Source organism: Euleptes europaea, chromosome 4 (assembly GCF_029931775.1).
Source record: "Euleptes europaea isolate rEulEur1 chromosome 4, rEulEur1.hap1, whole genome shotgun sequence".
In the NCBI taxonomy this organism is placed as follows: Eukaryota; Metazoa; Chordata; class Lepidosauria; order Squamata; family Sphaerodactylidae; genus Euleptes; species Euleptes europaea.
In genome coordinates, this window is record NC_079315.1 from 121,979,364 (window position 1) to 122,050,657 (window position 71,294).

Below are 71,294 nucleotides of genomic sequence, written 5' to 3' on the forward strand. Positions count from 1 at the left end.
TTGCAAGGGAGGCAGCCCCCCCCCCGGAGAAGGCCTGTTGTGGCTTCTGCATGGGGTGTTTCGGTGAGGATGCCAGCCCACCCCCCCCCCCGCAATTGAGGATGCCCAGTTGCAATTGGAGGGCAGGCTCCCCTCGCTTTTTCTGTCCGAGGACTGTCGCTTCTGCCCCCTCGCCTCTCTTTTGGGGCGAAGGGAGGGCGGGGGGGCCGAGGCGGAATAGGAGAGCTTGGAGTCAGGCAACTGCTCCAAGTTGCCTGGGGGGGGGGGTGGAGACTTCAGCGGGGAGCCTGAGCTCGGGGCCTCCGCTTCATCCGCCTTCCCTGTTGTTGGGGGCCGTTTTAAGACCAGGCTTGACCTCTCCCTGGTGTGGGACATGGGGCTGGGTAGGGGGAGAAAAGCCCCCCCCCCGTATTGGTGCCTTGGACGGGCCGGCTGCACGGTGCCCTCTTTTCCTCTTGCCGCTCCCAGGGCCCTGGGGTTGGGGGGTGGGTGGGGCAGAATGGTTTAAGATCTCAAAATCCTGGCGGAGGCTTGGCTGGAACCAACCTCCCCCCCCCCACACACACACACATAGGGGTAGTTATGAAATTGATGGAGGCCCCACCCCAGCAGTTTCTGCTCCGCAACAGCTTTTTGGAAATAAAACTGCATGCCTGTGGGGATCGCCCGTGTGCTCGGGCACGTGAAGGGAGAAAGCGAATTTCCTCGCTTGGGTTTTGTACTGCTTTAAGAAAGTTTAATTTTTAAAAAAAAGTGCACTCTCCTCCAAATTACCTGGGGGGAAATACGAAATGTGCCTGGGCTTGACTGCGAAGGGATATTTTGCAATCGAGGAAGGCTTTTTCCCAGGCAGTGGGCAGAGAGGAGGAGAGTTGACCTGTGGCAGGGATAGACCCATTTTTCTCCCCCCTTCTGATTTCGCTTCGCCTTTCAGATTCCCTGTGCAAGAACTCCCTCTCCTTCTGTTGCCAGTTTCCTCTTGCTGGGGGGGGGGGGGTCAGAAGCGACCTGTTCAAAATGTGTATATTTGTAATTGAGGGACACAGGTTAAAGGAAAGCAGGAGAAGATGGGGGCTAGGAAATAAGATCGGGGCAACGCGAGGTCTTGCCTTGACCAGGATGTGGCTCGGGCTGGACTTGCTGTTTGTGCGCTGAGACCAGATCTTGATTTTACAGCCAGACTCCGTGCAGCGTGTTTGGGCTTTTGCAGATAAGAGATTATTCTGTCGGGACTCCTTGGGTGCCTGCTGCGCTGTCCCTTGGGATCCTTCCCTCCTCTCAGTGCCTCTCTCCAGGCTGTTGTTAGTCTTTTATGTGGTCTGCTAGAGAGTTTTGGCAGGACCCCCAAAATCTGCCGTCTTTCCCTCTCTTCTCCCGGTGCTACAAAGTCGCTTAACCCTCCTGCTACTTGATTTTCAAATATTTTTTTGGGGAAAGGGGCTCCATTGTTCTCCCTCCAGCTCCTGTGACCCCTGAACGGGCCTGGTTCACGGAGTGCCGTGGCGTGACCCCGTGGACACAAGAGGTGTGAGCACCGAACAGGGAAGGGGAAAACCTGGGGCGCCCTAGGCTCATGATCCACTGGGCGCGCTTGGGGCACTCCGGAAGCAGGCTGGCCTGCACGGTGGAGAACGGCTGCTGATAGGATTTCCGATTATCTGCCTGGCTCCATTTTCGCATTGATTACCTCGGGCAATCATCTCCTTAATGGTATGACCTGCCTTGGGATGGGCGGGCGAGATCCGGGCGCTGGCTGGTCTCTGGATGGGTTTCTTGCCGCACAGCTTGCTCTGTGTAACAGGGACGAGAGGTGTTAGAAAATCCGTCCTTTGTGCGAGTTGTATGTCGAGCCGTATGTCGCTCTTTTCTGTTCCTACAGTGCTTTTTTTGAGGTCCCTCATAGGCTTAAGCAGTTGTGCTCAAACCCAGCCTTTCCATTTCAAGCTTGAGTCCAGCCACACTGATTTCTAGGCCGCTTTGAAAATGTGGGGTTGAACCCCAAGGAGGGACTCGCACCAGCTTGGCCCCGGGCTGGGTGTAGCTTTCCGCCGATCCCTTGCAGTTGTGGGTCAGGAAATGTCGGCAGGCGTTGCTGGTCCCTAGGAAACGGCCGCTTCGGTTCATAAAAAGCTTTCCGGAGAGCATCCCGCTTGTCCAGGGTCGGTGGCAGGAATTTTCATTAAGATAAAGCGCCTTGTCTTGGCTGCGGTGAGTAATTCTCGGAAGCGAGGGGAGCGGGAACCGTGCTGCAGCCGGCTCCCGGTGCCGAGGCCGGGGCTCCACGCAGCCAGGGAACCCGTTTCCCGGCTCCATCCTTCATCATCACAGATGAGTCGAACAAATTAGGCTTGCTGAGTAACGGGGCTGATACGGATGTCAACAGCCAGGAGCTGGCGGTCTGGATTTGGGTATGGAGGGACGCCTCATGGGTGCCTGAAAGAACTCTCTGAGAAGAGGCTTGTGCATAATTTACTTGGATGTCTGTCCTTAGTTTATGCTTTAACTACAGAGAGACCGGGGCACCGTGCTTATGGTTTGGGTTTGCGCTGCATTTTGTACTGACATCATTCTAAAAAAGAAGAGGCTTAGCTTGGTTTGCTGCAAGCAGTAATTACCATACTCGCTGGTGATATAAACTACTTTGTGTTTGTGACTGGTAAGAAGGGTTTGGTTCACTGGGAATATCTCTTGTGCACCTCCTGTGGAAACAAACGTGCTCAACTCATGCATGGGTCCCATTCATCCTGAGCAGGTTTGCGCTAGATTTTGGAGCCAGTCCTCAAGGAAGAATGCATTTACCATCAAGCTGCACGTTTGGTTTAAAACACACACACTCGTAGATTATTTTTCATTCTGTTGTGCAGTGTTGATAATTGGCAATATTATTTCCTTACTGATATCTGGAGTTGGTGCCAAGCTTGGATTTGTGTTGCAGAAAAGTTAAGTTTAGACTTTCAGCTTCCTTTTTTTTATAAAAATTTGAGCACGTAGTCCTGTGGCCGTTCCCATTTACTGCAAGAGACTTTGTGAGAGGGAATCATAGAATCACAGAGTTGGAAGGGGCCACACAGGCCATCCAGTCCAACCCCCTGCTCAATGCAGGATCAGCCTAGAGCATCCCTGACAAGGGCTTGTCCAGCCCCTGCTTAAGCTCATCACCTCCCTAGGTGGCCGATTCCAGTGTCAAACAACTCTTACTCGAACAACTCTTACTATAAAAAATGTCCTGCTGGATTGGGCCCAACATTCCTCCTTGGTGAGGGCAGTCCAAAGGTGCATTCTGTCAGGGTCAGCCGTTCTGTCTGGAGAGAGTAGGTGCTCCACAGGCAATGCACAGCTTCCTGGAGGAGAAGGGGCAGCCAGGCTGAGCTTCCTTTGGAGCCCCTGGAGCATGTCCTCAGACAAAAAATACATTTAAGGAATATCCCTTTTTCAAATAAACCCGCCTTGTTTAATGTGGGCCTTGAACAAATTAAAGAACGCCAGATTATCGCGTTACTTTTGAACAAAGCATGGAGGCAACTGCTACTGTTTATCCTTCGCAGCTTGCCAAAGAGGGTGATGGCTTATTTTAAGCCGCCCTCTCGAAAAGGGTTGCTGTTTCCCTTTCACAGCTGCGGAAGCTGACTGTGAGAGCGAGGGACGTGCCTAAGGTTGCTCAGTGCATCTGTGGCAAAGGAAGGACTAGAGCAACTGCCCTATGAGGAGCGGTTAAAATGCTTAGGGCTGTTTAGCTTGGAAAGAAGGAGGTTAAGGGGAGACATGATAGATGTCTATAAAATGAGGCATGGTGTGGAGAGAGGGAGACAGGGAGAAGCTTTGCTAGAACACGGGGTCATCTGCTGAAAATGGAGGGCGAGAGATTCGAAACAGATAAAAGGAAGTATTTCTTCACACAACGCATAGTTAAATAGTGGAACTCCCTGCCCCAGGATGTGGTGAAGGCTGCCAACTTGGAAGGTTTTAAGAGGGCAGTGGACATGTTCATGGAGGAGAGGGCTATCTGTGGCTCCTAGTCCAAATAGATACTCTTCATGATGCCTACCTATTCTCTCCAGGATCAGAGGAGCAGGCCTATTATATTAGGTGCTTTGGAACACAGGCAGGATAATGCTGCTGCAGACGTCTTGCTTGGGGGCTTCCTAGAGGCCCCTGGTTGGCCACTGTGTGAACAGACTGCTGGACTTAATGGACCTTGGTCTGATCCAGCTGGGCCTTTCTGATGTTCTTATGAAGGGCATTTCCCCAGGTGCAGGCAGAGCAGCGCTGTACATTTCCGTGAATTTCCTTTGCGAAGACACAAACACAAGCGGGTGCTCAACTGCAGCTCAAACATGTGAATACTTTGCTTGTAGCTGGTGGGTGGAAACCTTCTTTGCATGCGGAAGGTCCCGGGTTCAGTCCCCCAGCTCTCCTGTTCTAGTGCTTTAGATCTCCATTCCTATTTGTGTCTGACGAAGGGAACTTTGACGCTCAAATGTTTATATCCTGAAACACTTGTTGGTTTCTAAGCTGCTTCTGGACTTGAATCTTAACTCTTTGGCTAAAAAGCAGCACAAAAATACTGTAAAACAAGTAAGCCATGTGGCGTAAGAAGGAAAAAAGGCAAAAAGAAAGGGAGAGAAGTGAAAGGGAGAAGTGTGGAGCAAGACTAAATGCACAGAAACAGATGAGATCTGGAGGCAAGAAGAGAACTGGGGTAGACCCGAGAGGATGCTTAATTTAGGGTGGAGGAGCATACAAGCAAACATGGTTGCTGCAATTGTACAGCTTTTCTGGAAATCATGGATAGTTAGACTTTTTGAAGCAATGCAACAGGTATTTCTGACTTGTAAAGAGAGGTGATTTTTGCAGTGTAATATTCTACAAAAATAGAATGAGATAGGTGATGTGAAAGACCTCTGCCTGAGACCGTGGAGAGCCGCGGCCGGTCTGAGTAGACTTTGATGGACCAAGGGTCCAATACTAGGGGATGTGCATTTCAATCAAAACGTGTGGAAAACAGAGGTAGAAGCAGCATGAGCACTCTTAAAATATTGGACGCTGTTTGCCCTTGGGTCCCAAAGAGCCCTTTTACTTTCGCTTTACGTAGACAGTACCATTTCTGGCACAAAGACGGAATGGTTGAGATTGTTGCTCTTCTAACGCTTGAAGAATTGACTGGTCTTTGCTTGACTACTGGCTGGCTGTCCAGTACAGCTCTTGTCTGGCTCCAGGAAGCCCTTTGGCCTCCTGTGGTCTGATGGACGGGCATCTGCTCTTGGTGGGTGCCTCTTGGATCCACTGGAGCCAGGTGGATCTTGGCTTGGCTGAGCGATTTGGTGAGTGCTTGTTGATAAGGTGGACAGCATTGGCCCAGATGCCTGCTAGCGAGTATTTTGGGGAGCCCGTTTGGGTCGGGGGGGGGGGCTGGCCTGGTATCATGCGGTTGCAAGGTGACTTTGGCACTCAGGGACCTTTTTGTTACAGGTCAGATTGCACCTTTCATCGCTCTTTCCTCTCTCCTTTGTTGGTTTATTTTGGGGCTGGGAGATGCTGCACGAGATGATCAACTTGACGAATGATAGTTTTGTGAAAGGTGAGCACAAATATTCTAGTCCTCTCCCAAAAGGCTCTGACCCCCACCCCACACACAGTTGTGTCCTCCAGGCAACAGAAAAGTTACAAAAGTGTATGATTCGATTTGCATAAAATATATGGGGGGGGGGGAGATTCAGTATGTGATTGGGAAGCATCTTGATGGGGTGCCTGCCTAATAATTCAGAGATGTCGGCAATCAGATGTGCTTGGAAATCCTGTCTTCTTGCTTGGGTGGCGACCTAATTGATCCAAGAAAGGCTGAGGCTCGGTGCTTTGTATTGGGATGGGGAACAAACGCTTGGCCAAGTGTTCTGAAACCAAAGACGGTTCTTGTGTCGTACTGTGGTGAGCCTTGGCTTGAATGATGCGGTCCATTTTGGTGCCTAAGCAAGCTGGATTTTCTTGGCTTTAAAATAATTTTCAGGGGATGTTCTACTGAAGGTGCTATTGTGTGCATGTGCCATTTCAATGAATGGAAGTGCACATGCGCATGGCACTCATGTGCTCCCATTAACTTCAGTGGAGCATGCTCAGGACAGCTGCTTCAGACTGGAGCATGCCCTGGAAAGTATTTCCTTCTGTCCGCAAAACTCCTCTGTCTAGGAATCTTTGAACATGCATGTATATTCTGTGCGGATGGGGACACCCGCTGTGCATTTCCCTCTCCTCCTTGGTGCCAGAAAAAGAGCGCAATGAAGACAGATGGGGAGAGAGGCGTTGTGTTCTAAATACAGTTCGGGGTTGGTTCAATATTTATCTTGAATTTAGATGCCGAGGAGGGCCTCCTTATTTGCTAATACACCCCCCCCCCCCCCGTGCTTGTTTAGTTACTTTCCTTTTACTGGCAGAGGCTCCGGTCCTTGCAGTTTGGTCTACATTTCGTGAGAGCAGATGTTGGGATTCCAAACAGATTCCAAACTGCGACCATTCCAGATGCATTTCTAAATCGTTAACTTTTAAATATCGTACATTACGTGGTTCTGGATCTTCAGCTGCAGCTACTGCGAGATATCTTTCTATGTGCAACGCCCCAGAAGTACGTTAGAAAGGATTCTGATCTTAAGTCGTTCTCCTGGAGGGCAAAAAAACCCCAAAACACCCGGCCCCTTTGTACTGCCAGCAGCATGCAATGTTAAGGTAAATTGAACGGACAGGGATTAGAATGGGGGGGGGGGGAATGTCAGTTTGCTGCCTTTACCTTCATTCCAAATGTTTGCATTGCCAGGTCTGCCTTGGACAGCCCTTTGTGATTTCATGGTTTGCAGTGCGGAGTTGGCGCGGCCTCTCCCTCTTGCGATGGGGCGGACCGGTTTTTCTGTTGCATCCCGTTCCAGCCCCAAGAGGTCCAGCTTGGTCAGTTAAGTTGCTGCCCTGGGGTGTGTGTGTGTATGTGTGTCGGGCCTGTGAGACTTGGAGCTTACAGCATACGTATGCGGAGAGCTGGGGAGGGAGAGGGAAGGGGTGTCTGATGTTTTGTCCCTGCATCTTTGCAAGGGCCCATGTGCCAGCGTGGGCTGTAGCGCAAGCATTGGTTGCACATGGCATTGTGTGTGTCTGTATGTGTCGGATGGGACGGCTGGGTGAGGCTTGCGGTGGGGAGGGTGCCTGAGGCTGTTTAGATGTGGTTTTTGGGCTTGTGGTATTTGATTCTGGGGGTGGGTGTCGGGGGCTGGGGTGACCAGGAATTTGAGTGTGCGCGCACGCACATTGGCTTTGTATCCACTGATCAGAGCGAGGCTGCGAGAAGGCCTCCTGAGGAAGAAGGGGCTGGCGGCTGCCTTGGAAGCGTGCACGTGTCAGGCCCCGGCTCCGAACTTTCTCGGAGATAAAAGCAGGACGCATCTGCTAAAAGCCTTGCACTGCCTGCCGAGATGGCTTCACCAGATACCCGGCGCTGGGCCGAGCGGCCGCCATTGTCTCGCAGGCTGTGATGTCACTGCTGGAAACCGCCGGGCTTTGCGAGCCCTGTCTGAATCCTTCTGGCTAACATCTGGGGCAGAAACGCTTTGCTTCGGGTCCTTCGCTTGCAGCCCCGCGGGGCCTTGACTGCTGCCGGCCAAGTCCCCTCCAGCCCAGACTTTTTGCTACATTCCTTCCCTTTTGTCAGGTCCTCTCAACTTCAGGGCCAAACCAGACGTGCGCTGGGAGTGGGGCTTGCGATGTTTGTTTGTTTTTTAATCCGTTCTCAGGCGCACTGGGTCGCGTGCGCCAAGTGAGTTTTTAAAAAATCACTGGGAGTTGTGGATACACAGAACGGCCTCCACCATGATGGGCCTCTGGACCTTTCATACCGGTCTTAAGGCTTTGCTCCATCCAGCCTGCGGTGCCTCCCAGAACCCTTTTTTGGCAGTAGTGAATCCTGAATGGAGGAGTATTCATGGCTGCTAGTCAAAATGAATACTAGTCATGATGCATACCCATTCTCTCTAGTGTCAGAGGAGCAGGCCTATTATCTTGGGTGCTGTGGAAGACAGGCAGGATAATGCTGCTGCAGTCTCGTCTTGCTTGTGGGCTTCCTAGAGGCACCTGGTTGGCCACTGTGGGAACAGACTGCTGGACCTGATGGTCCTTGGTCTGATCCAGCAGGGCTTTTCTTATGTTCTGAATGGTGGCAGTTCCTTAACCTTCTCTTTGTTTGAGTTTAATCTGTCAATGTGCCCGTGGTTCCCCTGCTTCCTGGATGGGTGCGAAAGTACCCAGTTGTGAGGCAAATGCTGGGTACAACCTTTCAGGGGTGTCGGTTTTCCAAGGTGCTTTCATGGTTGAGACAGGCGAACCCATCACCAAATACATCTGTCCTGGTCGCATGCCAGTCTTCCAGCTGGGCTGAGCAAACATTACGCAGTAGGGGGTCAGTGGCCACGACATTGGTATTGACAGTCAGCAGATGAGGCTTTCTGAAAGATCTCCCGACATCCCACTCCACCGGCTGAGCTTTCCACTTTATTCAGGTGCATTTTGGTCTTTCACATTTCCATAGTTGCTGTTCAGTTTTCCAGTACTGGAGCATAAGAACAGCCCTGCAGCGTCAGACCCTGCCAGTCCGTGTAGGTCCAGCTCCCTGTTTTCTGCAGCTGCCAGTCCGGTGCCCACTGTGCAAATGCAGGTCAGGGGGGAATCGGTTCTCTGCCTTTGTGTGGCCCCAGACTGGGAGGCTCCATTTGCCTGTTGTGGCTGCTGCTGCATCCTGTGGCCATGAGTTCCATACGTTATTCATTGGGGTGGGACCCATTTGGCGGCCAAGCCGTCGCTTAGGATGAGGAGGGCATCCTGGCACTGCAGGACGCAGTTTGGTCTTGGCCATCAGAGACACGGGAGGCATCACTTCCAGTGCCCATGCGACCGTCACCCTGGACCCAGCTTATTCGCATGTAAGAGAGGTGCTGCATCTCTTGGTCAACTCCCTGCTCTTCCCCATGTGTGGCTGCTTCCTGCAGTTGTGGAAATACCAGTGTTTGCCAAGGAAAGTTTCTTGCGCCAGTTGATTTGTGACTCTTGAGGGATTGCAGTGTATGGGGAGGGGTTGTGGCTCAGTGGTAGAGCATCTGCTTGGCATGCAGAAGGTCCCAGGTTCAATCCCTTGCATCTCCAGTTAAGGGGGCTAGGCAAGTAGGTGATGTGAAAGACCCCTGCCTGAGACCCCGGAGAGCTGCTGCTGGTCTGAGCAGACAATACAGAATCATAGAGTTGGAAGGGACCACCAGGGTCATCTAGTCCAACCCCTTGCACAATGCAGGAAACTCCGAACCACCTCCCCCTCACACCCCCATACTTCATGCCCAGAAGATGGCCAAGGTGCCCTCCCTCTCATCATCTGCTTCAGGTAATAGAATCAGCATTGCTGACAGATGGCCATCTAGCCTCTGCTTAAAAACCTCCAGGGAAGGAGAGCTCGCTACCTCCTGAGGAAGCCAGTTCCACTGAGGAACCGCTCTAACTGTTAGAAAATTCTTCCTAATGTCTAGACGGAAACTCTTTGGATTTACTTTCAACCTGTTGGTTCTGGTCTGACCTTCTGGAGCAACAGAAAACAACTCAGCACCCTCCTCTATATGACAGCCCTTCACGTACTTGAAGATGGTTATCATATCGCCTCTCAGTCTTCCCCTCTTCAGGCTAAACATACTCAGCTCCTTCAACCTTTCCTCATAGGACTTGGTCTCCAGACCCCTCTCCATCTTGGTTTTCCTCCTTTGGACCAGTTCCAGCTTGTCTACATCTTTCTTAAATTGCAGTTCCCAAAACTGAACACAATACTCTAGGTGAGGTCTAACCATAGCAGAGTAAAGCGATACCATCACTTTGTGTGATCTGGACTTTGTTGGACCAAGAGTCTAATTCAGTATTCTCTCCCTCTCTCTCCCCCTCTCCCCGCTTGGGAGCAACACAGCAACTTCCCTGGAGGTTTTTAAGCAGAGACTAGATGGCCATCTGTTAGAAATGCTGATTCTATGATGAGAGGGAGGGCATCTTGGCCATCTTCTGGGCATGGAGTAGGGGTCACTGGGTGTGTGTGTGTGGGGGGGAGATGTGAATTTCCTGCATTGTGCAGGGGGCTGGACTAGATGACCCTGGTGGTCCCTTACAACTCTATGGTTCTATGAGATCTGGGGTATGTATTGGGAGAACCCTTGTTCTCCCGAAGTCCTTCCAGTGGGGGCTGAGGGAGGGGGCCAGGCTGACCTCCTGGAATCCTCTGTGAATGTATAGACTCTGGAGCATGCCGAGACTCCAGCCAGTCCTCCCCAGTCACTGGAAAAAGGGGGATGGGGTGGGGGGCAGGTTAGGCCTTTATTTAGCTCTTGCAGGTCCCAGCTGGTGCTTGAGGGGGGAAGTTTGGTGACTCCCCCAGTGGGACTGCAGCGGTCCCGTTCTGTGTCGCTATTGATTTTGTTGTAATGCCTTTGTCTGGGCGGGTGCCTGGAGCAGACGGCGGCTGGGCTTTTATTAGCTCGGGGTCTAAATCGAGGAAAACACTAAATATAGCAAGCCGAAGCACGGGCTGCCTTTTAGTAAAGCCCTGCTTCACCTGGGGGAGGGGGGCAAGGGTTCTGTTGGCTCCAGGCCGTGCCCCTCTTGAGAGGCAGCCCCATATGCCCCCACCTGGCACCTAGTTCTGCTGCTCTTGGTGGCCAGAAACCAGGCTGGGTGACCCTCCATTCCCTCAGGGCCCGGTGTGGACCACTGCTCTGAAGGCCGGTTGGCTATGGATCTCCTTCCAGCAGATTGTACGGCCCTGTCTTGCATGGCCTGGTGGGTTTTGTGGTGCTGCTGGGAAGTGCCACCAAGTAGCAGCTGACTTAATGGCAACTCCAGAGGTTTCTCAAGGTAAAGAGGCGAGCAGAGGTGGTTTGCCATTGCCTGCCTCTGCATAGCAACCGTGGACTTCCTTGGTGGTCTCCCATCCAAGTACTAACCAGGGCCAGCCCTACTTAGGTCACTTTCACACATAGTGTATAGTGTGCTTTCAATCCACTTTAACAATCATTTGTCAGTGGATTTCGCTGTTTCACACAGTAAAATCCAGCTGCAAAGTGCATTGAAAGTGGATTGAAAGTGCATTATTTGGCATGTGTGAAAGCAAAATCCTCAGAAAAGAGTCTGCATGTTAGTAAAGACCACCTTGTAATTTGGAGGTGGGCATGTAAAGCAGCATAAATTTCAGCATAACAGCTGCAGGCTGCCATCTCTCCGGGGCTATGTGTGGGGCTGCCCATTTCAGGGCACTGGCTTTGGGTGCAAACCCCATCCTGGGGACTCCTCTTTTCATGAACGTTATTAGCAGTTTTTTGAACATTGTTCCTACACACGAAGCCAGCTGGGTGACCTTGGGCCAGTCACAGTTCTCTTAGAGCTCTCTCAGCCCCACCTACCTCACAGAGTGTCTGTTGTGGGGAGGGGGAGGGAAGGTGATTGTAAGCCAGTTTGAGTCTCCCTTTAGTGGTAGAGGAAGTCGGCATATAAACACCAACTCTTCTTCGGGCTTTTTTATTTTATTTTTATTTTTGCTTGGAATGCAATCCTTTACATCTCTGCCTTAGTTTCTGTAGGTCTGACACTCACTCTGTCCCAGCCCCTCTTTCCTGGTGGAAGGACAAGAGGCTGAGCGTAGCACCGGGGCTATGGAGGAAGATCTCTGGCTTCTTCTGGAGCGACAGCCTCCCGATTCACTGGAGTAATAACTCCCAGTTTCCGAGATTGGTGGCTGTAGCTGACCAACCCCCCAGCCGTCTCAGGGTTCCTCGGCGTAGGTCGAAAGGAAGCAGAAGGTGGGCGAAGGGGCTTGGCAGTTTGGTACCTCCTACTTCGGGCGAGAGAGAGAGAGAGAAATACATTCTAGAAATTACGTTCTAGAGAGAGGCAGTGTGGTGTAGCAGTTAGAGACGAGGGACTGGGAGACCTAGGTTCAAATCCCCACTCTGTCGTAGAAGCTCATTGGGTGACTTTGGACTAGTCCTTTTCAGTTTAATCTACCTTTCAGGTTTGTTGTGTGGATAAAATGGAGGAACGGTAGAGCAGTGTTGGAAGCTGCTCTAGGTCCCCCTTGAGGAGAAAAGCATGCTATAATGAATTAAAATAAATAAATTAGATAAATAATTCTGCCAGTGTGGCAGAATTAGCAACCTTGTGAGGAGGCTGGCTGTTGTATCTCTGCATGAATTCTGCCAGTGCCACAGAATTGGCAGCCTTGTGAGGAGGCTGGCTGTTGCATCTCTGCATGAATCGCTGCGCTGGACCTGCTCGTTACAGTAAGAGGCACCCCAATGAGTCTCATACAGAAGGGGGGGGGGAGGATATTTACCTTTACTGTAAACTCTCTTTTGAAGAGGTAAGAGTTCCAGCCTTTGAGATGGTTCTAATCTCTGATCTGCACCCAAAAGCCAAAGATTTTGGCCTGGGGCTGCCTGGGTTAATCAATCCTTTCAGGCTTAACCCTCTCAAAGACCTTCTTAGAAACTGCTGCAGCCACTGGCTGCCTGACTCCGCACAATGGCAGAGCCCTGGATTAGCAAAGCTGACCTAAAATTGCCTCTGCCCTGACCCCAGGGGAATTCCTTTTCCTTTTATCCTCGAATTCGCCAATTCCAAGAAGCACAAAGTTCCTTTCTGTATTCAGAGCCCGGAGTGGGGGGGGGGGAGAGCGCGGGAGCCTTCTCGCTGCTGCCACCTCTAGGGCATCGGGGAGAATGCAGGGCCAGACCAGGGGGATAGTTAAAATAACTACACTATTTAATATTGTTTCATTTAAAATATTGTCGAAGGCTTTCACGGTCAGAGTTCATTGGTTCTTGTAGGTTATCCGGGCTGTGTAACCGTGGTCTTGGAATTTTATTTCCTGACGTTTCGCCAGCAACTGTGTCCTTCAGTGTTACTCCTCTGAAGATGCCGGCCACAGTTGCTGGCGAAACGTCAGGAAAGAAAATTCCAAGACCACGGTTACACAGCCCGGATAACCTACAAGAACCAGTTGTTTCATTTACTTTGATGCTCCTGGGTTGACTTGGGGGCCAGTAATGGGCTGTGTAGGGTTTGACCATCTGTAGCATCCATGTTCTGTGATGAAAAACGCTCTATGAGCCGATGAGCCTAGAAGAAGAAGAGTTGGTTTTTATATGCCGACTTTCTCTACCACTTAAGGGAGAACCAAACCGGCTTAGAATCGCCTTCTCTCCCCCTCCCCACAGCAGACACCCTGTGAGGTGGGTGGGGCTGAGAGAGCTGTGACTAGCCCAAGGTCACCCAGATGGCTTTCGTGTGTAGGAGTGGGAAAACAAATCCAGTTCACCAGATTAGCCTCCGCCGCTCAAGTGGAGGAGTGGGGAATCAAACCCGGTTCTCCAGATCAGAGTCCACCGCTTCAAACCACTGCTCTTAACTGCTACATCACGCTGGCTCTATAAATTCATATCACAGGGAGAAGTCCTCCTGACTGTCCAATAAACCAAAGGAGTTCATCTGGTGGGTACCCGAGAGAGGGCCTTTTTGGCAGCAGCCCCACAGTTATGGAACAGCCTCCCCAGGGAGATGCGCCTGGCCCCCTCACTTTTGATCTTTGGGAGGCAGTTGAAGACACTTTTATTTAGAACTGCATTTGGTTAATTTACTGGCAGTCCTGAATTGTGATTTTAAAATTTGGGTTTTATGTATTTTATTTGATTATTTTATCTATATTGTGAACTCCGTTGAACTCCATAAGGAAGAAAGGCGACTAATAAATGTTTTAAATAAATAAAATACCCCCTGGCTTTTACCCAGGGACATACAACAATTCCAGTGCCATTGGGATCAGCAAATGCACCTGCCGGTCTTGACTCATAGCACTTGTGTGGGGTGATTCATCCCGACTGTGTCATTCCGAAGGATTGCAGACTGCTTTGCAGAACCGTTGCTGGTCACGGTGCAAAGGATGACAGGGTTTCAGCTGGCCAGCCCCCCTCGCCATGCAAGGCAGACTGGACTTTCCAGAATTCCCGCTTGCCCTTTGCAGGAAGACGCAGACGCTGCCGGGGTCCTCCTTCAACAGCTGCTCATCCCCCTTTGACTGACTGCTTTGCCTGCTCAGGTATCCTGTGCTAAGATGCTCTGAGCTCATTTTGCCAGCAAGCTGAAGATGAGTGGCTCTAAGCAGAGCAAGAAATCGACTGGCTGGCCCTTTCAGCAGATGCCAGCAGGAAGCGTCTTAATGGGTTTGCTTTTAGAATTATGATCGGAATTAAAGGTGGATATTAAAGTATCTCCTTGCAGCTTTTAGCTCTGCCGCGTTTGCTGCTTCTTGGGTCATAGATTGCGGGGTCAGGGAGGGGGGGCAGTCGAGGTCTCTCTCTTGAACCACATCTTCCAAATTCTGTCTTGGGGGAGTGGGGCTTCTTCAGTCAAGGAAGTGGGAGGTGTTTTCTGGTGCCGGAAGGCCTCTGTGCTTGCGCACTGCACAAGAGTGGAGCAAGAGAACAAAGGAGGAAAGAGCCAGGGATTTTTTGGTGTTGCCGAAAGGCTGGCTTGCGGCAAGCTGAGAGAGCAAACTTGAGGGAGATACTTCAGGACTTAATGGACCATTCCCCCCTGCGGCAGCCCTGAGCATGTCTGGGGGAAGGGGGTGCTGGAAGCTGTCCACATTCCACACCTTTTGGGGGATGAGTTTCAGTGGCTGACTCCCGAGGTGGCCAACAGAGTATTTGGGTCTGTTCACGCTTCAGCGCACGCTGTTGATCTTTGTCCACGAACCACAAGAAAGGGGTGGCCTGAATTCGTCATAGAGCAAAGACTTCTTTGACAGATGAAGTTCTGGTGAGTTTAAAGGCGGCAGCAGTGAGGCTGCTTTGCATGGAGGGTGAAAATCTGTTCCGGCGTCTGACGGTGGACCCATTTCCGGCCTCTTTCCTAGCCAGCGGGATGAACGGGCCTTGGCTGAGCAGTGTGTGAGATTCATGAATGAAGCTCATTTTCCAGATCCTGCTCTGGTTTCAAGTAATGGGTGGTGGTGGTGGTGCGGTGATCTTGTCAGTTTTTTGTATCTGTCACCCATGGGATCCTTCTGGACCAAATGACTGATCTGGGAGTTGCAGGCGCTGAGTTTGGGAGGGGGTTGCTGGTGTGTTCGTGCCTCATTGGGTCCAGAGGGGGTCGTAGGGACAGAATCTGCTGGTTGAGAGTTGACGTTTGGGGGTCCCCTGGTGCCTGCCCTCCTAGCTTGTTAATGTTCATATGGCATTTCTGGAAGAGACTGTCTGGCTCCAGGTAGATGGCTCTTTTCGATATACAGGTGCTTGGCTCTGCCCCTCCTTGGCGTGAGAGCCAGGTGAGGTGATCTCACCTCTGGAAACCTGTCTGAGGTCAACCATGTACTGGATGGAGGTGGGCAAACTGAAGATAGCTTTGCTCCTAGGAGGCAGGCCTGGGCCTTCTGAGGTGGTGAAATGTCTGTTGTGGAAGGAGCAGCAATTTCTTCAGAGACGCTCAGGTTCACATTTTGAGAGTGCTGGTTTGTAGGTGTTGCTACCGATGACTAGCAGTGAAACAAATGATTCTAAACCTTGGTTAGTGTCGGCAAGAAGAGGAAGAGTTGGTTTTTATATGGCGATTTTGTCTCCTTTTTAAGGAGCGTCAACCTGGCTTACAATCGCCTTCCCTTCCTCTCCCCACAACAGATACCTGGTGAGTAGGTGAGGCTGAGAGAGCTCTAAGAGAACTGTGACTGGCCCAAGGTCACCCAGCTGGTTTCATGTGGAGGAGTGGGGGAACAAACCCAGTTCTCCAGATTAGAGTCCGCCGCTCTTAATCACTACACCACGCTTGCTTTCCTACAACATGCACGGAGAGAGGAGGGGGCAGAGACTCTTCTCTGGGGAGGGGGTAGGTTTGCATGCCCCCTGGGCTGACCGGAGGCACAGACCATTTGTCTTGATAGACCTGCCTCATGCTTGGAAGGCCCCCCAAATGCCTCCTCTCTCCCCCAAGGTAGGCATCTTCCTGGGTTGGGCAGCTGGGCATTATTTTTAGCAGCCCACATGTGTGCTTCCTTCCTTCCAGCTTCAGACAGCTAAAGTGTCCTCTTCATACCTGTTGCTTGGCGCAAGGATTTGCAAAGAACACAGCGCGCACCTGGGTGTAGCTCCTCTGCGTTGGTCCTGTGACCTAGGACATGTCTCTGCCTGGCATCATTTATTTACTTTTTATCTCCCACCTTTCTCCCCAAAGGGGACCCAAAGCAGCTTAAATTGTTCTCTATTTTGTCCTCACAACAACCTTGTGAGGTAGGCTGTGACTGCCACAAGGGCACCCAGCAAGCAGGGATCTGGACCTGGGTCCCCCAGATTCCAGTCCAACACTTTTAACGACACCATGCCTCTCCACTTAAATGTTGCTACTCTTACGTATTCTTGCAGCTTTCTCTGCTGGCTGCTACAGTTAAGTTTCCGATCACCCCTGTCAAACTGACCGCTGTATCTGAGCCCTTTCTGCATCTGTCCTGGCTGGCTGCCCTGTTCTGCTCGTAAGATTTTGGGGCCAAGAGAAGGATGGGTCACCGTTGTTCCTGGGTGCTTGTGCTTTGTGCAGCTCTCTGCGTGTTGCCCCTGGGTACAACCATTTTAGCTGTTGCTGGGGAGCCAGTATATTTTTGGGGTGCTCATGAAGCAGCACTTAACTGCAGAAGGGGCTTCCCAGGGCATCTGGGAATATTGCAGAGCATGCTGGATTCTGTGTCTTTTCTGTCCGCCCCGTGCTGCGTCCCACTTGCCAGGGATCTTGGGATACATCTCTGTCGCTCGGGTCCGCCCTGGCTGTACCTTTCAGCCTCGTGAGTGTCCGCTGGTCTATTTTTTCACTCTGTCCCTTTTCCCAGGCGCTCATCTGTGCTGGAATGAGTTTGCAGACCCCGGCAATTTCCTCTGGGAGCTTGCTGAGCAGAGGGCCCGATCGCACTCTCCGATGGCTCTCTAACCCTGCATTACCGTGCCATTTGCACACATCCCACGATTCCCCCACTGGGGTCTCATGGGCTTGATAGCAGCCCCCTCCCCTTCTGCCTGTTTACATCTCTGTTCTTCTCTGCTGACTGGCGAGGGAGCGGAGGGGGCCCTTCGCCCACCGTGGCCTTGGTCAAGAGAAGGGAAAGGGAGGCCGCATGGCGGAGGGGCTCTCGTCTCGCTGTTATCGAGCTGGCTTCCCGGAACGACGACGGAGGCCTCTCTGTCTCCTGCATCCGCCGGCACTTCACGGCCGGCCTGCTGCTGTTTCTCCTGTACTGATAACATAATTAGCCTGACAGGCCCACTGGGTGTGCTGCTGAGCTCCATCTGCATTCGACTAAGTGGAACAAAGTACAGAGATAGATAGATAGATAGATAGATAGATAGATATAGATATTTGGCCATGGGGGTGGGGGGTGGGGAGGCAGGTGGTTTTTAGAGCAAGCCCTGCTCTGGGGAAGCAGCAAGCTCTCTGCATGGTGTGTAGGGATCAGTGGAATTGGGGTGCATGTGCCCACATCCACACCCGTACTTGCAGGTGGGCATCTGTGCCAATGTTTTTCAGGGTGCATGAAAATGTTAGAATTGGGGTTAGTGTGTCAAGGGTTAGGGATGGGGTGCAAGGAACTGGCAAGGTTTGCTCTAGGGTAGAAGAAGAAGAGTTGGTTCTTATCTGCTGACTTTCTCTACCACTTAAGGAAGAATCAAAATGGCTTACAATCTCCTTCCCTTCCCCTACCCACAACAGACACCCTGTCAGGTAGGGAGCTCTAAGACAGCTGAGACTGGCCCAAGGTCACCCACCTGGCTTTGTGTGGAGGAGTGGGGAAACCAACCCGGTTCAACAGATTAGCGTCCACCGCTCATGAGGAGGAGTGGGGAATCAAACCCGGTTCTCCAGATTTCAGCCCACCGCTCTTAACCATTTCACCACGCTGGCTCGGTTGGGTAATTGATCTTGTCAGATCTCGGAAGCTAAGCAGAGTTGGCCCTGGGAGACCACCAAGGAAGTCCACTAAGGCAGTCAATGGCAAACCACCTGTGAACGTCTCTTGCCTTGAAAAATCTACTGGGTAGCTGTAAGCTGGCTGGGACTTGAGGGTACTTTCCACCACCACGCAGGTAGAAGTGCCAAGGAATGGGGGAGGGGGCAGAAGCCAAGCTGGAGTCTGGCTACGCTGTACAAGGAGCTCCAGTTCTGTTGGGAGCCCCTTGACTGGGATTGAGACCCTCTTTGAAGTGTCACTCCTGTCTGGGAGCTGGGGGCAGGGGAGGGGTCGAATGGGTACATCGGTTGGGTCAGCTGCTGGCAATCCTGTTCAGGTGAGGAGCCACAGCGGGGAGTTGACCACACTGGCAAGGCTGTCTTACTGGAGGTGCTAAAAATGGAACTTCTGTGCTCAAAAAGCTGAGTTCTGGGACCAGCATAAATGATGCCAATGGACTCTGATTTTGGATAGCTTCCCGTGCTGTTCTTTCCTCTCTCGCATACTTGAGCCCGATGGCGCTAGCCGTAAGCGGGACCAGCCACTAACCCCCCCTCCCCAGCTCCTTGCTATTTGCTTTGGTCACCTGTCTGGCTTGTGAGATTGCACCAAGCATAGGCTAGAATGGGGGCGGGGGGCTGGGAGAAGCTTTCTTTTTTCCAAGGAAAGTGAAGTTGCTCTGGCATCTGCCCCCCATGCCCTGTTCTGTGGCCCTTCTGGATTGGAGTGCACTCGCATAGCCTGGGGTGCCCTCCACCCTGGAGGGAGAGCATTTTCTGGGCGATGACCTTCAAATTGGAGCTTCTTACCCTGTCCTGTGCCAAAGGCAAGGTCTGAAAACTTGAGTCCAGAAATGCCCGGCCTGCAGGTCCCGCCCTCAGCCCCCTAACAGCAGGTGGGCTCTGCAGTCAACTGTTGCCCAGAAGTTGGCCCGGGCCAGCTGGGAGATCTGGCTGGGGGCTTTCTTCTCTCGCACTCCCCCCCTCCCGTGATTCAGGGCACGTGTTAAACTTCCCTCCTTGGGCGCGCGGCTGGTTATTTTTCACTCAGAGTTAACTGTGAGCCAAGTAGCTCGAGAATTTTCCCCTGGTGAGTCCGGATTTGCCGCCATCTATCTGTTGCCTCCGTTGGCAGCAGTGTGCACATGCGAGTGGGTTAGAATCATAGAATCACAGCGTTGGAAGGGACCACCAGAGTCATCTAGTCCAACCCCCTGCACAGTGCAGGAAAATGCAAACTACCTCCCCACCCCCCCAGTGACCCCTACTCCATGCCCAGGAGATGGCCAAGGTGCCCTCCCTCTCGTGATCTGCCTGAGGTCATAGAATCGGCATCGCTGACAGATGGCCATCTAGCCTCTGCTTCAAAACCTCCAGGGAAAGAGAGCCCACCACCTCCTGAGGAAGCCTGTTCCACCGAGGAGTCGCTCTAACTGTTAGAAAATTATTCCTAATGTCTAGATGGAAACTCTTTGGATTTAATTTCAACCCGTTGGTTCTGGAGCAACAGAAAACAACTCGGCACCATCCTCTATATGACAGCCCTTCAGGTACTTGGGTTAGTATTGCTCGCCCATGTGGCTGGTGGCGGGGTGTGTGTGCATGGGAATCCAAGCAAGGTAATACAGGTTCAGTTCTTTGGACTTCTGCAATCGATACCACATCAGAGCTGGCCAGAGATCCGGGAGCTGCTCCTCCCCGTGGGAGGCTGAAAGACGTGTTATTGAGTTGTTCCGAGGGAGAGTTAAGTGGTGGATTGATCACGTTGTACAAGCAGAGCAGTTGTGCGAGAGGGCTCTGTCTGAGGATGGGCGGGCTTTTCATCGAGTCGGCAGCTGGAACAGAACGGAGTGGGAGGAGGCCGGACCGGTGTGGCCGAGAAACAAGAAGCCAGTTTGCAACTTCAGTTCTTTAGCTGATGGATGCTGCTAATACTCCCTCACCACCCACCCCCACCCCGACAAAAAAAGTGAACAACAACAGCCTGGTAGTTGTAACTGAAGTGTCAGATAGGCAGAGGGTGAAGGCACAGTTTGATATTCCAAACATACTTGATATTTATTGCATAAGCCAAATCAGAAATGTATACGGCATTTCAAAGGGTGACAGGCGGAAAGCTAATAAACAGAACTCACAGAAAGGATAACAAATATTTCCACACTTCCTGATGCCAGACAATCTCCAGGCAGGGACCAATAATTCTTGCCAGACAGTTTTGTCTAATATCATGGCCTAAGTCTTGTGGCTTGTTCCACTTGGAGAAGGACTTTAAGTTTAGCCATGCTGGCCTTCTTCCTGAAAATTGCCAAGAACATTGTAACCAGAGAGCTAATTATCATCTTTGATTTCCTTAACTTCCTTGAGAGCTAGAATTTGAGTTTCAAATAGAATTGGTTGGATTGGCTGGTAAGAGGTGCTTCTTCTTCCTCTTCTTCCTGAGAGCCTTATTCACGGTGAGGGGCTGTTGATCTGTCATTAGCTATCCGAGGTCAGACTTACCTCCCCAGTGTCACGTTGTGTGACTTTAAATGGCTCATTGCCTTCTTTCAACCGGGGTGCAACTCACGCAAAGCATTGGCGCATGCCTAGTTTGCACGGTGGAGGTCCCTAGCCCTCCCAAGCGTTGTGCTGGTGTGCTAACGAAGCGTGTGCGACTGCTCGGTGCTTCATGTAGCGTGGTATGCATTGGATGCAAAGCCTGGGGCGAATTGCCTGGGAAAGTGCTTTGCCTTGCGATCTTTGCGTTTAAAACCAGGCCTCTGTGCCTTTCCAGGACAAAAGCATTCCTTGGCTGTCTGAGAGGGAACGGCCCACAGGTGGGGAAGTCGCTATCCCAGCAAAATTTAACTCCAATGAGCTGTCCATGAGTCTGGGAGAAGCATTCGAGGTTATTGTGGAGGGTGTTAGACACAGGGAACAAAACACTTCTGCATATCGGTAAAAGTCTTTCCGGCCAAGAAGAGAGGAAAGTCTTTCAGCTTTGGTCAAGTTAGTTTAGAACTCCACAATCTACAGAGCCAGGATTCAGGATGATCTTGACAGGCTGGAGAATTGGGCTAAAACTAATAAAATGCACTTCAGCAGAGATAAATGTAAAGTTCTGCAGTTAGGTAGGAAAAATCAAATGCATAATTATAGGATGGGGGAAACTTGTCTGAGCAGTAGTGTGTGTGAGGAGAAGACTGAGAGGGGATAGGATGGCCATCTTCAAGTACTTGAAGGGCTGTCATATAGAAGAGGGTGCTGAGTTGTTTTCTGTTGCCCCAGATGGTCGGACCCGAACCAGTGGGTTGAAATTAAATCAAAAGAGTTTCTGTCTAGACATTAGGAAGAATTTTCTAAGAGTTAGAGTGGTTCCTCAGTGGAACAGGCTTCCTCGGGAGGTGGTGAGCTCTCCTTCCCTGGAGATTTTTAAGCAGAGGCTAGATGGCCATCTGTCAGCAATGCTGATTCGATGACCATAGGCAGATGATGAATCATAGAACTGGAAGGGACCACCAGGGTCATCTAGTCCAACCCCCTGCACAATGCAGGAAATTAACAACTACCTCCCCCCACATCCCCAGTGACCCCAACCCTCCTCCCGCCATGCAGGGTCCCACAATCAAAGCACTCCCGACAGATGGCCATCTAGCCTCTGCTTAAAGACCTCCAAAGATGGGGACTCCACCACCCTCCGAGGCAGCACACTCCACCGATGAACAGCCCTCACCGTCAGAAAGTTCTTCCTAATGTTTGGGTGGAATCGCTTTTCTCTTAGTTTAAATCCATTACTCCGTGTCCTAGTCTCTGGAGCAACAGAGAACAAGCTAGTTCCCTCATCAACATGACATCCCTTCAAATATTTAAACACGGCTATCATGTCTCCCCTCAAGATGGCATCTTGGCCATCTTCTGGGTATGGAGTGGGGTCACTGAGGGTGTGTGGGGAGGTAGTTGTGAATTTCCTGCACTGTGCAGGTGGTTGGACTAGATGACCCTGGTGGACCCCTCCAACTCTGATTCTATGATCTTTAGAATGACAGTTAAGAAAACACTGCAGAGCGGTTGTGCTTTGTGTACAGTTGACAGTCCCGGCTCCCTTTTCATGGATGGGGAGCGCCTGGCCCCCTCCTTGCAAGAGGCGAGCGGAGCCGGGAGCTGCTGAGGCAGTGATAAGAGATGAAGCGGCACTCCCGATTTGCTTGTCTGATCCCGGCGCATCTTGCATTATTTAGCGTGCAGCGCAGGAGGTCAGCAGCCCTCCTGATAATTTTCCCGAGATTAGCCGGAGAGGGTAATCGCCGGCTTGGGAAAAGAGGCCTGACGCAGTTCCTCAGGAGTTGCCTTTAACTGCAAATAAACAAAAAGTTGAGAATTAATGGGACAGCATTGAGGTCGGGCCTTCCCCCTCCCCTCCTGCCATGTTTGCTCGGGCTGCCCTCTCTCTTCGGGAAGGGGGGAGTCTTTTCAGCATTCAAACGCAAAGCTCCGTTGAGCTTAAGGGGAATTCGGCAGCGCCTGGGCTGGTACGTGAGCAGCCTGGGAATAGCCAGGCAGGTACACAGCCCAGGGGCTGGGAGAGAAGGGGGGGGGGGAGACCTCGGCTCCAGCACCCAACCTTTGGAAAGGAGGCCCTGAGGGGCAAATGGCCACGGGAAAGGTGGGGGGCTGGGGGTTGGGGGCAGGCAGCCCTGAGACGGACAACCAGGCATGTGAAAAGCCCCAGAATGCAGTTGCGTTGAAGGAAAGGAAGGCTGTTCCTAGGCAGTTTTCTATGCTCTCGAGGAGTGTGCGTGTTCGTGCATGAAATATCTTTGCCTTCTGCTGGCTTTCATGAGCTTCGTGTGCAGGAAATGCTGCTTCCTATCCATCACATTATTATTCCCCCTTCCTCCCATGAGCTCAGGGTGGCATTCATGACTTTCCCTTCCTTATTTTATCTTCACAACAGCCCTGTGAGGTAGGTGAGACAGAGAGACTGGCCCAAGGTCACTCAGTGCACTTTGTGGCGTAATGGGGGGTTTGAACCTGGCTGATCCCAGACCCTAGGCTCACCACACTGGCGGTGCTGGCTGCTCTTTCACAAATGTCCAGAACCCCCTACTCTGAGGAGTGGGTCAGCATTTACCCCCTCAGTCACCTGGCTGTGTGGTCTTTGCCAACCCTCTGACCAAACTCTCTCCCCTGGAGGACACTTGGCTATGGGGTGAAGAGGATGGTGGACTTGGTGCCTTCTCAGGGGATGAAGAATAATAGAACCATAAAGTTGGAAGGGGCCATAGAGGCCATCTAGTTCAACCCCCTGCTTAATGCAGGATCAGCCTAGAGCATCCTTGACAAGTGCTCGTCCAGCCTCTGCTTAAAGACTGCCAGTGAGGGGGATCTCGCCACCTCCCTGGGCAGCCCATTCCACTGCTGAACTACTCTTACTGGAAAAAAATATTTCCCCCTTATATCCAGCCTGTAATTTAAACCTATTATTGCGAGTCCTATCTTCTGCTGCCAACAGGAACAGCTCCCTGCCGCCTCTAAGTGACAGTCCTTCACAAACTTCAAGAGCGCAATCCTGACCCCCCTCGACCTCCTCTTCTCCAGACTGAAGATTCCCAGCTCCCTCAGCCTTTCCTTGCAGGGCTCGGTCTCCAGGCCACCCCCCCCCCCCCCCCAGTCGTCCTCACCTCTGCACCTGCTCCGTTCTGTCCACATCCTTTTCGAAGTGAGGCCTCCAGAACTGCACACAGGAAACTTGACCTCTTCCATCGCTGCCTTATGCAGGTTTCTAATCAGATGCAGATTCGCCTTTCCATTGGATAGGATGAAACAGACCCTGGTGGTACGTGACCGCTTGGCAAGTGGTGTAGTGGTTCAGAGCGGTGGGTTGGAGCGGTGGACTCTGATCTGGAGAACCAGGTTCGATTCCCCACTCCTCCACATGAGCAGTGGATGCTAATCTTGTGAACCGGGTTGGTTTCCCCACTCCTACACACGAAGCCAGCTGGGTGACATTGGCCTGGTCACAGCTCTCTCAGCCCCACCCACCTCACAGGGTGTCTGTTGTGGGGAGGGGAAGGTGATTGTAAGCTGGTTTGAGTCTCCCTTAAGTGGTAGAGAAAGTTGGCATATGAAAAAACCAACCAACCATGAATTCTTTTTCTTCTTCTTTTTTTTTGCTTCAGGGCATCTGACTCAAGCTTTTCTGTTGGACAGGAAAGTCTTCTCTTTCCTTTAAAAATACCTTGTTTTTCTGTTGCCCTTTCCCACATCTGGGATACTGAATGAGCAAGACCTTGGGCAGCTGGGGCAAGGCCAGAGCAGGGGAGGGGGAGAGCTGCCATCCTCTGCCTTCTCCTTCATGCTCTGGGCATTAAGAAATCTGCTCTGGGGCCAGGACAGAGAGACACCTCTGGGGAACTTCTCCCAATGTCCCCATGTTTGGACACCTTTCTTGGCTTTGGCTTGCAGGGTGTTGGGCTTCTTGTGGGGTGGGGATGAAATAAATCATCACCAGAACCTGAGACAAACAAACGAGGTGACGTCCCGGTGAGAGGTGCCAAGGTAGTCCTCTAGCCAGCAATTGCAGCGCTGGTCAGTCCTGATATCCTGGGAGTTCGCCTGTGCCTGGAGTAGAAGCCCAAGACACAGAGCAGGTCGCACCCTTGCTGGCTCTCCGCTCTGGCATTCTGCTTCCAGGCAGGATCAAAAATGGCAGCCCTCCTGCACAGGCTCTGAACCGGCAGGGCGGGCAGGTGTCCTCTTTGGGCTTCGGATGCTCCTCTTAGTAGTTCACTGTGGAGTGTTCTGGGGGATGCTGGAGAGGGTGTGAACATGCCAGAAATGTTGAAATTAACATTTCCAGGCAGTTTGGTCCTGTGTTTTGTGGGTGAGGATCAAGGTGCAATAGGAGCCCTGTGGCCCAGAGTGGTAAGCTGCAGTACTGCAATCCACGCTCTGCTCACGACCTGAGTTCGATCCTGACAGACGTTGGTTTTAGGTCGCCGGCTCCAGGTTGACTCCGCCTTCCATCCTTCCGAGGTCGGTAAAATGAGGACCCAGCTTGCTGGGGGTAAAGGGAAGATGACTGGGGAAGGCACTGGCAAACCACCCCGTAAACAAAGTCTGCCTAGGAAACGTCGGGATGTGACATCACCCCATGGGTCAGGAATGACCCGGTGCTTGCACAGGGGACCTTTACCTTATAGAGGTGCAATAGGGCATTTTGGGGGGAAATTAAATACATACAACATTTTCTTATCAGACCTTGACTTGTTTTATTGGTTTAACAACATAAAAATGAAACATTTATAACCTATCATACACAATTATGCAATTTGACATATTGATGACATTTGAAGGTATAAATGCCTTGCCTTTCTAGAAGCAAAATTGCAAGAATACCCAATACTGGGGGGTGGGCGGGCTGCGTAAACTGTGGTACTTTGTGCTTTCTTAGTGCTTCTGTCTGAAGTCTTTGCCATCTGTGGGGTAGGAAGATAAAAGCTGAATACAGAAAACCTGAAGTTTGCAGTAAACAAAAGGAAATGTATTTAGACAAATCATTTGCAATGCATACAGTTACAATATGACTAGCAGCATATTCGGATATCAAGTTAAACTTTGTACTGCTGAAAAACTGAACAGTAAAGTACAATAATGCACATTATATTTAAATTTTGGATTAAATTATTCACATTTAAATGATGAACGTATCCTGGGAAATATGATACACAAGTCTACAGTATACATAGGAATTATCATTCTCTGATGCTATAGCTTGCTGTAGGTAATAAAACATCTTCATGCTACACACTTTGAGTAAGTGAAAGCTTAAAGAGGATTTAATTCATTTCAGAAGCGAGGATATTTCGCTGGAATTTTTATTCGTTTTTTGTGGTGCTCCTCCAAATTTTTGGGTTTTTCCACTGGAAAACATTGAAAGCAAAGAAGGCTGGGGGGGGGGAATAAGGGGCAGGGCCATATTTTCCGTTGTTTTTTCCAGGTTTCCTCCTTTCTAGTTGTGGCTCTCTTGGAGACTTTGGAAAGCAGAACAGCCTCAAAGGCGGCTGGTGGGCCTCCTTTGTCTATGAGGAGGGCCAGGGATTTTTCTCCCCTCCTCTTGCCTGTCCAGAAGGGCATCATTCTAGGCCTCTGCCTCCCAGGGCAAATGGCCATCAGAACTGGGTTGCCAACTCCAAGCTGGGAAATTCCTGGAGATTTGGGGGTGGAGCCTGAGGAAGGTGGGGTTTGAGGAGGGGAGGGACCTCAGCAGGGTAATGCCATAGAACCCACTGTCCAAAGTAGCCCTTGTTTCCAGCAGAACTGATTCCAGTAGTTGGGAGGCTAGTTGTAATTCTGTGAGATCTCCAGCCCCCACCTGGAGGTTGGCAACTCTCCACCGGAAATGCAAGTCACAGTGAGATGCATGGGAGCTGCAGGAGAACCCCCCTGTTCATTTCAGCGGGACACAAACATACCCTGGTAGTCTGGGCCCGAGAGCGGCTGGTTTCCAGTTCACAGAGGAAGAAGAAGAGTTGGTTTTTATATGCCATCTTTCTCTACCACTTAAGGCAGAATCAAACCAGCTTACAATCCCCTTCCCTTCCCTTCCCCTCAACAGGCACCTTGTGAGGTAGGTGAGGCTGAGAGAGCTTGAAGAGAGCTGTGACTTGCCCAAGGTCACCCAGCTGGCTTCGTGTGTAGGAGCAGGGAAACCAATCCAGTTCACCAGATTAGCCTCTGCCGCTCAAGTGCAGGAGTGGGGAATCGAACCCAGTTCTCCAGACCGGGTTCTCCAAACCTGGTTCTCCAGACCCGGTTCTCCCACCGCTCCAAACCACTGCTCTTAAGCACTACACCACAGAAAGCAGGCTGAGGTGCTGCTGTAGTCCCGCTCCCCCCCCCCACCGCCTGCCCCTCCATTCACGGCCTGGGAGAAGGGTCTGTTTGCATTTTTTGCCCATTAATTTCCCCTGGAAGGAAGGCTTCCCCCCTCCCCCCATTGCTGACTTCAGAAGCGTGAGGAATTTGGCTCTGCCTCGTTGAAAAACGTTTCCATCCCCTTAATAGCCCTGTTGCGCCGTCCCGGCGGTGAGAATGCCGTGCGGGTCCCTCGCTGCCCCATCTGTCCCCGACGTTTGGACCCTAATTGTCCGTCTCCGGGAGCTCTTGTTAGCGCCGGCCTCTTCCCCTCTGACTTCTGGCTCGGGCCGGCTGCTGGGGGGGAAGCAATTTGCCGCCAGCCGCAAGCATGTTAATGAGAGTAATTTTTTGCCCAGGTTGCTCTTGCCACAGCCCACCGGTTACACCGGTGGATTCGGCCCGGTCTGCGGAGAAGGAAGGAAGGGCTCTTGTGGCGAGACGTGTGAAAAATCTCACCTTTTTGGCTTGCAATCAAGGGTGGCCGGGCTGAGAAAGGCATCCAGGCCCTTGCCTCTCAGGTGCTTTTGATCTCTGGGGAATTTGCAAGGAATCAAAAGGCTCTCTTAATTGCAGGCACCGGGCCAGGCAGTTGAGAAAATAGCAGCTCTTTCATCAGATGCCGTGTGTCCCAGTGGGTTTCTCCCCCCCCCCCCACACACCACTGAATTGCTTAAACGTGGGTTGTAAAAATAACCTCCCCCAGGTATATGGGCTGCACCGCTAGGAGACATTGGATGCTGGCTATTTTTGAAAGGTGCGTGCAGAACCCTTCTGGTTCAGGTCTCGAGTCCAGAGGCTTCATCTCCCCAAGAAGAAAAGAGAATATTTTGTTTCTTATACGGCAACCCCTTCGGCTCACATCCTTCCTGACCTTTCTGTTTTCCCAGTGTGGGAAGGGGGTTTGAAAAATTGATGACCCTGCCAGAGGCCGCAGAGCTGGGCTGGTGGGGAAGGTGGGGGGAATCTCATCTGACAGACGACCCGTCGGATGAGCGCTGGCAAAGAATGCGTTCCTCTCGGACACAAACTGCAGCAACGGTCCCTACCCTTCGGTTCTGTTTCTTAGAAGAAGAAGAGTTGGTTTTTATATGCCGACTTTCTCTACCACTGAAAGAAGAATCAAACCGGCTTACAATCACCTTCCCTTCTCCTCTCCACAACAGGTGGGGCTGAGAGAACTCTAACAGAGCTGTAACTTGCCCAAGGTCACCCAGCTGGCTTCATGGGGCAGAGTGGGGAAACAACTCCAGTTCTCCGGATTAGCCTCTGCCGCTCATGTGGAGGAGGGGGGAATCAAACCCGCATCTCCAGATCAGAGTCCCCCACTCCAAACCACCGCTCTTAACCACTACACCACAAGCTGGTGTAGACGTCTGGTTGGTTCTGCAACCCAAATCCTCTTGCATTGTCTATTGAATGTCCCATCCTGTCGATTGTATTGTCGGCATATAAAAAACAACTCTTCTTCTGTATAGACAGAAACAATCTCAAACTGTTACAACAGGACTAGAAGCATATTTGGATATCACACTTTATATTAACTTTGACAATTATGAACTCTTCAATAGTGTATTATCATACGCAGAATATCGCAGGGGTCCCCAGCGTGGTGCCCGCTGGTGCCATGGGACCGTCCCAACACCTCCCCTGGCGACTGCTTTTGCCCAGCAATGCTTCTGATTGGCCATTAGAGATCTTATTGACTGTGAACAGTTTTTTTTTTTAAATGTTGCTTTGGCATCAGGTGCCACCACAGCATTACATGACTGAAGGTAAGCTGTGAGTAAGCAAGATACTATTTTTGAACAATATGTTCATTTTAAGGAATCCTGTTAGGCAGAGCATCTGCCTGAAATGTTGGAGAGTTACTAAAGGTTGAGTATCCCTTGTCTGGGAATTCTTGTGAGCCAGAAGTGTTCCATATTTTAGATCTTTCCGTATTTTGGACTATTTGCACATAATGAGATTTCTCGGGGATGGGACCCAAGTCTAAACACGAAATTCATTTATGTTTTATATGCATTTTATAAACTTAGCCTGACTGTAATTTTAAACAATATTTTTTAATAATTTTGTGTACATTGAACCATCAGTGGCTTTGCTGAGGGCCTGTGGGTAATATTTGTATGTCAGCTCAAAACTTCCAGGTCATTCCAGGTTTTCGAAGTCCACTTAAGGGATACTCAACCTGTATTAGAGTTACACGTGACCTTACTCCCTGACATTTTGTGGTTGGCTCCTCTTCCCGCGACAGCCGTTGTGTAGTTGTGCCTTCCGCCGGGTGCCAGAATTCCAAAGGTGCCCCCAGTCTCCAAAAAGTTGGAGACCCCTGGTCTATAGCACATTTGTTGCAGATAGAGTTAGTCACATTTGAACAGTTGACTCTGAAAATATGCTGTAAATGTGTATAGCATATAGAGGAGTTACCCTTATCTAATGCAGTGGATTGTCGTACATAAAAATCTCATGTACTGCAGAGCTTCTGGAAAAGGAACGCCGCTGCTCCCGCAACTCTCAGAAGTCTGGCCTCTTAAAATTAATCCGCCTCTTCTTGGCTTAATCTTGCCCTTTGAGGTGTTCCCGCAGCCTTTTCACCTTGAGTACTTCTGTGCCGGCAGTTTAAAAAAAAAAATTAAACAACCACACATTTGAACTCTCGATTATGCATTATTAAGGCGTGTTCTGCCTCTAACATGCATATCTTGATATGTCTGAAACATTTACAGCGTCTCGGTCTATAGAGAGACTCTTTAAGCTGCAGAGAGAGATAATGTTTTCTCTTGAAGCTGCCCTTGCGAGCCCGAATCAAAATGGTGTTTTGTAGCTTTGCACGTCCAAAGAGACCTGCACGCGCTACTTCCGTGGAGGTGAGCGGAAGGAAAGGTCGAGCCATTCTCCTCTCCCTTTCCCTTCCTGATGTGTGTGTTTGGCTCTCAGAACATCTGAAACTATTCAAATTCTTAATATTGTCGAAGGCAATATTAATATTTAAATTCTTCTTTGCCAGTGTAGTGTAGTAGTTCGACTATCAGACGAGCATCTGAGAGACCCAGGTTCGAATCTCCACTCTACCGTGTAACCTTGCTTAGTGACCTTGGGCCAGTTACTCCCCCTCAGTGTAACCTACCAACCAAGGTTCAAATCAAATCAAAAACCTTTAATGGCATATAAACCTACCAAGGTTGTTGTGAGGATCAAATGGAGAAGGGGGAAATATTACAAGCGGCTGTGGGCCCCTGTTGTGGGAAAAACTGGGGGGAGTAAATGAAATAAATCAGTCCATTTCATAGACTCATAGAGTTGGAAGGGATCACCAGGGTCATCTAGAAATTCACAACTACCTCCCCCCCCACACCCCCAGTGACCCTTACTCCATGCCCAGAAGATGGCCAAGGTACCTTCCCCTCTCGTGAGCTGCCTAAGGTCATAGAATCAGCATTGCTGACAGATGGCCATCTAGCCTCTGCTTAGAAACCTCCAGGGAAGGAGAGCTTACCACCTCCCGAGGAAGCCTGTTCCACTGAGGAACCACTCTAACTTTCTGGGGCAACAGAAAACCACTTGGCACCATTTTCTGTATGACAGCCCTTCAAGTTTCCAGCCACCACCTGGCGGCTGGCAACCCTAGGGGGGAGAGATGCTGATCTTCTCCACACATGTGGCAAACCTGATTGCTGCTGTTTCAAAGGGCAGCTGAGGGCAGCGTGGCTGGCACACAGCTCGCCTCCTTCCATCCTGTGTCTGGGCACCCTGGTCCCATCAGACCAGGCTCAAATCCCCAGTTGTCATGATTTGGGGTCAGCCATCAGTTCTCTAACCCCTTGAGTAGGGTGGTTGTGCAACAAGTGGTAAGGATGGGGGGGCGTTGGGGAGGGGCGTTGGGGAGGGGCCTGCAATCTTCTCATCCCCCCTAAAATGACTGGAGAGCTCAGAGAGGATTGACCTTCCCCGAAGTGCAGCAAAGACAGATGGTAATTTTGCTTTCCCCCGCCGAGGTGAAACTTTCTCTGCCTCTTCCCAACCCTTGATTAAAACGAATGCCCCCCTTTCAGAGAAACCTGTTTAATTTGTTTAAGTGACAAGTATACAGGCAAATAGGTGGGAAGTCTTTCATCTAAAGTGGAGCTTTTTAATTAAAAGATGAAGCTGTTTCTAACCAAGATGTGAGTCTGTGGTTGAGATTTCTGAATTAGGCAGCTTGTTTGAGGGGGAGGGGAAAGGTTTTGCCGTAGCCCCAGCGTACGACAGGGAGCATTTCAGCAGGATTCTTGAGAGGGAAAAGGCGTGCTTTAAAATACTGTTTGGGGGAAATGGTGTTGTTTGCTTTCTTACATGGTTGGAAGTGCTGAGATTTCGACACTTAAAGTAGATCTGTCATGAAGGTATTCAGCCCTTGGTCCAAGATAAGTCCCCATGACTAATTCAATAAATAAACTTTCCCAGGATAAGCGGGTTGCTTTGGTAATCTGCCCGATTGACAGGACTGTGCTTCGCCTTGCCACATGAACAGGAGATAGAACTTGCTGCGATACGGAAAGGCAGTTGTCTTACTGCAGAATAGTTCTCACAAGCAACAGCTTCTGCTATCAGATGCATTCGATGGACTCGGAAAATGATACAGCTGTCATCTGACTGTTGCTTAGTTAAAGATAACGCTGGTGTTGGAGAGCGTTGGACAGGAGGTGTCAAGGACCTGCCATGCTAGGACTCTGCCAATATGCTTGGGAACATGCACACGCCACCCGAGTTCAGAGAGTGCAAGCTTGGCAACCAGGGATTGTGGTTTAGATTCCGTGAGTCCATTTTGCTAGCGGAGACGCTTTCCTTTGATGGGAGATGCTCAGAAGACGATCTTGCCACAGGGGAAGATCATCTCCAGCCCTAGGATTGTGCCTCTGTTGGTGGAAGGGGTGTGTGGGAACCAAGACATGTGCTGCGCAGAGCGGACTGCAGGTTCATTCTCTGGCTAGAAGGATCTTTAGCGGCAAGTGAGGGAAAATCCTCCTTGAGACCTCAGGGAGCTCCTGGTGTTTGGAGTAGACATCTAGGTTTATGATACAGATTTGTAAATTTATACAATAGGTGGAGAGCGCTTTATTCCCCGCACCACCAATAGTACTCGGGGGCACCCAATGTAGTTGAGGTGTGATAGATTCAGGACAGGCAAAAGGAGCTGGGTGTATTTAGCCTGAAGAGGAGAAGACTGAGAGGGGATACGATAACCATAAGTACTCGAAGGGCTGTCATATAGAGGAGGGTGCCGAGTTGTTTTCTGTTGTCCTGGAAGGTCAGACCAGAACCAACAGGTTGAAATTGAATCAAAAGAGTTTCCATCTAGACATTAGGAAGAATTTTCTAACAGAGTGGTTCCTCAGTGGAACAGGCTTCCTCAGGTGGTGGTGAGCACTCCTTCCTTGGAGGTTTTCAAGCACAGCCTCGGTGGCCATCTGTTAGCAATGCTGATTCTATGACCTTAGGCAGATCACGAGAGGGAGGGCATCTTGTCCATCTTCTGGGCATGGAGTAGGGGTCACTGAATGTGTGGGTGGGAGGTAGTTGTGAATTTGGACTAGATGACCCTGGGGTTAGACTAGATGACCCTGGTGGTCCCTTCCAACTCTATGATTCTATGAATTCTGTGAAATCCTTCGTGCAATGAGTAATTGAACTGTGGAATTCTCTGATGGAGTACATAGTGATGATCGTGAGCATAGATAGCTTTAGGAGTGGGTTAGACAGATAGATGTAGGAAAGATCTGTCAATGGCTACTAGCCATGGTGAGTAAAGGGCAGCAAACCTCTGAATCCCCAGGCCAGGAGGCAACATTAGGGGAAGACCTCGGCCTCTATGCCCCGTTGTTGGCCCTCCAGAGGGACTGGTTGGCCGCTCTGTGAAACAGGATGCCGGTCTAGATGGACCGCTGATCTGATCGAGCAGGGCTGTTCTTAGGTTCTTATCAGGGGAAGGCCTCAGCCTCTATGCCCTGTAGTTGGCCCTCCAGAGGAACTGGTTGGCCTCTGTGTGAGACAGGATGCTGGAGCAGATGGACCATTGGTCTGATCTTTCAGGGTTCTCCTTACAACACTGTACTTGGACACCCCAATGGTCTGACTGTACAAGGAAAGAGAGGTAATACTGCAGTGCAAACAGCAGCTGTGCCTTAGAGCAGAAACTGAGTGGCTGAGTACCTGGGCCTGGGGTCTCATTCAACTCGGAGAAACCTTCACTTAGCCTTGACCCTTTGCCCTCCTCAAATGGCTGCATGACATGTGAGAGAGCTGTGCTTGCTGGCATCCCCTCTTTCCCAGGGTGTGCCTCTTGGCTGTTTGTGTGCCAGTCTCACTGGAAGACCTGATGCCAGTCGGTATAAAACTGAAGTGAGGTAGGTTGCTGTAGCCCCTTGGCAGGGACAGTCTACTTAAGGGGGAAGATGCCTTTTGGCAAATGCTCTCGCCCAGAAGTCTCTCTAGGCACCATTCCATATATGCAGAATTTTTACATCAGTCCTAGTATCTTAATTTGAGCTCTCTCTGGGTTTTTTTTGAGACGGGATTCTCGCTTTGTGGTTTTTCTAGCGGCCCCGCTGATGGAAGTGTCTCAGCTGGGAATCACAGTGGCTTTTAAGCGCCCCCAGCAAGACTGGCTGGTTTGTCTCCTGTGATCTTCCGACTCTGGACGGGATGCATGCCAAAGGGCATTTATCTCCTGAGTGGTCGGGAGGGGAGAGACGGAAGACGCAGAAAACGGCTGATGCATGCCGGTTGCTGGCAATTGTTCATTTTAATTTCTCTAATGGACCTGGATCTTGCAAAGATGGACATGGTATAAATAAATCACTACTATGAGAGGACGAGAGAGTTGACAGCAGTTGCGGGGGGGACGTCTTCGGCCCCTGTTGAGCTGGAGAAGCAGTTCCACGCTGGGCTCCTTGTTTGCACAAGTCTGGTGGCTTCCCCCCCCCCCAGCATTTTTTTAAATGCAGAATCCCCCCCCCCAAGATTTAGCTTCACTTTGAGCTCCCCTTTAGGAAGGACCAAATGAAAATGCCAAAGTGCCTCTAAGAATGTGCAAAGTCCATACCTCACATCTGAGCAACGACAGCTTCTTGGAACTGGAGAGACAAATGTCAAAACGTTCATAATCCCAAATGCATTTGATTGTAGAAATTTCAGTGTCACGGTTTGGTTGGCTTGTGACACGGTCACAGGTCCTGCTAGCTATGTGCCAATTAGTGAGCCAGTGATTTCCCCCCCCCCACTTTACGGCAGGAGGAGGGTCCTAGCAAGCCCCCTTGGGTTGATGTAGGCTTGGAAATCTTCCATGTGGTACCCTGCCCTACTGATTGAGGGGGAGCCTTTTCCAAACCACTAGAGTGAATGCTGTTCACAACTGGCCAGCCTAGACTGGTCAGACTACGATCTGGGAGACCCTTGTTCGAATCCCCACTCTGCCATGGAAACTTGCTGGATTATATCATAATAGAATGCGAGGTCATCTGTTGAAGCTGGAGGGTGAGAGATTGAAAACAGATAAAAGGAATTATTTCTTCACACAACACATTGCTAAATTATGGAACTCCCTGCTCCATGATGTGGTGATGGCTGCCAACTTGGAAGTCTTGAAGAGGGGAGTGGACATGTTCATGTAGGGTTCATGTTAGGTCCTACCGAGAGCTGATTGAGCAGCTATCCGTGGCTACTAGTCAAAATGGCTGCTAGTCATGATGCATACCTATTCTCTCCAGGATCACCAATTAGGTTCTGTAAGGGAACAGGCAGGATAAATGCTGCTGCACTGGTCTTGCCTGTGGGCTTCCCAGAGGCACCTGGTCAGCTGCTGTGTGAACAGACGGCTGGACTTGATGGGCCTGGGTCTCATCCAGCAGGGCCTTTCTTACGTTCTTATGTACCTAGTCTTTGGGACTGCATGTGGAGTAGTCTGTTCATGTGCAATTGTGAAAAGAGGGAAATGACCCGGAGGTGCTGTTTGGGCTAAGGAAAATGAGGCGGGGTGGAAGGCAGGAGACATTCCTGCCCCTCCCACCTAGAAACCGGGACCTAACATTTAAAAAGCCTTGCCTATATTAGCCCTTGGATTGCATATGTGCAATATATAGGTAGCTCTGAACGAACAGGGTGGTGCAGAGATAACGGATGCGATCTCATCTCACCATGGGCATGTGTTTTGCGCATGTGATGCTGAAGGTTAAGGGATGGAGGGGTGGGACATAGTCCCCAGTTCAGACTTGTTTAAGGTATGCCTCTCTTTGCATCTCTCCCCACCCCCATCACCTTGTGGCAAGGATTATGGAAAGAATTTCTATGTGGTTCAATATGTTACATATGATTATTGGCAATGAATTTGTGTTTGGTGACCCTGGGAAATCAACTCAGGGTTGCTTCATGCTGATCACTTGACCGTTAGCACTTGTGAACTGCCCTTCAGTGGTAGCAATCCGAATGGAGGAGGAGGAGAAGGCGAAAAAGAAGAGTAGGCTTTAATATGCTGACTTTCTCTACCACTTAAAGGAGACTCAAATCGGTTTACAATCACTTTCCCCTCCCCACAACAGACACCCTGTGAGGTAGGTGGGGCTGAGAGAGCTGTGACTAGCCCCAGGTCACCCAGCTGGCTTCATGTGGAGGAGTGGGGAAACCTACCTTGTTCACCAGATTAGCCTCCGCTGCTCATGTGGAGGAGTGGGGAATCAAACCCGGTTCTCCAGATCAGAGGCCACCTCTCCAAACTACTACACCACACTGGCTGTCCACACTGGCAAAAAGGAGCTTGTCCACCCTCCGTTTTAAGTAGTATAAATGAAGAGGGTGTGTGTGAATGTTGAACTAGAGGCTGCTTGTTTCTTCAGGGTGAATTAAAGTTCTCTCTGTGTCTGTGTGTAAGATACAAACCCACACTGGTGCCTCCTTGCGTTTGCATGCAACACACCGTCTACTGTGGACCCACAGAGCAGGCCTGTGTGTGGGAAATTGATTTGTTTGCTTCTCTCCCTCCTTATTGTGCCTCACCAAGGGCTGGCAACGCCGGGCAGGGTGAAGGGCAGGTAGAGGGCACGGGGGAGCTTGTCTGCCTGCCTTCCCGCTTGGTATGCAGCCTGGCACCTTGGCTGGAAACGGGCAATTTGGCTGCCCTGCTGCTGAGCAGAGGAGTCACCCTCTTGGGTTAATGAACAATTCCTCTGGATTATTTTTTTCCCCTGACGGTACCATCTGTTGGCGCCAGCCATGAGTGCCACGGTGATCTTTCTGTAATTATCCAGGTGAAATTTGTTGTGATGAAGGCCAGGGAGCAAATTATTTGCCGCGCAGACTCCTTGCACCTGGTGGGATGGGCAGGGCGGTTCTCTTTCTGGGAGCCAGATCTCATTTGAGGGGCTCTACTGCCAAATCAGCATACAGACACGGTCTTGTGTACGGCCTGGTTGGATTGCTGTAATGCACTTTGCATGAGGCTGCCTTGGAAAACTGTCCACAGATTTATGTTGGCCCAAAATTCAGCAGCTGGTTGTCCGGGGCTGGATACGGTAATTAACTTCAGCCACACCAGCCCTTCCTGACTCAACAACAGCTTTCTCTAAGCTCCTGCTGTGTCTCTCAACCCAGCTGCCACAGTTGCGCCTCTGGCGAGAGGAGCCTTCTTAAATACTCTCAGCCCCACCACTCAACAGCCAACAGCAGAGCATTTAACTTCAGCCACACCAGCCCTTCCTGACTCAACAACAGCTTTCTCTAAGGTCCCTCTGTGTCTCTCAGCCCAGCTGCCACAGTTGCGCCTCTGGCGAGAGGAGCCTTCTTAAATACTCTCAGCCCCACCACTCAACAGCCAACAGCAGAGCATTTTTCAGCCACACCAGCCCTTCCTGACTCAAAAACAGCTTTCTCTAAGCGCCTGCTGTGTCTGTCAGCCCAGCACTGAATCTTAATTTTAAGGCCCTAAAAGGCTTCGGGCCAGGGTACCTAAAGGACCGCTTCCTTCAATATTGTCCCGTCTTCCAGCTGAGGTCTTTTACTCAAGGCTGACTCTCTGTGCTGCCGCTTTCTGAGGTGAGACAACTAGATACAGGGCCTTTTTAGTAATGGCACCTTCCTTGTGGAATGTCCTTCTCCTTAAGAGCCAGCATGGTGTAGTGGTTAAGAGCGGTGGTTTGGAGAGGTGGACTCTGATCTGGAAAACCGGGTTTGATTCCCCACTCCTCCGCATGAGCGGCAGAAGCTAATCTGGTGAACTGGATTTGTTTCCCCACTCCTCCACACAAAGCCAGCTGGGTGACCTTGGGCGAGTCACACTCTCAGCCCCACCTACCTCACAGGGTGTCTGATGTGGGGAGGGGAGGGGAAGGTGATTGTAAACCGGTTTGTAAGCCTCCTCCTCCTCTTCCTTCTTCTGCTGCTGCTGCTGCCTTTGCCACCCAATGATCTTTTGTGGGTGATGAAGGTGGCTCTTCAAAAATACGGAGGAAGGAAACTCCTCACTTTAAGGGAGGGTTAAGACATCCAAGAGGCACATTGCCCCTGCTGCTCCGTCTTATCCTCAAACATGTCCCCCAACAAAACTTGCAAGTTCTGGTCATCGTGCCCCTCTGTGCCCCTCTGTGCCCCTGCTGGCCAGCGACGTGGGGCATGGTGGAGAGCTGAGCAGTGGGGTGGTGCACTTGCGACTGGCATTGCCAGAGCGGTGCCTGTTCCATGTCTTGGAGACATCTCATGCTGCCCTTTGATGGATGGAAGCGGTGTGCTGAGCTTTGGCTTGTGGAGATGGGCCTACCAGTGACTCACTGGAAGGACCGTCTCCCAGTGGCATCTCCGTGGCACATGCAGGCAGACAAAACACGGGCGTGTTTCTAGGGCCAGATGGCGGGCACCAGACGACGCGGATCAGAAATGGCGGAAGTGTTAGGAGTGGGCGTGTGGGAACTGTCGCCGAGCCATATTGCGGAAGAGCAGTTGTCGCACGAGCGGGTCTTTTTCAGGACTGCAGAGACATGTGCTCCTCAGCCACCCCCCAGTCTGTTTCTTGTCTGACACCTCCAGCTCTGCTTCTGTAAGGCAGCCAAGAGGCTCTAGTCGAGCTAATAGCTGTGACGTGGTGTTTGCTTTTTGTGGGTTGATTTGTAAGAGTGTATGGGGGAAATTAATCTATTGCATTTGATATTAATGTTTGAAGGGTTGTGTTTTTAGTTTTTGTGTTTGGACTTGGGAGACTTTGAGGCACCCTTCTGAGATATCTTGTTGCAGAAAAGAGGTCTTTTACTGGATAATGATTCCGAACCATGGGGACTGGCTATGGAGAAAACCACACAAGACACCTTTCCTCGGGCTTGGTGTCCAGGCCCATGATCATCCTTGTTGGGTGCAGAAGAGAGCGATGAGGTGATCAGGGGCCTGGAGACCCAGCCCAACGAGGAAAGGCTGAGAGAGTTGGGAATGTTTAGTCTGGAGAAGAGGAGGTTGAAGGGGGACATGATTGCTTTCTTTAAGTCTTTGAAGGGCTGTCACTCAGAGGAGGGCAGGGAGCGGTTCCTGTTGGCAACAGAGGATAGGACTTGCAATACTGGGTTTAAATTGCGGACGGAGAGGTACTGGCTGGATATTAGGGGGGGAAATTACAGTAAGAGTAGTTCAGCAGTGGAATCAGCTGCCTAGGGAGGTGGGGAGTTCCCCCTTGCTGGTATTCTTCAAGGAGCGGCTGGACAAGCACTTGTCAGGGATGCTCTAGGCTGATCCTGCATTGGGCAGGGGGTTGGACTAGATGACCCTGCATGATCCCTTCTAACTCTATGATTTTAGGCCATAGTTCAGTCACGGAGCAGATCCAGCCAAGGGGATCTTGACCAGCAGTGCTGGGAAAGTCATTTATCTGCCTGAGACTGTGGAGAGCTGCTGCAGTTCAGAGTGGGTAATATGGAGCTAGGCCGACTAAACAGGTACAAGAGAGTTTCTGCTGTTCAGGGCCAAAGCAGACTTGGGAGTGTGTGTCTGCAGATCCCAGCAATTAAAAACAAAAACCAGAAAAAACCCAACAGTCATCCAGTGCTTGGGAACACATGCATGAGAAATTAGTTTTTAAAAATTTCCAGGAGCTCGAAATATGAACAGCCTGCTTTTGGTCCTCAGTGTTGAACCTGCATGGGTCAGTGGCTTCGTTCATTCTCCTTTCTCCCTCTGCCTCGGTGGTACCATTGAGAACCAGCGTAACATAGTGGTTAAGAGCAGTGGACTCTAATCTGGAGAACCAGGTTTGATTCCCCACTCCTCCACATGTGCAGCAGAAGCTAATTTGGTGAACTGGGTTGGTTTCCCCACTCTTCCACATGAAGCCAGCTGGGTGACCTTGGGCTAGTCACAGTTCTCTCTGAACTCTCAGCCTCACCTACCTCACAGGGTGTCTGTTGTGGGAAGGGGAAGGGAGGTGATTGTAAGCCACTTTGAGACTCCTTCAAGGTAGAAAAAATTGGGGGTATAAAAACTAGCTCTTCTTCATATTTTATTTTATTTATTTATTTTTGTATTTCTAGCCCGCCCTCCAACGGCCAGGCCGGGCTCAGGGTGGGTTACAACATTAAAATTTCCAATATAATAATAAACAATAAAATATATGAAACCATAAAACCACAAAACAACCCAATTAATTTAAAAGATGGCCACTGAATATAAGTGCTTACTGTAGCAGATGAGGCCAACCATAACATATAATTGGTTCGGCTATCCACCCTTAAATAGATCACAAACTGAGGGTGGGGAGTAGGGAGGCCAGCACAGATCTCACTTAATCTCACCTGTGGCCGTCCTCAACCACAGGCCTGGCGGAATAGCTCTGTCTTACAGGCCCTGTGGAACGCCTTCAGGTCCCTCAGGGCCCTGATGTTACTAGGCAGAGCATTCCACCAGGCTGGGGCCAGGGACGAAAAGGCCCTGGCCCTGGTCGAGGACAGCCGCACATTCCTAGGGCTGGGGACCACCAACAAATTATTGTCAGCAGAGTGTAATGCTCTTCGGGGGGGGGGGTATGCTAGGAGAGGCTGTCTCGAAGATAACGAGGGTCCCAGACCGCCGTAAGGCTTTAAAGGTTAAAACCAGCACCTTAAATCTAATCCGATACTCCAGCTGGAGCCAGTGCAGTTGTCGGAGCACTGGCTGTATATGGTCTCTGGGCGAGGCCCCAGTAAGGAGGCTCGCCGCCACATTCTGTACCAGCTGGAGCCTTCGGGTCAGTCTCAAGGGCAGCCCTACGTAGAGCGAGTTACAGTAGTCTAGCCTAGAGGTGACGTCGCATGGATAACCGTAGCTAGATCTGGGCGGGAGAGGTAAGGCACCAGCTGCTGGGCCTGGCGGAGATGGTAAAATGCCGCCTTGATCACGGCTGTGACTTGAGCCTCCATAGCTAAGGAGGCATCAAAGATCACACCCAGGCGCCTGACGGCAGGCGCAGGTGTTAATTCTGCGCTGCCGGAAGCCGGCACCCCATCCCCAAGTCGCCCCAACCGAGCAACAGAACCTCTGTCTTCACTGGACTCAGCTTCAGGCGGCTCTTTCTCAGCCACCCAGTCACGGCATCCAAGCACCTGGCCAGTGAGTCAGGAGCAGAGTCCGGATGGCAGTCCATTAACAGGTAAAGCTGGGTGTCATCAGCATACTGATGAAAACCCAGCCCGAAACTACGGACAATCTGGGCAAGGGGGCGCATATAGATGTTAAATAACATCGGAGAGAGGATTGCGCCTTGCGGCACATCACACACCAAAGGATGCCGCCGTGAGACCCTCTCCCTGAGTGCCACCCTCTGTCCCCGATCTTGTAGGAAGGAGCACAGCCATTGACGGACTGTGCCCCGAATCCCCACATCGGCAAGGAGGTGGTCGAGAAGATCATGATCGACTGTGTCGAAGGCTGCTGACAAATCTAAGAGTATCAGCAGCCCCGACCCACCTTGATCCATTTGTCAATGGAGATGGTCTGTAAGGGCGACCAGAGCCATCTCCGTTCCATGGCCAGGGCGGAAGCCAGACTGGAATGGGTCAAGTGCCAATGTCTCATCCAGCTGTAGCTGCTTGGCAACCGCTCTCTCAACTACCTTACCCAGGTATGAGAGATTCGATACCGGGCGGTAGTTGGATAGATCCCTAGGATCTAAAGTTGTTTTCTTCAAGAGTGGTCGCACCACCGCCTCTTTCAGCGCCCCGGGGAAAGTCCCTGAACTCAGGGACAAGTTGATGATCTCACCCAGGGGAGCCCGTACCACTTCCCGACTAGCTTTAATCAGACAGGAAGGGCACTGGTCAAAGAGGCAGGTGGTGGGCCTCACCGCCAACAGGATCTTGTCAACATCAGACACTGAGAGCCGCCTGAGGTGGTCTAAACATGGTCCAGAAGACTGGCAAGGGGCCTCTAGTTCACATACTGTATCAAAGTTGGCAGGAAGGTCCTGGCTGACAAGACTTTATCTGCAAAAAAGCTCGCAAATGCCTCACAGCTGTGGTTCGAATTAACTATATTTGATTGTCTATCTAAAGACGTAAGGGGCCGAATTACCCTAAACAATTGTGCTGGGCGAGAGCTAGCGGATGCAGTTGAGGCTGCAAAAAACTCCTTGTTAGCAGCCTTCAATGCCATCTCATAGGCTTTCATAAACGTCCTATAAGATGCTCTTGCGGCTTCGTCATGAGTTCGCCGCCATACTCGCTCTAGCCGTCTAAGCTCCCGCTTCATACTACGGAGCCCCTCAGAATACCAAGGGGCTCAGTTTCAGCAGGGGCGAAGAGGGCAATTTCATCAGTGGCCATGGAGAACCGGTCATGCCAATCCTCCACAAGCACATCAAGGGAGTTGCCAGGGGGAGCAGGATCCTGCAGGACACTCTGGAATCCGAGCAGATCCATGAGCCTCTGCGGGCAAGCATGAATCAGCTCGCCGCCCAAACAGGGTGGGGCGGAAGGTCTATCTGAGCCTTAAGGACAAAGTGATCTGACCATGGAACCTCCGCTCTGGGCATCAGATCCAAACCTATCCCAACCCCAAAGACTAAATCCAGCATGTGGCCTGCTTGATGTGTAGGACCCGAAACAAATTGGGAGAACCCCAGTGCCGCCATGGATGACACCAGGTCTGGGACATGCAAAAAAGGGGTGGCATCAGCATGAACGTTGAAGTCCCCCAGTACTATAAGCCTGGGGAACTCCAAGGCCCAGCCTGTCGTCGCTTCTAGCAAGCTCGACAGGGTATCTGCCGGTGCGTTAGGCGGCCGGCCGGTACACCAGCCAGATAGCCAAGTTCTCCTCGGCTTCCCATGCGAGACCAACACATTCAATGCCGGGAATCTCCGAGTCAGGAAGGGTCCTAAAGGAGAAAGCCTCCCGAACGACCAAAGCCACCCCTCCCCCCTGGCCCACCTGCCGAGACTGGTGAAGGGCCGAGTAACCTGGGGGGAGGTCCGTTCTTTCAGGGCGACGACCTCGCCCTCCCACACCCAGGTCTCGGTCACGCGAGCCAGGTCCGCACCCTGCATGACAAAATAATCATGCAGGGTGCCGGTCTTATTATTAATGGACCTGGCATTGCACAACAGCAGTGTCGGGGACGGGGTACTTCCTGGTCCCCCTACCTTCGTCTCTCGGGATGGGACGCAGATTGGAAGGCATCCAAGCATATCCATATCTCTGATACCTTCCTTTATATAATCTGCCCCAACCACCGTACCTCCCACGCCCCCCGATGGTTGGGATCCCCAGCCCATGGCTGGCCTTCCTTATCTCCGATGTGATGATTCCAACTGCTCAATCCAGCAGCACTATAATCTAACCCACAGTAATAGATCACATACAATACCAGCAATAATAAAAAAATACCCACCCACTCTATACCCTCAATCACCCCCTAACTAGCTACTAAGATATAGACTAAAAAATCCTAATCTATCTAAGCTAAGCTTAATAATTAACTGGGATGGGTACAATTATAGATCTTTGTATGCTCAGCCTTACATATTTGGTTTTAAACTAGCACAGGTGTGCCAGAGGTAGAAAGTAATGGAAGCTGTTTTGGAGACTTTTTTTTTCAACTGGAAGGAAAACCTATTTTGGGTAGAGGGCCTCGAACATTCTTAAAATTTGATCTCTTGTTCCTCTTGTTTTTAAATGAAACTCCCATCTTCATGCTGATTTATTCATCATTGCCAATTCCTAAGCAATGCATTTGTGAATGAAATGGAGCTGTCCAGGAACTGAGCTTGCTGGATCAGTGCAAAGCACTTGGAAATTTCAGCTCATCTTGTCTGCAAATTTCACAGCTCGTTCACTTCTAAAAGTTGGAATCAAAGATATTAAAAGGTCTCTGTCAGTCCAGTCATGGTTTCTGCACTTCAAGTCATGCTTTAAAGTAATTTTTGGAATGCTTCTGTGTGGACACACCCTAAATTTCTCCTTGGGCTTTATCCAGTGAGCTGAATGCAGAAAATTTTCTCTGCACTCTTCTTCAGGGCCAACCAGCGGAAATACCTTCTGCTGCGTGATAGCTCAGAGCAACTTCAAGGGGCCACTTCCATTTTATTGCCTACTCAGACTGACAGCAGATGTCTAGGGTCTCAGTTGGAGGACTTTCATATCACCTGCTACTTGATCCTTCCAATTGGAGATGCTGGGAATTGAACCTGGGACCTTCTGCATGCCAAGCAGAGGCTCTACCACTGAGCCATGGCTCCCTTTGTCAGATAATTGAGAAGGTTTGTAAGAACTCATCCAATCAGGTGCTGATGCGGACATGTTTGAGTGGATTTACTCATCAGGAAGGTCCGGCCACTTGTTGTCTCTGGTATCTGGAATTCCCCTGGGGTTGCCATTTTAGTCTGTTGCCACAAAACCCGAAAGGACTCTTGTGGCACCTGAAAGACCACCAGATTCATTGAAGCAGAAGGTAGAGGCAATACATATGCTCTGATAAACAGGGTTATCTTGGGGTGCCACTGGGCTCTTTTTCCGTTAGGAAGGGGTTTTGCTCTCAGTTTGGCCTGTGTCTCAGTTGGGTCCCACCTCAGTGCAGGTTGCAAGCAGGAGTCAATGAGATGGGCGGTGGCTCCGTGGCAGAGCATCTGCTTGGCATGCGGATGCTTGCAGGTTCGACCCCCAGCATCTCCAGTTAAAAGGATCAAGTAGCAGGTGATGCGAAAGACCCCTGTGCAAGACCCTGGAGAGCTGCTGCCAGTCAGAGTAGACAACACTGACCTCGATGGACCAAGGGTCTGACTAAGTAGGAAGCAGCTTAATGGGCTTGTGAGTTCAATCACCTGGACTGCTTGCCCAGGAAACACTTGTAGCCAAAATCAAACAAAACAACATCAGGCTATGAAAACTTACCAATCTATATTAACAGAACCTAAGCATAATACACAATAAATAACAAGATCTAAAATGAAGTGCAGGGAATCTTGGTGATTATTCCCCGCAGAAGACACTTCATTTTGGAGTTCACTGTGGACTTGTTGAACTACACTTGTTTCTACCTCTTTTGTGAGGTTGGGTTAGCGTGTTTGTGCTTGTATGTTTATATGTTATAACTTTGATACGTTTGAGCCTTATACTGTTACTATGTATTATGCTTGGGTTTTGTTAATATAGATTGGTAAGTTTTCATAGCCTGGTGTTGTTTTGTTTGATTTTGGCTACATTATATACAGCACTTGTTTTTCGTTTCTTGAGGAAACCCTTGTGGCACACGGAGGTCTGAATTGCCAGGCTGGTCTGTGGGGGCAGGAATTGGTCCCCCTGCCTCCTATGCCAGAGCTGGCCTAGCTGCCCTTCGGGTTGTGTTCAGCCCCACAACTCTTTCACCTCAGGGGTGGAGGAGCAGAGAAGCAGCTGAGGAGGAGGAGAGGCCGAACCCGGCTGGGATGTGCTGCTTAACTGGAATGTCGATAGGGAAGCCTCCTGCGGTCTCTCCATGAGCAACAGAGACAGAAGCAGAGGTGGCAGCATCTGTCAACTGCACTGTGCTTAACCACACCGTTCCGATAAAATTTGACAGTAAAGACAATGCCTGGGAAAAGGAGGCAGTGAAAAATGAGAGTTCCTTTTTACGAGGGCCTGAACAGCAGCCCCGAAATCGCATCCAACAACTTGCAACTGCCAGTTGTCCAGCTAATAAGGGTCTTTAGCTCGATGAGCGCTCTGCAATAAGGCGGTGATTTTAGATATTGGACAAGTGGCTCCCAGGGACTTCGGCCCAAAGACAGCTTGCGTAGGGGGACAAATGCTTAATGACGAGGAAATGAAAAGCACAAAATGGCCAAGGAGGGCGGGTTTGGTGGTCAGAATGAGTTGGATGGTTTGTGGAGTGTCAGTTTGCACCACAAGGACACAGAAGGTGAGGGGCTGATTGGCATGCGGAAGGTCCCAGGTTCAATCCCCGGCATCTCCAGCTAAAGGGACTAGGCGAGTAGGTGATGTGAAAGACCTCTGCCAGTCTGAGTAGACAATACTGACCTTGATGGACCAACAGTGTGCTTATTGGGGAAGGGCTGTAGTTCAGTGGTAGAGCATCTGCTTGGCATGCAAGAAGGTCCCAGGTTCAATTCCCAGCATCTCCAGTTAAAAAGACTAGTCAGGTAGGTGATGTGAAAGACCTCTGCCCGAGACCCTGGAGAGCTGCTGCCAGTCTGAGTAGACAATACTGAGTTGAGAAGAAGGCTTATATCCTGGAAAGGATGTCAGGGATGGGAGAAATGTAGCAGGATGCTTTTAAGTCTGTTCAAGCTGCATCACATTGTCTTCAGCTTTAGGGCACATCCGCATCATAAGTAGCTGACACATGGAAAGCTTGGGGTGGATCCTAGCCCCCCTTCCACCACCAATGTCCTTAAATTGCAGAATCCATGCAATTTAAATGCAAAATTGGGTGTGGGGGGTCTGCACTGCAGTGTGAAATGGTAACAGGAGCTTCCCCCAAAGCATGTGTGGCAGAGGCCTGCTAAAGAGTTTCAGCCCCCAAGGCAGAGCCGGTATCTCTTCGGTCTTTTGTGCAGAACCCAGGATCTGATCCGCTGGAGCTGGAATGACTAAATGTAATGCAATAGTCGTATTTGGGGGGCCGTCCAATGCCAAGTTCATGGCAGGACTGTAAGCGACAGCGCGCGGGGAGGGATTGTCTCTTGGCGTGAAAAAGGCAGCATCAAGGGGGGGGGGCTTTGGAGGCAGAGTTAATTTGACATTGTCATGATGTTCAGGTTTGCCAAGAACATGTTCTGGCCCTTTGCTGTAGCATTTTCCAAGAGCCCAAGCCACCTCACCTCGGAAATTACTAAACTCCGCTGCAAACCGATGAGTAAATAAGAATTGTCCTGCGGCAACGTCTTTGCTGGAGAAATTGACACCCCCCCCCCCGGTAGTTTTCATGCATTTCAAAAGATCGGAGTGGTTCAGGGCAGAAAGCGAGACTCGCTCAACTCCCGCTGCGTGGGGAAATGGGATGGCTGCCGAAAGACTGTCATCTGAGCAGTTCTCACACAAAGGCGGGCGTTACAGTAAATTCGCTTATTCCACCAAAGGAGAATCCGGAGGGCTTGACGGAAAGCAGAGGAGACAGGCACAGCAAATAGGTTTTGTGGGCGGCCTGGAGAGCCGACAAGGGGGGGCAGGCGATCCAGGGCTGACTGTGGCTTGCTAAGGCCAGGAAGGATTCTGGCAGCTGGAAGAAGATACTCCTTTCTCTGTGTGTGTGTGTGTGGGGGGGGGGGGTGCTGTTCCGTGGGGCATCTTGATGCAAAGGCCAGCCAAGGCGACTCTTTCATGGAAGAGACGAAGATGGTTTTTTCCATTGCTTTGGACCCTGTAGGCTGTGGGTGGGGCTGGGCTAAGAACATCAGAAGAGCCCCGCTGGATCAGAGCAGTCACCCATCTACTCCGGCATCCTGTCTCATCCAGTTCCTCTGGAGGTCCAGCGGCAAGGCACAGAGGCCGAGGCCTTCTCCTGAGAAAAGCATCAGAAGAGTCCTACTGGCTCAGACCAGTGGTCCACCTGCTCCAGCCTCCTGTGTCACACACCTGCCAACCAGTTCCTTTGGAGGTCCAACAACAGGGCATAGAGGCCGAGGCTGTCATAAGAACATCAGAGCAGCCCTGCTGGCTCAGACCAGTGAGGGTCAATCTAATCCATCATCCTGTCTCACACAGAGGTCAACAACAAGGTATAGAGGCTGAGGCCTTTTCCCCATGTTGCCTCCTGGCACTGGGATTCAGAGGTTGACTGCCTCTGGATATGGAGGCTTCCTTTAGTCACCGTGGCTAGTAGCCACTGATAGACCTCTCCTCCAGGAATCTGTCTACTCCCCCTTTAAAACTGTCTATGCCTGGGGCCATCACTACGTCCTCTGGCAGCAAATTCCACATTTTAATCACCTGTTGTGTAAAGAAATATTTCCATTTGTCCATCCTGAAACTACTGCCCACCAGCTTCATTGGATGCCTAATATTTTGGGAGAGGGAGAAAAAGTTCTCTTTGTCAGAGAACTGTTGCACTGCTTAACCCTGGCAGCCATCCGCCCCTCCAGAAAATGTTCTATTTGCCATCACAAAGTGGGGGGCTTAAGGGGAACTTTTTTGGTCTTTGGGGCCTGCTGCTTTTCCAGCCGAAGCCACCTCAATGCTCACTGTGAGACCAGATCAAGAACGTTTGTGTCTGAGGGGAGGATTTAGAATAATAGATATGGAAGGTACCACAAGGGTCATCTACCCAAACCCACCGCACAATGCAGGAAATTCACAACTGCCTCCACCCACACCCCCAGTGACCCCTACTCCATGCCCAGAAGATAGCAAAAAAAAAAAAAAACCTCCAGGATCCTTGCCCAATCTGGCCTGGAGGACAATTGCTTCCTGACCCCAAAGTGGTGATCAGCATTACCCTGGGCATGTAAGAAAGGGCCAGGCCAGCCAAACACTGACAACCTTTCCTGAACCCCCCCCCCCTATGAGGGGGCAAAGGTTCCTATCCCATCCGAACGACTCAAAGCACTATACATAGTTTCCCCTTCTCCTTTGGTCTGCCAAAAAACAAATCAGTGGGTTCTAGATCAAATCATACCTGGACTGACCCTAGAAGCTAAAATGACTAAACTGAGGCTGTCGTACGTTGACCACATTATGAGAAGACAAGAGTCACTGGAAAAGACAATCGTGCTAAGAAAATTTGAGGGCAGCAGGAAAAGAGGAAGACCCAACAAGAGATGGATGGACTCTACAAAGGAGGTCACAGCCCTCAATTTGCAAGACCTGAGCAAGGCTGTCAAAGAGAGGACATTTTGGAGGACACTGATTCATAGGGTCGCCATGAGTCAGAAGCGACTTCACGGCACTTAACACACACATAACAACCCTGTGAAGTATGCTAGGCTGGCTCTATGCGAATGACCCAACATCACCTTGCAAGCCTCTTGGCCGAATGGGGATTTGAACCCAGGTTTCCCAGATCTTAGGCACGCTCTAAGCACTAGACCACACTGCCTCTTTTGTTCCAGCTCGCTTTCTGTTGCTGAAGGCAGCTGCTTACCAGTTGAATCTGTTGAGTCCGCTGCAGGAGGTCTGGGTAGCGAAGCATTTGGTGGGCTTTTGGGGGAAGCCCTAGTTAGTGCAGCGGCTGGCTTTAACTGGGGGATTAAGAGATTTCAGCGGATTGGTGGAAGCCAACTTTGATCTGTACTGGCAAACTTTTATTTGGTGGGCTGTGAATTATGTCCACGGGTCTGTTTTTAAGCCATTTTGGTTCTGCGGTGATTAATATTTTTCTACTCCCTGCCACATCAAAGAGGCTGCCTCTGTAACTGTGAGCCGTGGGCTTCATTAGCCGGGCATTTCATCTGCCTTCAGCATCTCTAAACGGCACCTAATAGTGCTGTTTCGTCTGCAGGTTTAAATGCAATTGATTAGTCCTGTGTCACAAAACTACAAATTGTTAAATCGACTGACAGCATCCCTAATTCGGTGCATTTGTTATCAGCCGGAGGCTCCCTAGGGAGGCTGTGATGGAAGCGGCTGCCTCCGTCTGAGGGCCAGGACGACCGATACCTTGATGTCTTTAGGGTGTGTCTAGTTTTGGAATACTGTGTATCATGCTGGTTGCTTCACCTCAAAAGGGACACCATTGAGCCGGAAATAATGCTTTCTTCCAGCTTCGCTCAATCGAGGAAGCAGCTCACTATTTGTAGATGTCTGATCTGGCTGTGCCGATTGGTACTTCAGTAACTCTGAGGCTAGACTTCTGTAACAAGCTCTGTGTGGGGCTGCCCTTGAAGACGACCTGGGAACTTCAGGCAGTGAAAAATGCAGCTCCCCCTTTCATTTACTCAGCCATTCTGCTGCTTTTCAGAGGTCCCTCCGGTAGCCGCATATCCATTTCCAGGCCCAGTCCAAGGTTCCAGTGCTCTCCTTTGCTCTTCCCAGCAGGGCCTATTGGCTGTGACAACCCCCCCCCCCCGTGTCCAGCACATGTTTTGCAGTGCTGATTGTGGAAAGCTTCCTGGAAGACATGTATGTTGGGGGGCTTCTGTCCTAGGTTTCTGGTGAAGCTGTAAAACAACTTTTGAAGGATGGTTTTAAAGTGATGGGTTTAAATATGTTTGTATGTGTTAATGTTTTTAATTAAGTCATTACTTATTAAATCATAGAGTTGGATTAATTAAAATAATTAAATTTATATCCCACCTTTCTTCCCAGTGGGGACCTCTCCTCCATTTTATCCTCACAATAACCCTGTGAGGGAAGTTAGGCTCAGAATGTATGACTGGCCCAAGGGAACCCGGAAAGGGAGGGGCTGTGGCTCAGTGGTAGAGCCTCTGATTGGCATGCAGAAGGTCCCAGGTTCAATCCCCAGTGGCATCTCCAGTTAAAGGGACTAGGCAAGTAGGTGATGTGAAAGACCTCTACCTGAGACCCTGGAGTAGACAGCACTGACTTTGATGGCCAAGGGTCTGATTCAGTATAAGGCAGCTTCATGTGTTCATGTCAGAGTGGTGATTCGAACCTGGTACTCCCAGATCCTAGTCTGACACTCTAACCACTACACCAGGTAGGCGTTTAAATATTTTGCATAAATAAACACATGCAATACATAAAAATGGGAGGGAGGAGTCAGCCAAATTGCTCAGGGAACCAGATGCCCAGATGGAGAATCGAGTAGCCATGGTGAGAAAAGGGCAGCAAACCTCTGAATCCCCGTGCCAGGAGGCAACGTTAGGGGAAGACCTCGGCCTCTATGCCCCATTGTTGGCCCTCCAGAGGGACTGGTTGGCTGCTGTGTGAGACAGGATGCTGGAGCAGATGGACCGCTGCTCTGATCGAGCAGGGCTGTTCTTCGGTTCTTATCGGGGGAAGGCCTCAGCTCTATGCCCTGTTATTGGTCCTCCAGAGGAACTGCTTGGCCACAGGGAGGATGCTGACCTAGATGGACCCTCACTGATCTGATCCAGCAGGGCTTATATTCTTATGAAGTCCTCAGCCTCTATGCCCTGCTGTTGGACCTCCAGAGGAACTGGTTGGCCACTATGTGTTGAACTGGGATTTGGATTTTGTCTCCAGTCTAATACTCTAGGCCCTGGACCACACTGTCTTGGCGAATGTGCCATATTCTGCCACATGCACAATCCAGTTCTGCCTTTTGCAGACACTTCTATACTCCGCCTTGTGTGATGGAGTCAGCTCCAGTTGGAGATACAACGTGACAGATGAGGGTTTCTTTTCTTCCTTGTGTGTGTGATTCACTTGCTACCCCCTCCCACCCCACCTGCCTTAATCCATAGAAGGTCTCTTCTGCTCCTTCTCAAAGTGCCATTTCCCCACTGCCAAGAGAGGAAGGAAAAGAGCACCTCAAATGAACTTTGCAAATGATCAGGGACCCCCCCCCTCTAGGCAACTAGCAACAATGCTCCCTCCCTCTTTGGGGGGCTGCTTCCCCCCTCCTCTTCCCAACAAGCAGCAGGTGAAATTGCAAATCTCTCTTTGGAGGATGGAGGACAAAGAAGGCGCCAGAGCAGGCAGGGGGGAGGGAAGTGGGGGGAGAGAAAAGGCGGGCTATGCAAATGGTCCCTTTGATCTGCCTGCAGGGCTTCCCACCCCGGCCTGTCGGCTTCGCATTCCAGGTCCCAGAGCCACACAAAAGGAGCAGAATCCGGGATGAATTGCTCTCTTGACACGTTGGGGAAGTGGAATGTCTGTCGTTTTCCTCCTCTTTGAATCTGCGGTTTTCTTTGGGAGGCAGAAAAGTCCTAAAGCCCTTGATGGGACTTGCTGGGACTTGCTGTCTCCTCCAGGGGGAGGGAAGAAGATGCATGCCTTGAGGTGCTGGAATGCAATAAATTGGGGAGGAGGGGAGTGCCCTGGGAGGAAAACCTCCTCTTGCTCTGACCCCCTCACCCGCAGCCTCAGTTACTTACCTGTAAAATGGGAGCAGCATGGGGGCAGGCTGCTTAGGGCAAGTGGTAGAGATGACAGGCCCTTCTGGCGGGTTTTTTTAAATCCTTAGGAGCAATTTTTCTCCCATGGTTTTGAGCGGCAAGGCGGTGCTTGCTGGGTCCATGTGGCGTTTTCCTTCCTCAGTAGTTGTTGGAGGAGGTATACTCTCTCCTGGCTAAGTAGGTGACCCCGTAGGGATGCTGGTGAGCTTGCTGCATAGAAATATTTTGGCATCAGGGAGATTACTGGCCTTCTAAAGATGTGACTGTTGCCTTGATTCTGCTCTAAAATCAGAGGAGAGGAAACTCACTCTGCCAATGGCCACCTCTCCTGAGCACTTAAAACGGCCGGCTGTCTTTTGCTGTCAAGTCACAGCTGACTCATGGCTACCCTGAAGGGTTTTCAAGGCAAGAGATGTTCAGAGGTGGTTCACCATTGCCTGCCTCCACATCACACCCCTAGTATTCCTTGGAGGTCTCTTGTCCAAATATGTGCCAGGGAAGCTGCTTTTCCATCCCCAAGTACACAAAGTGGCAAAACAGTGAGGTCCCTCCTCTGTCCTCTGGAGGATGGATTTCAAGCTCAACGCCCGCATGTAAAAATGCTAAGTTTGAAGGTTTTCAAAGTTCTTTTTTTTTGTTTGTTTCTGGTTCTTCTTTGGTTTTATTTCTTGACCTCATTAAAAAAAAAAGGCTTTTGCCAATTTGGGAGGACAATTTTTTCTCCCAGAACGTTCTCCACGGAGACAGTGCCAGTTCAAGGAAGGAGGATGGCACAGCATTGATGCTTGTGCCAGGAGATGCCCCTCTGCCCAGAGTCTGTGGGCTGCATTCCTCCTGCCAGTTTCTCATTTCTGGCCACTTGTGGATAGATGCCACGTGGAATTGCGGCCGGAATGCCAACTCTGCTCTTTCATCTTCCCCAGTGAGTTTCTTCTCTTTGGCTTTCTGAGAGCACAGAGTGCCCGCTGTGCGTGTTACGTTGGGAAAATGCCTCTCTGGCACTTCCCCAGAAGTGTGTGTGTGTGTGTGCTAGCTCAGGTGTCATGTGCAGCTCTCATTTCCATTGGGGCTTTCATGGGGGGGGCAGCTCCATTGGGGGTTTTTTGCCGAGCTCCTTCGCCAGCTTTGCTCCATCACCGAGTAAAGGCATCCTTGTAGTTACACAAGAACATAAGAAAAGCCCTTCTGGATCAGACCCAGGCCCATCATGTCCAGCAGTCTTTCCACAGTTTTTAAGGAACGCTTCTTCAAGCTGAGCTGTTTAGAGCCAAAAAAAAAAAAAGGAGACTGAAATTGAAGAAGTATCTTGGCCTGGTATGTCTTCCCTTTACCAAATGGTACCAAGAAGGTGGACCTTTGGCGGTTCAAGTGTGGGGTTGCTTCTGATAGAGGTGTCGAAAGGTTTCAAGTTCCAGCCACCCCTCCAGCTAAGACTTTAAAAGCCTTCTTAGAAGCTCCAGCAAATATTTCAAGGTTCTCAAGATTTTATTTCCACCCGCGGGGTGTAGAAGCTTGCTGGCATCTTTTGAAGCAACTGTTCCATTGCAAAATATTCTGCTGACTCGGTTCTGCAAAATCCCGGTTCTTTTGGGGATTCCCAGCCTCGCGTCACCTTCCACTTCTTTGCTGTTTCTCTGCCCAAACCCATTCAGTCTTGACTGACACTCTTCTCCCCCCCCCCAGCTCTGCTCAAAAGCCCCCGTCCTGACCCTCCCCCTCTGGGCCTCTCCTGATGAAAGGCTGTCAGTCAAGCTGAATTGTCCGGTGGTTTTGTGATGTGGAAAAACTCCCACCAAGGAGTCAAGGGCCAAGCAGCGATCTTTCAACTCTGCCTTTCTGGTGGCTTCAATCAAATGGGGACCCTGGGCTTGAAAGGCGAGGGGGCAGAGGAAGGAAGGGGGGGGCTCATCCGGGCAGCCAGAGATGCTCCTCTTGGCTTTGAAGGGAGGGGGGAGGGAGAGGAGGGGGATTTGCGGTTCTCTGTGTGGCTCTGCAGCTTGCCAATAGCATCCTCTTGGATGCCATCTTTGTGAAACCCAAAGGATGGAAATGAATCTGGGAGTCCTGCTTGCGGTCTCCTCTGCTTGCAAACAGGGGATGTGATTTAGCAATGGCACGGATCCAGTTCATATTTCACATTTGATGGTAAAAGCCAAACTATTTCTGGTTTGGCTTTTCAGTATGCTTTAAGCCGGGGTAGAATTTGTTGTTATGACCTAGACATTTCCTCTGTAGCTTGCAAATTTAGGGTAATCTACAATATCTGGGCATTTCTAAGTGGATTTTTCAGGGCTGGAATTTTTTTCCAAAAGAACAAAAGTCTTTCAAGGAAACTGAGCTGTTTCCAAGTGTTTGGGCATTTGGCCTAAAAAACGGAAGCCAAAGTGAAAGCAGGACTGATCGAACAAAGGTTGGGTTGGAGGGAATTATGCAGAGTGGGAGGGAGAGGGGCTTTAAAGGGGGAGCGCATTTCCCAAAGAAATAAAGACAGTTGACAGGCCTGTGCTTAATGGTTATCAAACTAAACTCTGTGGAGGGTGCACGCTGCCCCACTTGCTTGGGAGAGATTCTGCCCTTCGCTCCTTACAGCTGAACGCCTGAAGCTGCCTTCTGCTGAGTCAGACTGCTAGTCTATCAAGGTAAGTATCGTCTGCTCTGACAGGCAGTAGCTGTCCAGGGACTCAGATGGAGTTTTTTCATGTCCTCAGCTATCAGATCTCTTTTTAACTGGAGACGCTGGGGATTGTACCTGGGAATTTCTGCATGCCGGGTGAACGCTGTGCCACTGAGCCACGCCCCCCCCCCCCCCCGTTGGGTGATTCCTGGTGTCCAAATAGCAGATCGTCCCAGCACCCAGGGAGGGAGTGGATGGATCACTGCAGCTGAAATAGCCAAATATCTTCACGTGCATATTTTATTTGCATGGAATTAACATATGCAATCTTGGGCCCAGTCCTCTAGCATCATCAGTTAGTTTCCATTATCTGAAGAAGTATCTGAAGAAGTGAGCTGTGACTCACAAAAGCTCATACCCTGCCAGAAATTTTGTTAATCTTTAAGGTGCTACTGGACTCTTGCTCTTTTCCAGTTTCCGTTAGTGACTGGAGGACATGAATCTCCTTTGCTAAGAGTCAGACTTCCCATCTGTTGGTTAAAGCGCCAGCCCTGGGAGTCTGTCTCATCCCACCCAGTTTTGCCATCTGTGTGTCAAGTTGTTCCCTTGCAGAGGTCCAAACTGCCTGAGACATTGGGATTTTGTGGCTGGCTCTCTTGGCATGCCTTTTGCCTCCCCTCCAAATATAAATAAGGGAGGGGGAGATAAGAACATCAGAAGAGCCCTGCTGGACCACTGACCAACGCTGAACTTCATCTGCCAGCTCTAGATGTGGAGAGGCGGCTGGCATCCTCATCTGGGTCTTTGCCATCCGAGTATCCCTTATTCGGGGTGACAAAGTACCTTAAACGGACCCTATTTGAGAGGCTTTGATCAGTAGGCCTGCCAACCTCCAGGTGGTGAACAGTTATCCTAAAGGGGAATGAAGGTACTAAAATGTCAAATAGGCAAACAATTAATAAGTAGTACCTTCTGTCTAGAACTATACTTTGTTTAAGGTTTCTAACATATATCTCTTTAAATGCAAATTAACAAAATACAATAAAACAAGTATATACCTGGGAACTTGTCTGAATTTGATTATGGGAAGATTATATGTGGAGCTTACAACCTGTATGAGTGTACATGTGAGCATTAGATTATTATTTGTGTAATTATGAACCTGAACATGCCGCGATAAGATTGTACATCACATTTGGAATTTAATTTGGAATATGTTATGAGAACTGATAACGTTTATATTACAGAACACTACCTGTTGAACTTGTGGACTACAGTCTTATGAACTGCTTTTTGTCATTTATAAGCTTCTTGTATCAGTTATAAGTGAAATCAATTGAAGTTTACTATGTATATGATTTGGAACTTTTCCTGGTGAATTTTCAACCTGTTTTTTGTTAATTGCATTTAAAGATATTTGTGTTAGAATCCTTAAAGTATACTTCTAGACAGAAGGTACTACTTGTTAGTTGTTAACCTCCAGGTGGTGGCTGGAGATCTCCCGCTACTACAACGGATCTCCAGGTGACAGAGATCAGTTCACCTGGAGAAAATGGCTGCTTTGGCAGTTGGACTCTATGGTATTGAAGTCCCCCCGCCCTCCTCAGGCTCCACCTCCAAAATCTCCAGGTATTTCTCAACCCAGAGCTGGCAACCCTATTGATCAGGGAAGTGGTACAGGGAGAATCGTTAAATCGTGCATAGTTCAATTGTGGAACTCCCTGCCCCAGGATGTGGTGATGGCTGCCAACTTGGAAGGCTTAAAGAGGGGAATGGACATGTTCATGGAGGAGAGGGCTATCCATGGCTACTCGTCAAAATGGATACTTGTCATGATGCATACCCATTCTCTCCAGGATCAGATGAGCATGCCTATTATATGGGGTGCTGTGGAACAGAGGCAGGACAATGCTGCTGCAGTCGCCTTGTTTGTGGGCTTCCTAGAAGCACCTGGTTTGCCGCTGTGTGAACAGACTGCTGGAATTGATGGGCCTGGGTCTGATCCAACAGGGCCTTTCTTAGGTTCTTATGAGAAGTTAACAGCCCCTTCGTGTTCTCCCCCTGCGTTACATTTTAGTGCCAAGATGTGGGGGAGGGGGCTCCAGTCCTACAATTTTGAGGTCTTGTGCTTCAACAAGCCCAACAAGACAAGTCAAGACTTCTCTTTTGGCTGAGTGGTTTGCCAGGAGTTGGTTGGGGTCTTGGCCCAGTCTAGCTCGGTTCTGCCAAGGTCACCTCCTGCTCTGGCATTGTTTGCACGGTGCTTGTAAAAGTCTTGAGTTCCAGCCTGTGCCAGTTTGTAGTTGGCAGATGTCTTGCGAGTTTCTTCCCCAGGTAGTCGATACTGTGATGCACAAACTCTTCTGAAGGGGAGAGGATGAAAAAAAAAACCCTGAATGGTTCAGGCAGCGTTTTTTGTGAGTGCCGCCAACGGGTGACAAACCCATTAAGGGAAATTAAGCCTCACGATGAGGCTGGAAGCTCCCGCCTGCCTCTGAGCAGAGCCGTCTGCACTCCCCCCCTTCCGTTTTAATTTTCTGTGGAGTGGAGCTGGGTGTGTGGCTGACGAAGGGGATGGCAGGGGCCCCCTCTTTGCCTCTGGAAGATTCCTGCCATCGAGCACCAGGTCAGGTAGGGGAAACGTGTGCTGCAGCAGGTAGGTGGGGAACACATCTGTGGAGTGGACATGTTCATGGAGGAGAGGGGTATTCATGGCTACTAGTAAAAATGGATACTAGTCATGATGCATACCTATTCTCTCCAGGATCAGATGAGCATGCCTATTATCTTAGGTGCTGTGGAACACAGGCAGGATGCTGCTGCAGCAGTCCTCTTGCTTGTGCGCTTCCTGGAGGCACCTGGTTGGCCACTGTGTGAACAGGCTGCTGGACTTGATGGACCTTGGTTGGATCCAGCAGGGCTTTTCTTATATTCTTATATGTGTCTTCTCCCCCACTTCCTTCAGAGCAGATGAGGAGCTGAGGAGTTCAGGGGCTGGTTGCCCCCTTCCTTTTCTCCTGGGGAAGAGAGAATTGCTGAGCAATTTTTTCCTGGCTCTGACTCATGGATGGTTGCGCAGCCGTTTCTCTGTCACATACCAAAGTGAGTCCGATTCTGTGCAGAGAGCGAACTTTGCCCCCCCCTTCCCACAAAGGCTCAAGGGCAAAGGGAACTGTGCAAAGGCTCAAGGGCAAAGGGAAAATATATACAATTAATGTCCCAAACAGACCAACCTGACTAGACTGTTGGCAGCACAGAGCTGCCAGCAGGGAGTCGCAAGTGTCCGTTCTGATTAACTTGGCCGCTGTGCCTTATCTGTGATCTCCTTCTTCAGCGAGCAAAAGTTCTGTACGGTTTTTGGGCTTCTGCTGCCGGCCTTCTCGCCTTTCCCCTTTTGCAGCCGCAGTAGCTAACCAAGGCTGCCTTGGGAGGGACTCCCCGCACGGAAAGGCCAACAGTGACGACCTGGGCCATGTAGACGGACAAGGCACCCCTTTGCCAAGGGCTGTTCCCTGCATTCACTGTTTCCCCCTCTTTAGTGGCTGCTCCCTTTATTAAGGACGGCTCTGTTCAGAGTGAGGCATGATTCAAGCTGCCTGAAGTCCAAGCTGAGAGTTGGAGTGCCTACTTTGTATGCAGAAAGTTCAATGCTTGTAGGGTACCTTTTACCACCCACCTCAGGGTGGTACACGTGGGATGCTTCTACGTGGCGTTGCTGGTAGCTCCTTGTGGCTCTCCCTGCTGCAAATGCAGAGGCGCCTGGCGTGGCAGTGGAGCATCCAACTGAAGTCGGGGAGGGGAAGGGGCTGAGGCAAGGAAAATAGACCTGAGGTGGGGGAGGGGGCTTGGATACTGCAGACCTTTGTGTCCTCACCATCGGCTAACACGCTTGGACTGCACATGATGCTGCGTTCTACTCAATCAGGCCCTTGGTCCATCAAGGTCAGTAGGAAGAAGAGTTGGTTTTTATATGCTGACTTTCTCCGCCACTTAAGGAAGACTCAAACTGGCTTACAATCACCTTCCCTCCCCCCCCACAACAGACACCCTGTGAGGTAGGTGGGGCTGAGAGAGCTGTGACTAGCCCAAGGTCACCCATCTGGCTTCGAGTGTAGGAGTGGGGAAACCAACCTGGTTCTCCAGATTAGAGCCCATTGCTCCAAACCACCACTCTTAACCACTACACCATGCTTAACCACTAGACCACTGCCTATTCTGACCGGCAGCAGATCTCCAGGGTATCAGCTGTCACCTGCTACCTAATTCTTGTCCCAGGAGATGCCAAGGATTGAACCTGGGACCTTCTGCATGACGAGCAGATGTTCTGCCACTAAGCCACGGCCCCTCCCCAACAAGAACATGAAGCTGCCTTATAGTGCATTAGACTCATGGTCCATCAAGGTTGGTATTGCTTACTCAGACTGGCAGCAGCTCTCCAGGGTCTCAAGTGGTGGACTTTCACATCACTTACTACCTGGTTTCTTTAACTGGAGGTGCTGGGGATTGAACCTGGGACCTTCTGCATGCCAAGCAGATGCTCTACCACTGAGCCACGGCCCCTCTCCATGGCTCTCCAGGGTCTCAGGCAGAGGACACCTGGTCCTTTTAACAGGAGATGCCAGGGATTGAACCTGGGACCTTCTGCATGCCAAACCGATGCGCTGCCACTGAGCCACAGCCCCTCCCTTTCCCAAAAGTGTCAGAGCAAAACAGCTTTGAGAAGCAACTAAAAAGACAAAGGAAGGATGACCGGAGGCTGATCAGGCCGTGACATCATGTGGATGCTTAAAGAACGGAGCTGCCCTTGGGTAGCTGAAGCAAAGGAAAACCCTCTGTGTGGAAGCAGCCACGGTTCTCTGCTCCTCCACACTGGCTGAGTTCAGTTCCCAAAGGGAAGGTTTTGGGACCCTGAGTAAAGCAGAGTAAATTCTTAAACTGCAATATTGTAGGCTGATCAATAATTCCCAGACAACTCAATAGACTTTCATCCAGTTACGGCCCTGGGAGGGTGCCGCCCCTTTCCTCAGGGCTGGTGCTGGGAGCTCCTGGGGGCGTTTGCCCCCCCCCCCCAGCTGTTTTGGCTTTGGCTTCTTGTCTTGATGCCTCTCAAGCCCGGCTCCACCAGGCCCTGGTTGTTTTCCTTTTTGTAGCTGCCTCTTTGTGCATTTGTGTGTGTGTGCGTGTGTGAGAGAGAGCCCTCGCCCACTGGTCTGGGTCACAATGCAAGTCACGCCGAATCTAATTTTCTGCCTCTAGGTCAATCGGCCTGGCAGGATGTCACGCTGTCCCACTTCTAGAGGGAAGGCTCCTTTCAGGCTGCACAAGCCCCCCCGCCCCCAACTCCCAGGGCTTACGTTCTGCCATGAGAGAAGCCCTCGGACGTTTCCCCTCGGGGGTCTCCAGAGCCCTTCCCCTGCAGAAATAAGCGTGTCTGTCTTCTCCAGAATTCTGTTCTTAGTCAGAAAGATATCTGGCCAGCCAAACGCTCCTGGGAATCTTACCAACGGGCTGGCGAGGCAATGGCCCGCCTTCTTCCGATACACTGCGTCTGAATGTGGAAGTTCCATTTAGTTGTTGCGCCTTAACAGCTGTTGATCTGGCCTCCCTTAATGTGCCTGGCCTCCTTCTGAAAGCTGTGTTAAGTCCATGGCAATGAATTCCGGAAGAAAATGATGCAGTGCATGAAGAAGCCCCCGCGTGGTGTGGAGGTTAAGAGCAGTGGTTAGGAGCGGTGGACTCTAGTCTGGAGAACTGGATTTGGTTCCCCACTCATCCGCGTGAGTGGCAGATGCTAATCTGGTGAACTGGGTTGGTTTCCCCGCTCCTCCACATGAAGCCAGCTGGGTGACCTTGGGCTAGTCACAGCTCTCTCAGAGCTCTCTCAGCCCCACCTACCTCATAGGGTGTCTGTTGTGAACATAAGGAAAGCCCTGCTGGATCAGACCAAGGCCCATCAAGTCCAGCCATCTGTTCACACAGGGTTGCTGCATGGATGCTGGCAATGGCCAGCCCACCTCTGTTCATCTCTTGCCTTGAAAACCCTACAGGGTCGCCAGAGGTTGGCTATGACTTGATGGTACTTAGTTATTGTCCTGACCTGGATAGCCCAGCCTAGCCCCATCTCATCAGATCTCAGAAGCTGAGTAGGGTCAGTTCTGGTTAGTACTTGGATGGGGAAAGTGAAAGAGCAGAGGTCTTTCCCATCACCTACTTGCCTAGTCCCTTTAACTGGAGATGCTGGGGATTGAACCTGGGACCTTCTGCACGCCAAGCAGAGGCACTACCACTGAGCCACAGCCCCTGGAGGCGGTTTCACCCTGGAAGACCAAGGGGGCCTGAGATAATCTCCCTTCAGTGCTTCCCTTGGCAGTACTGATCACAGCCCATTTTCCCCTCCGCCAGCCCTTAGGGTTATGTTTCATGTTAAACATTCAGCCCGATGAAGGGTTTGGCGGAACTTGAAAGCCAGGGCATGGATTTGTCACTCGGGTAGGGCTTAGTCAAGGGTATTACATGGCTTATGCTTTCTGTCTCTTGAGGACTAGGATGATCCCTGAGGTGTGAACATGGGAAATATGGCGCATGTGGCAGAGGGTGGGTTTGGAACCACTTGTGTTTCATGATGTAGTAACTGCAGCAGCAAAGGCCAGATTTTGTGGCCTTGGCCCCGTCGTCCTCGAATCAGTGATTTCCATACTTTAGAAGGCAGAGTGAAGGAGAAAGATGCACGTTTTTGAAAATTGCTTTGCGCAGCTCAGTGCTCTCAATACGCATTTTAGACTCCCCCCCCCCGTTCCTCTCGTCGCGCTCTCGACTTTGTGTCTAAATTGCTTGTTTGTTCCCTTTCAAGGGAGGCTTTCAGTCTGCAAAGCCCATAATAAGGGGCATGAGTCAAGTTAATTTTCACGGGGAGCTGCCAGCGCTCCGGCGTGTCTCGGATCTTCAAACAGGACTCTCTTTGGTGCGCGGCTCGTTGGTATTGAAGGCTCGTGAAAGGGCAGCTGGGCCCGGAGAAGAGAGAGCCAGTCTGAAGCATGTGAATGAAGAGCGCGCTGCTCCATAAACGAAGGCTATTATACTAGATTGTTGCCACCCAACCCCGCGCACCCCTCCGCAGAGTTGGCTTTGCAGCGGAGGGGGGGTGGGGGTGTGTGCTCAAGGCTTAAACTTTTCTGACGATGACTTCTGGAGGAGTTCTCCAGGGCACTTCTGGGGCGTCGCAGGAGCTAGTTGGAAGGGAGGCGGTTTGATAGCTAGTTCCCTCTGGAAAGGTCATGTGAAGTGTGCTTGCCGATTGAGCCTGCGTATCAGTCCAGCAAAGGGTTTTTTTGGGGGGGTGGGAGGGAGCGCTAATGGGGCTGGAAAGATTTGGAAAAGATGACAGCACAGCCTGCATGGATGCCGTATACAAAAATGTCCAGATTTTCCCAGTCCTCCCCAAGTGGCAGCCATTCCCCCGCCTCTGTTCCCATCACAACTGTTCTCCACGCCACAGGGGAGCTCTTTTTAAATCAGCAATTGAATAGTGTTATGTTGTTATAATGTTATCTAACAACCTGTGTATCAGGTTCTTTGAATCCCCAGCTTCTGTTAGAAAACAAAGTAAACAAAGCGAGACCTTGAACGAGGAACACAGCAGCAGCTGCTCACAACCACGGCATACCATTCCCAGGACCTGCTCCTGACATCTAGCCCCTTCTTTTGCAGAGACATACCTTTCCTCTTATGTCTCCATAATGAAAGGGACTGGACGCTTTTTAAAAAAAAATGAAAGTTGAGAATTCAGAGGATCTAATTATTGTTCTAGCATAATGACAATCGATTGTCAGTGTAAAAATAAAAACGTGGCAAATTCCCAGTGGTATAGGGGGAGAGGCTGGCTGCTACTGGGAGAGAAGGGCAGGGAAATCGCAAGGAAACCTGCCATACGGAAGCCCCATTGCTATTGCAATGAGGAAGCCGTCCAAGCTTGTCTTTGTAGAGAAAACAACCAGGAAGCCTTCATGCACGTAGGTCTTTTGCAGTTTTCCCACGGGAATGCAGCATATTGCCCCCTTCTTCTTCATGGTGGTTGATGCAGACTCTTTGCCTTTTGGGAAATGTACCGGGGTCATGCCATTGTGGCGTGGGGGTTACAGTGTTGGACTAGGATCTAGGAAACACGGGTTCGAATCCCCACTCTTCCATGGAAGCTTGCTGGGTGACCTTGAGCCAGTCACACTCTCTCAGCCTCACCTACCTCACAGGGTTGTTGTGAGGGTAAAGCAGAGGAGAGGAGAACAATGTAAGCTGCTTTGAGTCCCTGTTGGAGAGAAAGGCAGGATATAAATAAAGTAAAATAAACTAAATAAAAGTAAAATAAAATAGAAGGCAGGGAAGGTGCCCTCCTATTCCTGTGCCCCCAAAGGGATTCCTATAAGTGCTTCAGGTTCTCCAACCTGTCCATTCTCATTGATGCTCTCCCCAACTTCTGAGTTCTTTTGAACCTTGAGAGTAGAACCTTTTGGCCTACTTTGTGCTCTGTATTTGGACTCTACACATTTAAAGATTAGAAAATGCAAATTCAACCAAGAATCATCATCACATTTTACAGAAGTAGTTCACAAATCTGTTTGTCACTCTTCGGTATATCAAAGTGTGGCTTTTTAATTTTGCTTTTGTCACTTATGGCTGTCGAGTATCACATATCCTTAATTTTAGTGCTTACGTGTGTCCCACCCCCACCCTTTAAAGAACTATAGCTGATCCGGCTTCCTCTTCACTGCCCATCTGGAATGATCTTCTTGCCTGTTTGCAGTTGTGAAGATGGCTATTATTCGAGGGCTGCCTTGCTGTTTGCCCGAAGCAGAAAAGAGCCAATTTGCACCTTCGAAGCAGCATCTTAAGCAGAAAAGTTCCAGTGTTTTTGCTGAAGCTCGGTACAGAACATTTCCGAATTACAATATGCTAAACTTTCAAATGTGATTCACGATCGTCTCTTTCGAAACGTGGTACTTGTTCCAGCTGTTAGAGATGCTGAGAGGTGCTCCTTAAGGACACGTGCTGGTTGGCAGAAGGTGGGGAAGCCAGCCGGAGAGAGGCGACAGGCTGCTTCCGAAATAGGGAACTGTGATTGCTGCCGGTTCGCAGAGCCATCAAGAGAGGAAGAATTGGATGCAAGTGCAAATTGGATCCAAGTACAAATTGCTTTGTTTGCCACCTGAATACCAAAAGGAGAATAATTCTGGTTGTCACATGATGGATCCGGCTATAAAGCTCCAGTGCAGGGCTAGCCAACATCAGTGGCGGACTGGCCATTGAGTAGGGTTTCCAGCTCTGGGTTGGGAAATACCTTCAGATTTCGGGGGCGGAGTCTGAGGAGGGCAGGGTTTGGGGAGTGGAGGGACCTCAATGCCATAGACTCCAATGGCCAAAGCCGCCATTTTCTCCAGGGGAACTGTGATCTCTGTCAGCTGGAGATCAGTTGTAATAGCGGGAGATCTCTAGCCACCACCTGGAGGTTGGCAACCCTACCATTGAGTCAGCTTGCCCGATGACGTGGGCCCCCTTAAACATTAGACAATATGTTAAATAAATAAAAATTAAATGATAGTCTTGTGGTTGTGGGTGGGGCCCCCTTTGTCTCCTGGCAACCAATATTTTTAGACCCAGTCTGCCACTGCCCAACAGGGTGCCCACCAGCACATTTCCTGGCCCCTGCCAAGTGTTTTTGAAGGGGGGCAGAAGCGGGGCTTTAGCTGTGCAGATTTTTTAAAATGTTGTCTTAGCAGCAGCTGCTGCCAGAGCATGAGGAGCTTCCCTGTGGCTGGCTCCACCTCCTGCGGGAGCCACGTTGCACCCACCACACTGTGTCCAGAGTGCCAAAGGCGCCCACAGGCTCAGAAAGGTCGGGGGGACCCCTTGGGACATGGGGTGTCGGCTGTGCGGCGTCTGTAGTCAGTGGGACTCGAAGCTTTTTCACGACATGCAGCGGCGCGAGATGGGGAGGGGGGGATCGCAGCACCGGGCAGTCCTCCATGAAAGAGCCCTGAAGGCATCATGGGAACTGTAGTGCTTTGTGCGTGGCATCAGATGCCGAAACCTGGAGGGCCGCTCCCAGCCTGTTTCGGAGAAGGTCCCCATTGGTCGAGGGAACCTGACCTGGGAGGTATCGGCTCAAGTTGTCTCCTGCCAGGATAACCCCAGGAGTGCCAGATTTCCAGATCCCGGGCTGCCAGCATGGGACCCCCGCCTTGGCTCTTGGGCTGCTGTGGCGGGGGGCTCGGTACTGGGGCTGCACTGATTTGAGCAGACGTTGAAAGAGAGGGGGGAGGAGGCGAGGCGCGCCGCTGTAATTATGTCGCATTTATTATTAATGTGCTGAAATTGCTGGAAGGAGCCTCCGTAATGTGAATACTGATACCAGATTTCAAAAGGCAATTTAGCTCCCTCCGCCGCTCTATCACTGAGCGAAGGGCTCGTTTGCTACTGCCTTGTTGGGCATTAGAGGCTCTTCTCCCCCCCCCAAATCCCCCCCTTATATCTATATCTGCAAAGAGGCTGCCCTCTCTGTCTCCATGCCAGATACTCATCTGTCTGACTCCTCGCTGGCCGTCTTCGAGCACCCTGGAGCCCTCCACACCCTGGACTGCCGAGGGCCCGTGGTGCTGGAAGCCCTTCCCGATGAGCCCGCTTGTGGACTTGGCAGTGATGAATTGGGAGGCCAGAAAGGCAAGGCCTGATATTTAGAGCCCCCGGAGAATTTGTGATCCTTGCATGTCTATATACTAGGAAGCCAGAGAGGTGAACAGTTGTAGACGGTCCTCAATGGAGCACTGGGATTGGAGTTAAATCAGAAGAGTTTCCGACTAGATATTAGGAAGGATTTTCCAACAGTTAGGGCGGTTCCTCAACGGAACAGGCTTCCTCGGGAGGTGGTAAGCTCTCCTTCCCTGGAGGTTTTTAAGGAGAGGCTAGGTGGCCATCTGGAAATCACTGATTCGAGGCCGAGGGGGCCAAGGCCACAAAATCACTTTCCACCACCAACCTTCAGCCCAACTGCTCACTGCTTGGAGAGTCAGCATTCTCCAAATGCAACCTTGAAGAGGCCTTTGTTGGAGAGGACTGGGGGCTGCCTCTAATCCAGTACAAAGCCCCAATGTTGTCAAAGGATGCACCTCCTTTCCTCAGAGCATAGAAACATCCTAGGAAGGCTTTAAGAGGGGAGTGGACATGTTCGTAGAGGATAAGGCTATCCATGGCTACTAGTCAAAATGACTACTAGTCATGATGCATACCTATTCTCTCCGGTATCAGAGGTGCTGTGGAATACAGGCAGAATAATGCTGCTGCAGTCGTCATGAGTAGTATTCATTTGGACTAGTCGCCATGGATAGCCCTCTCATCCATGAACATGTCCACTCCCCTCTTCAAGCCTTCCAAGTTGGCAGCCATCACCACGTCCTGGGGCAGGGAGTTCCACAATTTGACTTGAAAGCCTTGTGAAACGAGAAGCCACTGGACGGGGAAGGTGTGTGGCGGGCTGTGAAAAGAGATGCAAAGCCGTGGCTGCCAGAGGCCAAGACCGGGCCACAAGTGGGGTGTGGACCGGCCTCCTGAGGGGATCGGCAGGGAGGGGCACAGAGAGCTCCTTCAGCCCTGCCTTGCTCTCTGCCCAGACGTAGGAACATGAGAATTGGGGCTGATTCAGGGCTTTTGTTTTGAGCTGCTTTTAGACCCTGGTGTGTGTGCGTGTGTGTTTTGAGTGCTAAGATTGAAACTGGAGCTTGCGGATACCTGCGGGCACGCGCGGAAGACTCTCCATGCCGTACGATTGACACTTTTGATAATATAATCAGAATCTCTGTGTGCATTTGATGACCGTTTGGAGGCCAGTGTCGTGAAGCTCCGTGTGTCCGGGGCTGGTCAGTCCCGAACCCCCTAAGGACCACTTGCTTGCCAGTCAGCATTTGTGGGGGGAGAGAGGAAGGAACAGAAGAACCGGCAGGCGCCCACCGCCCTCTTCAGGTGACCTCCTCCCTCGCAGCACCCTCCCTGAGGATGGTTCGTTCAGTGACAGCCAGAATGAGGCCATTTCCTGTCGTGGGGCCGGTTCCTCGGAGCAGCTGCCAGGATGGGTGAAGAGGGCATCCAAGAGCATGGCATCTCAGAGAGCATTTTGTGGAGGGTGATGTTAAGTCCGCGTGGGGAGGACGCACGAGGTCGGAGACGGAGTTCAAACAGCAACCGCGTTTATTGTGAACAGGAACAGAACTAGGGAACACATTGAAACAACCCTGCTTATGTGCCCCCCTGGCCGCTTGCAGCTACTCCCCCTCTAATCCGGGATAGGGGGGAATAACCCTGGGTCACCAATGGCGCGAGCTGGCTTAGGGCCAATGGTGTGTGCCGGCTTAAGCCAATGGTGCGTGCAGGAGTTAGGATCCTTCATCCTGGACTCAAGCTCCTAAGGTTCCTCCTGCATGTCGGCCAACTATATACATGCATTACAGATGAAGCGGCGGGGGGGGGGGCTACGATTTTGCTTGCGTGTGTTTTAATTCCCTCATGATGTTGTGTTCCATTGTGGTATAGCACTGGTTGTAGCTTATTGTTGGCTGTTGTCTTAGGTAAAAGGCAAAATAGAAATGTTTCAGATTAGATGGGGAGGGGCTGTGGATCAGCGGTAGAGCATCTGCTTGGCATGCAGAAGGTCCCAGGTTCAATCCCCGGCATCTCCAGTATAAGGGACCAGGCAAGTAGGTGATGTGAAAGACGACTGCCTGAGTCCCTGGAGAGCCCCTGTCGGTCTGAGTAGGCAATACTGACTTTGATGGACCAAAGGTCTGGTTCAGCATAAGGCAGCTTCATGTGTGCTTGGGGGTGGGGGTGTGAATCAGTGGTAGAACATCTGCTTGGCATGCAGAAGGTCCCAGGTTCAATCCCTGGCGGCATCTCCAGTTAAAAGGACCAGGCAAGTTGGTGATGGGAAAGACCTCTGCCTGAGACCCTGGAGAGCCGCTGCCGGTCTGAGTAAACAGTATGACTTTGATGGACCAGTGGTCTGATCCAGTAAAGGGCAGCTTCATGTGTTCAGTAACTGATAGGCAAGCCCTCCCTGTTTTGACAGTCTATAGTCCGGGACCCACCTTAACAGAGGGGATAGGTTGAAGTGGGTAGGAAGGGAAATGGGTCCATGCCTTTAGGAGAGGTTAGATAGATTCGTGGAGGAGAGATCCATCCATGGCTAGGAGCCATTTTGACCAAAAGGATCCTTTACATTCAGATCCTTTACATTCAGAGCCAGGAGGCAGTGTCAGGGGAAAGGCCCCGGCCCCCTCTCCCCTGTCTGTTAGCCCTCCGGAGGAACAGGTTGACCACTGTGTAAGATATATATATATATAGGTTGTCCGGCAGGAAACTCCCTGTCCTTTTAATAGAGGCCTGATGTGTGGAAAGGGCCAGCCAAAGCGTTTCATGGCAAGGTGGTAAATCACCTCAGCTGGTAAATAGCATCCCATTAAGTCTCCGCTAAAGGGACAGGGCGTTTGTCTCTAGGCCAGGTGACAACCCTGAATATATAGCAGGAGTTGCTGTGAAGCAGAGGGTCTTGCAGACGAGGCGGGGGGAGAGCAGAGGCTGGGCCCAGGGTTGTGCACCTGAGTTCCACGGTGGCAGCCAGGCTTGGTCCTCAGTCGGGGTGCCAGCAGCCTCCAGGGGGGACCTGGGGATCACCCAGAGTTACAGCTCATCTCCAGACTACAGAGATCAGTTCTCCTGGAGAAAATGGCTGCTTTGGAGGGTGGACTCTGTGGCATTGCGTCCCACTGAGGTCCCTGTCCTCCCCAGGCTCCCCTCTCAAATTCAGCGTGGTGTAGTAGTTAAGAGCGGTGGACTCTAATCTGGTGAAAGGGGTTTGATTCCCCAATCCTCCACACAAAGCCTGCTGGGACCTTGGACTAGTCACAGTTCTCTTCAAATTCTTTCAGCCCCACCTCCCTCACAAGGTGTTTGTTGTGGGGAGAGGAAGGAAAGGTGATTGTAAGCTGCTTTGTGACCCATTGAAGGTAAAGGAAATCGGCATATACAAACCTGCTGCTGCTGCTCCTCCTCCTTCTAATTTCTGGAGCTGGCAACCCTCCCACCCACGCTGGTGGCCGGGGGGACCTGGCAACCCTCATCCTCAGGGACTGTGTCGTGGCTGTGAGTTGGCCCAGGAAGGGCCCCAGTAACTGTTTTGTTCGTGCCCCCCTGCGTAGCTTGGGGTCTGGGAGCTGTCAGTGGCTAGAAAAAGCTGCCCAGGGAGGTGGCTCCGAACGGTGGACAGCAGCATCCTCCAGAGCCTGCAGCAGTGTGACTCAGGTCCTTTCTGGGAACAGTTTGGCCCCCTGCCACCATCCCCTTTCCAATGGCCGATGAGGCGCCTTGCCCTTGCCAGCCGTGCTCAGCGCTCTGACTCAGCCTGGCCTCGCTCAACGGCACGTGCTGAGATGGGGTCACCGCAGCAGAGAGCAGGGTGACAGTGTGGATCACCTGCAGCCGCTCTGGGAGTTGCTGGGAGGGGGGAGACGTCAGTTGCGGTTTGATGCAGAGTCCCGGGGTTGAATATTCCCACCCCGTGTCTTCCACTCTCAACAATGAAAACTACCCTGATCTTGAAGGGAAGGTGGGGATAAAAAGGCATACACCACAGAGGCACCAGATCCAGCCTCTTTAGGGATCAAACCGATCTGACGGAGCAAGTTCTGTTCCCTCCAGCCAGCATGGTGCAGTGGTTAAGAGCGGTGGTTTGGAGTGGTGGACTAATCTGGAGAACCGGGTTTGGTTCCCCACTCTTCCACATGAAGCCAGCTGGGTGACCTTGGGCTAGTCACAGCTCTCTTAGAGCTCTCTCAGCCCCACCTACCTCACAGGGTGTCTGTTGTGGGGAGGGGAGTGGAAGGTGATTGTAAGCCGGTTTGATTCTTCCTTAAGCGGGAAGAGATAGTCGGCATATAAAAACCAACTCTTTTTCTTCTTCTTCTTCCAAAAGGTAGGGATTTGTGTAATCTTTCATGCAGGCCTGCACTGGCAGCCACTATGGGTTCGATGTCTGTTGACCCCAAACCTTTCCTCTCTCCTATGTAAAGAGACTGGCTTTCTTCTGTGTGTGTCTAATTCATAGTCGGCTTAAAAATAACACGCTGGCTTTCTCGATTAGCTGAGCCTGGGCGTGCTCGGAACAAATTGGGGCCATTCTGAGTGCACCACGTCCCAAGGGCCTTCATACCCACGGCATGTTGACAAAGCACTAGCTGTCTGGGGGTTTGCTCAGCCACGCTGGCACTCGCAGCTCTCCAGCCTCTGATTTCATCAATACCTCGTGACATCCATGAAGCATTCAATGTCGGGAGGCGACAGGTGGCTTGTTTTCTTCCTTTGCTTCTTCTCTTTGCTTCTGTTCCCACCAGAATCTCACTTCTGGTAGGAGATGGAGGTGTAGGGGTGAACAGGACCAAACCTCAGGTATAGGTGGAATGGGGGGGGGGGTCTGGAGCACAACATTGCCCCCTCCCTCAGGAGCAGTCCAGCTGGGAAGGGGCTGTGGCTCAGTGGTGGAGATGTAGGTGTAGGGGTGAAAAGGACCAAGCCTCAGGTATAGGTGGAATGGGGGGGGGTCTGGAGCACAACACTGCCCCCTCCCCCAGGAGCAGTCCGGCTGGGAAAGGGCTGTGGCTCAGTGGTCGAGCATCTGCTTGGCATGCAGAAGCTCCCAGGCTCAATCCCCGGCATCTCCAGTTAAAGGGACTAGGCAAGTAGGTGATGTGAAAGACCCCTGCCTGAGACCCTGGAGAGCCGCTGCCGGTATGAGTAGACAATACTGACTTGGATGGACCGAGGGTCTGATTCAGTAGAAGGCAGTTTCATGTGAGTCTCTTCCTGGCTTCAACAATTTCATTTTACCTTTTTTATTTCCCCTTGATTTATAACCCACCCTATCTACAGCGGCTCAGAGTGTGTAACAACCTTTATAAACACAAGGATATTGCAGCATAAAAATATTAATTATAAAGCAATCAAGAGACAGGAAAAAAAATTACAAGATAAAACATGTCTATAAAAAAACATACCTCCTTAAAATATACTGCTAAAATAAACCCCTTGATTATCCTCAGCCAGTAACTGTTTTTTCAAACAGGAAGGGCTCAATCAGAAGGAGTTGAAGATGTACTTTGGGAGAGGGTGGGACCTGCAGAACAGACTCCTCCGTGCCCTTGTTCCAGAGATGCTCTTCTGCAGCAGATGTTCTTGGATGATCTAAGAGCTTGCCATGGGCAAAAGGGGGTGAGGATCTCTTGGGTATGTAGGACCCAAGCCATGGTCAAATTCCCTGTGCAACTTCAGCAATGTCAGGGTCATGCGTATATTGACCCCGCGTGGTGTAGTGGTTAAGAGTGGTGGTTTGGAGCGGTGGACGCTGACCTGGGGAACCGGGTTTGATTCCCCGCTCCCCCACATTGTAGCGATCAAGGTTTTTGCTCACAACTTCAGAGAGCTGTGAACTGAAAATAACTCAAGGCTTTGCTCTTGGCTGCTATTCACAGTATCACAGTTCTCCCCGTTTTATCAAATTAGAAAAGGCTTACACCTCATCCAACCTTGTTGATAATACAATATTTTTTTCAGGACATAGGTCCTTGGTTCTCTGTTCAGGTAACCAGCAAATGAATTGACACCTGTGTGAATCTTTCTATCTTTTATTAACAAAAGGAAAGGTTCTTTTTAATAAACAAGACAGTATAAAATACAGAACTAAATCTGATTTGGTCCTCAGACTCATGCATAGTTATAGAGTAAACTTATCTATCTTATCAATCTCTGAAGTCACTTATCACAATCATGTGACTATTGCTAAGTACCTGGTTGGCTATCATAATAAGCAGGTCAGCATAAACACATCTGTTCACTTTATCACATGATTAACACATATCTGAAATAGCTAGATAGAAGATCATAAGTGATCTCATCAAAATAACCTTTTCAAACTTTCCCAAAAACTTTCCCCGATTACATCAGCTAAAAACTAAAACTGCAAGCAAAGGATGACAAAGCTAACAGGTGCCTCCTTGTACTGGGGATGAGATCATTGCTACTGTGACAACATGAGCGACAGAGGGTAATGTGGTGAACTGGATTTGTTTCCCCACTCCTACACACAAAGCCAACTGGGTGACCATGGACTAGTCGCAGCTCTCTCAGCCCAAACTACCTTACAGGGTGTCTGTTGCGGGGAGGGGAAGGGAAGGTGATTGTAAGTCGGTTTGATTCTCCCTTAAGTGGCAG